Here is a 72,089-nt window from a genome sequence, read left to right as displayed (position 1 = left end):
AAACAAATAAAAAATTTCATTCTCATCTTATTTATCTCTTATTTCTCAATTTGTTTTAATCTCAAAATTCTTTAATTTTAAAAAATAGGACATTTGATTTCCATGTGTTTTACCCATTTATTAGGCCTATTTTGTTATGTACATGGTGGTTGAATTTATCCTATGGCTTAATTAAAAGTTAGTTTATAGTTAAAACATTAAAAATTAAGTAGTTCAGTTGTTGATAATTTTAGTTTCAAAGATACTTTAAAATTATTTTTTTGTCCCACGTTAATTGATTCAAGATGTACGATAGGGTAGTGTGTTTGGCCCAACATCTGTTTTATTTGAAGGAGAGAAAAAACATTCATTATCCAAAGAGTATAAATAGACCGGACCAACCTCAAAGTGACTTGCAACTTTCTTTGCTCTAAAACTTATTGGGTAAAGTTTCTTGTCACGTGAAATCTCTCTAAATTACTGTTATTTTATCTCCATTGCCCCCTCATAAACCATGAATATTCTTATTAGTAAGTTCATGATCTTCAAATCTGGTGCTTAACCGTTTTCAGAAAAATTAATTGTTTACTCGTGAGGATAAACTTTAAAAAAATACATTGTTATTTTGCATATTTTATTTTAGCAAACGATTGGAGACAACAATAGACACAGAAAAGGGAAAGGAAATTGAAAGGAGAGTCATACCAAATCCATCATTCCTTCAGTAATAAAGCACTATGAAAGATTTTCACTTTCACTAATAAAAAAAGACTTTCAACATTGCTACTCTAACATTGATTTTTAATAAAATCGATGCTAGCAAAAGGGTGGTGCTATTTTTGTAAATAAATTTATTTTATTAAGATAGGTGTTTTAAAAAACCGATGTTATCGTGACAAAGTTAACATCATTTTTGTAAAAAACCGATGTTAAACGTTTAAGAAACATACACAACATCAGTTTTTCAATAACCGATGTTATCACTTTTTCCAAAAACTCTCTTACTCGCTTACGCGCTACCTTATTCTTCTTTTGAAATCCTATCTCCTAAAGCCTCTCAAGCTCCCCTCCAAGCATCTGCCCTTTTTCCTTTTACTTTCCCATTGCCCTATCTCTTCATCTCACACTTCTCCGCTACCATAACCTCAGCCATGGAACAAGTACTAGAAGTGCTTCGTTGTTCCCATGTTCGTGTCATCCACAAGCCTAATCGGATGGTTCCATTGTGGCCGTCACTCAATCTTCGTTAGATTGATGTTGTGGAACATGAACGCGAAAAGCACATTGAAGAGCACCGAAGTTCCCTTTCATGCGCAAAAACAACGCTCGTCTTGAAAGGATGGCCCGTGCACAAAATAGTAGGCTCTCACACAACAGTATTGGACAGGGATGGAGGATTGAGACAATGGGGTTTACTCCCTTCTCATTCTGACCTTTCTTCATCTTCATCATCTACATTAGTAGTTCTTGTTATTCATTATTCTTCATACTCACATAGCTTCTCCTGGGGGCAAAAGGGGTCATTTTTCATATCCAAGGTCGAGTTCTTCTACCCATCATGATGGAGCTAGGGTACCTAAATCAGGGTCACCCTTCTAGGGGAACAACAACACTTATCACTCTTCCATTATAGATTAAAGATTTCATGACCGCATTTTTCATTTTGGAACGATGGGTGAGGATTTCTGGTCGTTACGGGTGAGAATTTTTAGCAAATGAATTTGTTAAAGATTTCTTTCGCACTGAATTTGTTAGCTTGGTGAATTTATTGGTTTTTATTTTCATGGACATGATGCTCACTAGCCTTGTAAGAGTTCCTTAATGTCTATGATATGTGGTTTCTTGTGTCACTAGAATGATTCTTATATTAGAGATGAACCATACTCTCGAACATGCTTATGTTGATGCTGCCTAGTACCTAGGTTTTATTTGGTACCTGCACTTGTCATCATTTTTTGGTTTATTGGTTTCTAGTGCCTTATACCTTGCAACTTATTGTTATGCAGGAATTAAATCCTATTAAACCTAGGCACTCACGTCTTTTTAGGAGTGGTGCAACACAAAACTGTAAGAATTAATTGAGCAGTGAATACATTTCAAGTAACTTTTACTGGCTTGTGTTTAGCAGTGGATGTTGATTTTATATTCTATTATTATTTTCTCCTTGTTTAGCCTACATCTCAACTATCTAAACTATGGTCACCTTTGGAAAGCCAAGGATGGAAACCTTATGTTGAATCAAATAAGCCAAGTGAGTTACATTACTATCATTGGTTTACTCTATGCAGTTGTTGTTGCAAAGATACTGAATGCTACTCTGGTGATCCCATACCTTGACTAAATCCTATATGGCGAGATTCAAGGTAATTGACAACACCATTATTATATTTATTTGTTCGATGGATTATATGAAATGTTGAGGTTGCTTATGTTTGGCTACAGCTCCTTCATGGATATATTTGATGTGGATCATTTCATTGATATATTGAAGAATGATATTTCTATAGTTAAAGAGTTGCCTAAAGAGTTCGCTTGGAGCAAAAGAGAGTATTATGGCTTGACTATTTGAGAAACCAGAATCAAGGTTGCACCTGTGCATGCATCAGCCTACTCATATCTGGATAATGTGTTGCATGTCCTACAAAGGTTGGTATCTACCTAAATTTGGAAAATAATTGACTCAATTATATTTCACAGGTTATTAAGATTATAATATCTTTGATGGCACACATTATTGCTAAATTCACTATACATGTTGCTATTTCACAGGTTATAACTTATATGTTGGATACATAGGCAACATTTTTATTAGCTTTGGTAACCTCAATAAGTAGCATTATCCTATTTTATAAAGACAACAAATTAAATTTGGGCGAGAAATTTGAAGCAAAAAATGGAGTTGATAAATTAAGCACAGGGACAAATGAGATCCTGGGGAAAATGTAGGAGCAGTCGTTGTAGTAGCAGCCATCACCATGGCTTCTCATTTTAGTCCCATCACAAACCTAACTAAATTAATATTTTCTTTATAGTTTTTTTTATTACCAACACACACACACACACACACACACACACACACACACACACACACACACACACACACATATATATATATATATACACACACTCTTATTAATATCAGGAAGTTAATTAATGTATTTAAATTGTTTAAAATAATAATTATTGATTACATTATTTCATTTTAGTCTTTGACGTATATTGTTGGAGCAGATATCAATAGTATCACGTTTTCATTCATTTTTTGTTTTTGTTTTGTCTTCCTATTTCTATATATATAGTCTCATGGTTTTAAAAAGGCTTAAAGCTAACCGAAGACTCAATGTTTAAAAAAAATGTATCTTTAAAACCTTCATTCAAATCTCATATTTAAAATAATTGGTTTAAAGTTATGAAGACATTAAATCAAATAAAAAGCTTATGTTAAATTGTGTAAAATAATTGATTTAAATATAATGCCACTTATTCAATTTTGGTTGGATTCGAGGAAACTTTTCATTACCAAAGGTTGTGAAATTGGAATATTCTATATATGGGTTGCAACATCGAAGTTGAAAATTTTCTTGCATGCAGGTATGGCAAGAACAAATGGTTAGTTTTGCAAGCTCGAGGTGGAAAATAAAACATATAAGGTTAGTTTTGAATTGTATCAATTTATTGTTGGGTATATGATCTGATTTCGTCGATAATTTTATTCATAAGAAGTTGATTGAGTTTAAATTCACTGTTTGCATTTATTTGGTTGGGTATAACATTTTATATTAGAATAACACTAATATATTTTTTGTAAGTCAGTTATCGTTGGTTCATTGTAAAAATAAATAAAATATTTTAAAAATTTGCAATAAAAATGACATTGGTTAGTCTAAAACCGATGTAGAAAGTGTATTTACAACATCGGTTATGACTAAAACCGATGTCGTAAACACATTCAACATTGGTTTTTTCAAAAATCGATGTTGTAAATAACTTTCAACATCGATTTTTACAAAACCGATGTAGAAAGTGTTTCAAAATACAAAATTCAACATCGGTTTTTCCTAAAAGTCAATGTTGTTTCCTGCAATACAACATCAATTTTTATAAAAACTAATATTGTTTTTTGCATGATAACATCGGTTTTTAGCAAAACCGATGTTGATTTTTGCATAATTTACATTTTTGAGTTTATTTCTTATAATACAATATCAGTTTTCTTGAAAAACCGATGTCGTATAGTGTATTTTAACATCAATTTTGATAACCGATGTTAACGTTGATACTTTCAACGTCGGTACTTTCAACATTGGTTTAAAATCAATGTAAAATGTTCAAAATAACCGATGTTATAAGTGTTTTTTCTAGTAGTGTTTTATTTATATCTAAGTACAAGTCTCATGAAGTTTTATTTATGTAGACAAAGTTCATGTTTAGTTGTGAGGTTCAGCATCAGTACAAGCATCAACATGTTCACCAAGATAATAGCAACACCTCCAACAGGTTTGATAGTAGTAGCTCCATTTACAACAACCATTGGGACAATACCAACCATCACGCCCTCCACCCCAACCACCATAATATTTCATTTCATCTGTCCCTTTTGTATCAGGGTTACCTTCGATCAAAACGAAGGAATATAATTAATCAATTAGTTATAAATTACAATAAGAGTTTATTGACAATGGATAAACAGTATAAGAGTTTTTACTCTGTCAAACAATAAAAAAATTACAACTTGTATGATTTTTAAAACAATTAGTGTAAAATCAATAAAGTTACTATATATAATCATTTATAATTAGATAGTAGTGTCATTTTTTTACATTAATTACCAATACGTAGTCTATTTTCTCTTGCAATGATATTTATTATCATATTTTTTTTATGTATATATCACTAAAAAAATTGAAACTTTTAGAAAGCTAGCCCTCAGTTTAATTGTCCTAATGCACATACAATTTTCCATGACCCTATGCTAGGTAGCTGAATATTATCCAACGTATAAATTCTGTTTTCCAGAGAAAAAAGAATAACTTTCTAGCTTCATTAAACAATATAAGATCACCTTAATAATTTGAGAGAAAAAATATCAAATCTACAAAATACCAAATGTACCAAGTGAATAGGCATTTTGGTCCCTGTCTTTGTACCCATTTTGCAAATTAGTCCTTATCCTTTTGAAATGTAAAAAATAGTCCTTATCTTTACATCCATTATGCAAATAAGTCCCTACCATTAAAATCCAATTTCACTGTTAGTCATATGTCTATGTGCCAAGTTTTTGACTCCTTTAATTAGCTTAGGAGAAAGCAAGTCTCCTCCTCACATGAAAAAAAAAATTTCAATGAATCAAAATAAAACACTCATTCAATTATGCATCCAAGGTTTTAAATTGCTGCAGATGAGGACTGCATTGGCCATAGTAGCCAATGACAGTAATTGTAACACAAAACCACTATTGTAATTTAAACCTCAATAGTACCAGAGTTTCAAAACCACAATTGTAGCTGCAACATTGCGGTCAAGGTTTTAAATTGCATTCAGGGTTGCAGTTTCGCCACATCAAATACAATCACAATTGAGGTCATGTTACGGTTGCAAACACCCCAAAAACCCTTGACATTGTGGACAAAATCATGGTCGTGGACTGTTATTTAAAACCTTGATTGTGGTTTTGGAACTCTAATTTGAGGAAGAAGAAGCAAGTTAAAATTGCCAATTGTTTTGCAGCCACAATTTGTTTTGGAGCACACAATGCAGCCACAATCTATTCTGTAGCAAGTTAAAATTCGTGGACCATTATTTAAATATAGCCACAATCTATTTTGCAGCACTGTTGGCTCCATTTGGGTTCTATTTTTTTAGAGACCCTAATTTGAGGAAGAAGAAGCAAGTTAAAATTGCCAGCACCTCACTAATGACATTACTTTCCAATTTAACGGTAAGGACTATTTTGCAAAATTTATGTAAAGATAGGGACTATTTTTTACATTTCAAAAGGAAAGGGACTAATTTGCAAAGTGGGTACAAAGACAGGGACCAAAATGCCTATTCACTCCAAATGTACCAAATAAAGCTAATAATGGTGAAAAATTCATGAAAAGAATTACCATCATTTTTATCAAGTTTCTTATCTACATCTTTGGATGCAACTTCTGCTTAAAGAAGGAGGACAAAAGCCAAGAGCATAACAAAACGAGCAAAGCCTTGGAATCCATTTTTCCTAACTCTATGAAACAAGTGCAAACTAGTTCTTATGTTTGTTGATGAAAAATAAGTGACTGAATATTCTCTATTTATAGGCAAGGTGAGAAGAGATAGTACAATATCATTCAATTCTTTAGTTGGTATTGATATAATTCTCTCTTATCTTATTACTAAGAATTCCAAAACATACCATGACCATGGTTTTGTCTATTTCACCCTTGTTTGTAACAAGGTTATATGCACGATCTTTACTACCTGAACGACTAGTGTTGGAGTTACAAATGATAATGTCTAGATATAACACCGTTAATGTATCTACAAATGCAAGCTTTGAAGTGCGTGAGACAAGTAATTCAATTAAGTTTTGGTGAACGAAACTCATGACAAGGAATATCAGGACGTAAGAGTGTAAGACAATAATTTTCATTTAATGAAACCAAGCTTCATCCATTCTCTGGTCAATACCTCATTCGAGTCAATCCTCAAATTATACAAATATAGTCCTTCTATGCATAAATGCCTGACAAAATGTTGGGTGATCGAATTATACAAGCATCTATTCTATCTACCTAAATAGAGTATTAAGCAAATACCACAAGTTTTTTTGTGTTTCAGTTTGGTAAAACTCATTACTTTTATCAACAATTTATTATTTAGTATATATAAAAATGTATGTTTCCTACAAAATAATTAAGGCTATGAATAACTTATGACTTAATAAAATCAAAATAATTCTTTGAGCTCACATAAAAGAAATAATTCGTTCGAGTTAATTTTTTTATTTTATTTTATTTCACCTTACTAATGAAATTAAATATTTATTTAACCAAAATTAATTATTTTAAAAATTAAATTGAGGAATAAATTATCTCTCTTTATTAACCATTAACATTTATAAAAATAAGTCAGGCCAAACAATACACTCTAAGACTTTATTGTTTTACCAATAAATATAGTATAAAATAATATTTTATATCATAATAAAATTTATCAATGATAATTTATATTTTAAAATACTCTTAATATATATATATTTTCTTAAAAGTATAATTTAAAACATTTTCTTGTTAAATAAAATAGATAATAAAATTTTGATAAATACATGCTTAATATGTAAAGAAGATTAAAAAATTGTTTCCATAATTATCCTAACAATAAAAGGGAAAAATTAAACATTTTTTGTTATTTTTATAAATAATTTAGATAATTAACTAAAGGAAATCATTACTGCTACAAAATCATCTTTTCACGACGGTTTTGAACTGTCTTTGAATTACCGACGTGGAAAGTGAACAGTTTTCACAACGATCCTTAAACCGGCTTAGAATATAGGTTTTCATATCAGTTTTTAAGAAAATTATCTTTGAATGTATTTCTTTTAAATATGTTACAAACGGACAGGTTTAAAGATGGCTTTTTGAAAACCGTCTTAGAAAGTTTATCTAAGTATTATTTCCTTTTCGAATTTACAAAAAATATACATGCATAAAAATAACAGTATCAAGATCATAACAATAAAAAAATAACTTCATGAACCAAAATAAATAAACATTAATATAAATAAAATCTATCAAAACTCACAAATTTATTTTAATTATAATTGTTAAATTTAAATTTTTAAGATTACACACATTATTTTGTGCAAAATACACATACTACCTAGAGAGTTGTACAAGGCCCTTAACAACATAATGCAAATGAGAGATAAAAGAATTCAAATCTTCATAACCAGAATAAATGAAAATGGCATCTTGGACAATATTATTCCATAGCATAACACAAATGAGAGCTAACATTTCAAATCTTTGAAAATTTAAATATCAAGGTTCTATGAATATATAATATATACCTCTTGTGATTTTATAGTAGTGAGTCCACCATCCACTACTTCAAAGTTCATAATTAATCCATTGAAAGTTTTCAGTTAAATAGAACTCTTCAGTAACATGTTGTATCTAAGTATAAAATATGGAATAGGAATTTGAGAAGAAAAAGAAATTATTTATTAGAGGTGTTTTTACTTACTATGGAAACACATACTTAATTTTATCCTTGTCCGAGTTTTGTTAAGGGGATGAGGTACCCCCAATTTGACATGTCTGCACCAAGTTAATGGAAAAAGAAGAATATGGATTTCACGTAAAATCCTCAAAAAAATAATTTAATGTATAGAATGGCTAAATAGATAAATAATTAAAACCCAATTCAGAAATACCTTTACAAAAAGCTGAAATTGAATTGATAGCAATTGCATCTTTGCATGCTCTCATTGCAGCAACAGTTATGTCTTGGCTGTTATATATTTGAAGAATAATATCATTTGAATATATAAAAAATTTGAAGAGACAAAAAAAGAATGTTATAAACTATCAAATGTAAGTAGGCAAAATAGATGAGACTAAAATTGAGTTTTACTGTAGAGCGGAAATTTTTTTATAAAAGAATTAGGAATTGAATTCTCATATTTTTATTTCATTGAAAATCATAGCTTTCGGTCTTTACTTTACTTACTAAACTTTATGCTTTAGAAGACTAAAAATAATAAAATAGAATACCTATGAAGGTCATAGAGAACACCCATGTCAACAAACAAAAGCTTCATATTTTGTAATGAGCTTCCCTTTAGTCCACCTTCCATAGCAAAGAGATGATTTTGTTGTATAGAAAAGTTTAACTAGATCAAAATTGAAACGTTCTTCATGGAAATTGTAATTTATAGACCTTAGAAGCACATGTCTATGGGAAATAGAGATAGCTCATAGCTCCTCGTGTGTCTTTGTTGATGTGCCAAATCAACAGAATTAAAGGAAAAAACATATGCAGAATGGACTTTACATATATAGCTATGTACAAAAATATGAAATAAGCACAAGATATAAGCAAAGTCTCACTTGTTCCACTTTCCACTAGCACTTGAAGAATATCCTAGGATGTTCCCAATTGTTGCAGCCAAAAGTGCTCGAGTTGGCCCCTACAAATTAAATTGAAGAATTAAAGGGAAATTTAGTTTTCTGTTGCACAACTGAATCAATATATAACAAAATCACATGTCAATTACTTTAACAAGCTTGCCTGCATTGTGTTGTTAGCAAGGTCCAGCATCCAGAACCCAATAGTAAATACAAGAACAACCCTTGTTCATGTCCCTTTAAATGCTCTACAATTTTAGACATATGAATTTCATTAATGTATGACTAAGGTCATCATATCTGTGAAATTTAAAAGTCAAAGAAATAAAATGAGTAAGAAAAGAACTAGAGGATGAGAACAGAAACCTGCAATGCTCATGTGTATCACCTAATACATATCCAGTGTCTGTAGAAAATCCAATTAATATCACCTAAATTATAAGACTTGACATAGCACATATGTAATGTAGTATAAAAAAACAAAATCAAAGTAAGCAATTAATGTCACAAATGCTTACAGCTAGACATATCATAAGAGATCCGCCATAATGAACAGTGTCTTCTGCCACCTTGAAGTACATTTATCACTCCAAATACCAACACATGGTTGAACCTTAATTTAATTGAGATGCATACATGATTTACTAGTTCCAAACCAACAAGAACAAAGCATAAACCTGCATGTATCACACCATCTATAACTCTATATTCCGTAAAACGCACTCCATAATAAGTTAGGCATACATTATCATTGATTAGACAATGGATAGATGCATGTATATTTTTTTTAATAATCATCACCAATTACTTTTATATGAACATAACTTGTTTAATAAATGGTCAACAATAGCAACCCATCTTCCAGGAAGGATAGACAATGAGATCAAGAATATCTGGAACACTCACTTAAAGAAAAAACTAATTCGTATGGGTTTTGATCCAACGATTCATCAGCCTAAAACTGACCTTGTTTCCACCTTGCCTTATTTGCTAGCTTTGGCCATGACAGACCTCATGGAACATTTAATTCATCTCAGAAAAAGTAGGAACTATCATTATTGATAAATCAACAAATGAGAGTGACTATAAATTAAAACGTTAAAAATGCTGAAGAACTATACGGAAATACTAGAATGGAGCTCTATGAAAACCTGACTAAGATTGGTGTTTCTCATATAAATTGCTACTTATAGGTCAAAAACTAATTTATTCTCTCCTTCATTAATCATTCAAAAAAGTTAACAAACCAATGAGAAATATATGTGTCGCAACCTACCCTTCGGCGGGAGGGCGACGCGTGACTCGCGGGATGCGTGTTCCACGAAAGGAATACGCGCGGAGTCGCCACCAACATTTATTTGAGGAAAACGTCGGAAAAACCGGAAAAGACGCGATCTACGAACTTTTAAGTGAAAGGTTCGGGAGTTGTATTTACGCACGGGGAAGGTATTAGCACCCCACACGTCCGTCCTAAGGGACGGCAGCCTTTAATCGAATGTGCAAACATGACTTTGATTTTTTATGTTCCCTTTTTATGTCTCTATATCCTTTATACCCTTTATATATTTTCTCTTTTTGTGGTCGACAAGGGTGTTTCCCTTTGCTCCTCCGTATTCCTCAATTTGCGATGAGGAAATCAGACCTACGTAGTTCTTTCTTATCAAGTGATTCTTTTTTACTTAAAAGGTGATCATTTTAAGGCGTTTGACCTTGAAAATGATCCATTTTACTTAGTAAGAAATTTAAATGATAAAATTAAAAACCTATTTTTGTGGACGAGCTTGACTAGAAGATATTTTCCGATTGATTTTCCGCTTTATTTTACTAAAAGATATTTTTTTTATTTATATTATTATTTTACCTCTTTTTTGATTTCCAACGTGGTTACGGCACGACCGAACGGTCGGAATTCATTTTAACCGAAGTTAACGGATAATACAATTCAAACGATCGATGGAAATTTATTTTATTTTTAGTTTAAGCGAGAAATGACTTAAATAAAATGGCTTAAGCACGTCAAAAGGGGGTATAAAATGTAAATGAAATGAGAATAGAAATACACAAAACACAATGTGGACCACCATGGGTACATAGAATGAATCGAAAAGCTTGGTTCGAGGTACTTACCCGTTGAAGATCGAAGAACGATGAAGAATGAATGAAGAACATGGAAGAACGGTCGAAACCTTTGCGAAATTCTTCACGGAAAACGTTACGGAAACGTTTCGGAAGCGCCTCGGCTTAGATTTTCTTCACGGAAACAATTTTTCCAAGCAAATTCGAAAGAGAGAGAAGTGCCTAAGGGGCTGAACCCTTTTCCTTCTCACTTCCTCCCCTATTTATAGCAAAATAGGGGAGATGCTTGCCGCCCAGCTCGCCCAGGCGAGCAGGGTTGCTTCCTCCAGAAGCAACAGCCTTCTGGAGGAATCTTCTGGAGGGCCCAAGTGGGCCTGGTTGCTATTTGCACCCCCATTTTTACTAAGTACACCCCCTTCCTTTTTTTTTTGGTGATTCTTTTTTTGTAAATTTACGGAAACTTACGAATTTCGTAACGATACTTGTTTTCTTTCTGTAATGTTATGGAACCTTGCGGATTACATAATCATCCCCTTTTTGACTTAAGGAATGTTACGGAACCTCACTAATTATGCAACGATGCTTCCATTTGATTTCCGGGGTGTCACGGAACCTTTACGGATTGTGCATCAATATTTTCTTTTGTTTTTCGCCACGTCCCGGAATTTCACAAATTGCCTAATGATGGGTGCCAAGCACCTTACAAGGACCAAACAAAAGTCGCATGTCATCAAGCAAAGGTCCCCAGACGAAATTAGGGTATGACAGTTGCCCCTCTTTACTTGTCTTTTATTGGAGATAAAAGGAAAGTAAAGATAAGACACTAATTTCGTTCCTCTCGGTTGACGAGAGTCGCGGGAGACCATGAAATTTCTGCATGCAAATGACTTGTCGTTCCCGAGGGAACAAAAGGTGCAGAGGACGATGTCAGTCTCTGCATGCTATCAAGCGTTCTGTCTTACAGATAACAAAAGAATGTTTATACGGATAACCACTCGGGTATTTCCGCCCGTCAGCGTGACTCAAAAGTCAGTATGACAGATCTTGTGAGTGCGGAAGATGATGTAAATCTTTGCGTGTCAACGGGCTTGTCGGCCGCGATTGACGAAGGGTGCAGAATGACCATAACTTGTCTCTGCGTGCCATCAGACACGACTGTGTCTGAATGGCAAAGGGGTGCGGAATGACCAAATTTTGTCTCCGCATGTCATCGGGCCCGCCGCCTCTGGATGACAAAAGGGTGCAGAATGACCAAATTTTGTCTCTGCGTGCCATCGGACACGACAGTGTCTGAATGGCAAAGGGGTGCGGAATGACCAAATTTTGTCTCCGCATGTCATCGGGCCCGCCGCCTCTGGATGACAAAAGGGTGTAGAATGACCAAATGTTGTCTCTGCGTGCCATCGGACACGACAGTGTCTGAATGGCAAAGGGGTGCGGAATGACCAAATTTTGTCTCTGCATGTCATCGGGCCCGCCGCCTCTGGATGACAAAAGGGTGCAGAATGACCAAATTTTGTCTCTGCGTGCCATCGGACACGACTGTGTCTGAATGGCAAAGGGGTGCGGAATGACCAAATTTTGTCTCCGCATGTCATCGGGCCCGCCGCCTCTGGATGACAAAAGGGTGCAGAATGACCAAATTTTGTCTCTGCGTGCCATCGGACACGACAGTGTCTGAATGGCAAAGGGGTGCGGAATGACCAAATTTTGTCTTCGCATGTCATCGGGCCCGCCGCCTCTGGATGACAAAAGGGTGCAGAATGACCAAATTTTGTCTCTGCGTGTCATCGGACACGACTGTGTCTGAATGGCAAAGGGGTGCGGAATGACCAAATTTTGTCTCCGCATGTCATCGGGCCCGCCGCCTCTGGATGACAAAAGGGTGTAGAATGACCAAATGTTGTCTCTGCGTGCCATCGGACACGACAGTGTCTGAATGGCAAAGGGGTGCGGAATGACCAAATTTTGTCTCCGCATGTCATCGGGCCCGCCGCCTCTGGATGACAAAAGGGTGTAGAATGACCAAATGTTGTCTCTGCGTGCCATCGGACACGACAGTGTCTGAATGGCAAAGGGGTGCGGAATGACCAAATTTTGTCTCTGCATGTCATCGGGCCCGCCGCCTCTGGATGACAAAAGGGTGCAGAATGACCAAATTTTGTCTCTGCGTGCCATCGGACACGACTGTGTCTGAATGGCAAAGGGGTGCGGAATGACCAAATTTTGTCTCCGCATGTCATCGGGCCCGCCGACTCTGGATGACAAAAGGGTGCAGAATGACCAAATTTTGTCTCTGCGTGCCATCGGACACGACAGTGTCTGAATGGCAAAGGGGTGCGGAATGACCAAATTTTGTCTCCGCATGTCATCGGGCCCGCCGCCTCTGGATGACAAAAGGGTGCAGAATGACCAAATTTTGTCTCTGCGTGTCATCGGACACGACTGTGTCTGAATGGCAAAGGGGTGCGGAATGACCAAATTTTGTCTCCGCATGTCATCGGGCCTGCCGCCTCTGGATGACAAAAGGGTGCAGAATGACCAAATTTTGTCTCTGCGCGCCATCGGACACGACTGTGTCTGAATGGCAAAGGGGTGCGGAATGACCAAATTTTGTCTCTGCGCGCCATCGGACACGACTGTGTCTGAATGGCAAAGGGGTGCGGAATGACCAAATTTTGTCTCCGCATGTCATCGGGCCCGCCGCCTCTGGATGACAAAAGAGTGCAGAATGACCAAATTTTGTCTCTGCGCACCATCGGACACGACTGTGTCTGAATGGCAAAGGGGTGCGGAATGACCAAATTTTGTCTCCGCATGTCATCGGGCTTGCCGCCTCTGGATGACAAAAGGGTGCAGAATGACCAAATTTTGTCTCCGCATGTCATCGGGCTCGCCGACTCTGAATGGCAAAGGGGTGCGGAATGACCAAATTTTGTCTCCGCATGTCATCGGGCCCGCCGCCTCTGGATGACAAAAGGGTGCAGAATGACCAAATTTTGTCTCTGCGCGCCATCGGACACGACAGTGTCTGAATGGCAAAGGGGTGCGGAATGACCAAATTTTGTCTCCGCATGTCATCGGGCCTGCCGCCTCTGGATGACAAAAGGGTGCAGAATGACCAAATTTTGTCTCTGCGCGCCATCGGACACGACTGTGTCTGAATGGCAAAGGGGTGCGGAATGACCAAATTTTGTCTCCGCATGTCATCGGGCCCGCCGCCTCTGGATGACAAAAGGGTGCAGAATGACCAAATTTTGTCTCTGTGTGCCATCGGACACGACTGTGTCTGAATGGCAAAGGGGTGCGGAATGACCAAATTTTGTCTCCGTATGTCATATGACCTCAGGGTCAGTATGACAGATCTTGTGGGGCGGCCGACAAAAGCAAGGCTCTTGCTCCTACGTATCCTCCAATGAGGAACTCAGACCTACGTAGTTCTAGATAACTTGTGAGACTTGAAAAAGTCTCCACCGGAAGATGCTGACATCTCCGGAAAGGGTGCAAATGACCACACTGGCCTTTGCTCATCAATCACACTTGGGGTCACTGAATGACGAGGTGCGGATAACCGTAAGGTGTCTCCGCGGGCTACCAGCTCTTGAGTCATGGTAACAAAAAGCGGGGCGGTCGACAAAAGCGAGGTTCTTGCTCCTACGTATCCTCCAATGAGGAACTCAGACCTACGTAGTTCTGGATAACTTGTGAGACTTAAAAAGTCTCGGTGTTTTCTCCACTAAAATGCAAACATGCTTTAGCAAAGAGACAAATATTCCAACTGATTAGAGCAGCATATGCCGTTTTGAGTGAAAAACAATGCGTCAACCGGGGAAGGAGAGTCTACTGATGAAACCCCCCCCCCCATAACCATAAATGAGATTTTGGATGTTAGCATTTCGTTTCTAAATGACCATTTAGAGGAAACACTGGGTTCGACAAAATAGAAGAAAATCACTCAAAGTGTATCAATCTCGCACAGGTAAGTGTTTCATCCTAATTCCGAACCATAGATATGTCATGACTTGACTTTGCAAATTATTTCCTATCAAATCAAAAGTTACATGCGTGATCATGGATCAATAGGTCTTCCTTTGGGAATGGGTTCTTTTGGTGGTTTTTTCGGCTTTTGCGTGTTTTTGGCCTTTTCCTTTTCTGTTTTTGTTTTGCGCGAGGCGAGCAAGTCACCGACGCACAGGATTTCGGTTGGTAATCAAAGGGAGAAGACCACTTTTAGGTCATGGTTTCCTTTCCTTCCTTTTGTTCATTTGGTGACAATTCTGTATTGTTCAGATATTGTCTGGTCAAAAGACCTTTCTGCACATTTCTTCTTTTTTCCTTTCGATCCTTGATTAGGAGCTTTCTTTCCTTCTTCTTCTTCTTCTTCTTTTTTTTTTTTTTTTTACTTTCTCCCATTCTTTGATTGGGAATTTTCTTTCTTTTCTTTTTGCTTTCTCCCACTCTTTGATTGGGAATTTCCTTTCTTTTCTTTTTTTGCTTTCTCTTTGATTGGAAATTTTCCTTCTTTTCTTTTTTGCTTCCGAGGGTAAGGATTGACATTCTCACCCTGGGTCAAGGTTTATGCTGAGTCAGGATTTTGGCTCAAGGTTTGTAGAATGGCTAGACATGATACATGTCGGGGTTTGGTTTGGCTCAAGGATAAAAAGGGTGCCCCACATTATTTCCATGACACAAATGCAAAAATGATGATTTGGAAACTTTATGCAAAACTGGTCATGCATGCACCTATGCGGACACTCAAGTGTCAAATTTTTATGGTCATGTGATGCTAGGGCTCAGGATTCATTTCCTCTATTTTAGTCAACCCAATTTTTCCAAAATATGTTCTTTTATCCATTTGTGCATTCATCGAAGTCCATTTCGGGCGTTCGGGAAAATTTTCACAGCATTCACCCTTCAGGTGTATACACATTTTTTCAAAAACTAGTTATGATCAGTGAATTTTTCTTTAAAGAAAAGTTGGAAGTCATCTCTTTTCAAAAGCATGTTGGTTTTTCAGCTAGACAACTTATTTTTCTTTTTTCTCTCTTTTTCCTTTTTTTATTTGTTTATTTCTTTTTCTTGTTTGTTTTTGTTTTTTTTTTCCTTTTTTTTTTCATGAGGTATTTTGCTACCTAAACATGTGTATATTTTTGTGAGGTATTTTTGCTATATACATGCATATCCAAGGTATCTTGCTACCTAAACGTACATATATATATTTTGTGAGGTATCTTTTTGCTACATACATGCATATCTAAGGTATCTTGCTACCTAAACATACATATATATATTTTGCGAAGTGTGTTTTTGTTTACATACATGCATATCTAAGGTAACTTTCTACCTAAACATACATATATATATTTTGTGAAGTATTTTTTGTTACATACATGCATATCTAAGGTATCTTTCTACCTAAACATACATATATATATTTTGTGAAGTGTTTTTTTGTTTACATACATGCATATCTAAGGTATTTTCACTACCTAAACATACATATATATATTTTGTGAGGTATGACTACCTTCCGAGCTTGCGCTTGTTTTATTTAAATTCCCAGGATCATGAGCAACTAGGTGCGTCCTACTATAAAAAGTGATCAAATAACAAGCATAGATTCAAAAGGTACTAGGTTGCCTCCTAGTAGCGCTTCTTTAACGTCTTGAGCTGGACGCCTAATGATTCGTCGGTCATGGACCTAGTACTTTGCTTACCTTTGGCTTTGGACTTGGTCGCCTATTGGTCGGCCATGTGGTGTAGGCAATACTCAAACCTTTTTGTGGATGAGCAGAGGTGAACTCTAGAGGTGATGGCGGTGCGTCTGTTGCCCACTACCGGCCATCCCAATGCTGATGTGGTGTTTCGCCCTGCGCCTGCCTGGGGGCGCAGTACTTCTTGATGAAAGCTCGATTGGTAGGGGGGGCCTGATGACCTTGCTGGGGGCGACAGGCACTCCCTAGAACTGACAGAGACCCGTATTTAGAGCTGGTAACTCCAAGACCCTGTTGGCCTTCTTCGGGTCCACTAGGTGTCTTGCGGGCACAATCCCTGCACACAATAGATGACATCAGAAATCAGTTGGGGGAGGTGCACACTTACCTATGCCACGACGACATGAACTTGCTGGGGGAAACAGGCGCCCTGTAGGGCCGACAGAGGCCCGTAACCAGAGCTGGAAACCCCAGGGCCCTGTTGGACTTCTTCAGGTCCACTGGGTGTCTTTGTGGGTGCGATCCCTGCAAGCAATAGATGGTATCAGAAATCAGTTGAACCATATGTATACTTACCCATGTCGGGACGACACAGACCAACTGATACTTTTGCAGGGGGAGATTGGCATTGCGGTCGCTGGGCAGAATGTTGCTAAGTAGCAATGTCATCTATATCTGTGTAAGAGTGGTCATGTTGGTGCGCATGATCCGCACTCGTCTCTTTGCAGCGGCACGGGTGAAATCTTGCCCCGGTATGCATAGTAGGCATGTGATAGCCTCCCTCTCTAGTTGTGCTTGCACAGTTGGCCCTCCTCCAATATCAGGGGGTGGCCCAGGAACCGTTAAAAGGAAACTACTGGTCCCTTAACCGGGAGTGCAAGTCTCGATTAAGCATTTAAGGACAGAGGACCTTAAACTCTCTTAAGGTGTGAATGTGGAGCACACTGAAAATGAGGACACGTAGCCCTCTAAAGGTGAGGGTATGGAGCCCTCTCAAGGCGAGGATGTGTAGTCCTCTGGAGGTGAGGGCGTGCAGCCCTTTGTTGGCGAGGACGTGTAGTCTTCTTCAGGGTGAGGGCGTGCAGCCCTCTGTTGGCGAGGACGTGTAGTCCTCTCAAGGTGAGGGCGTGCAGCCCACAGTTGGCGAGGACGTGTAGTCCTCTAAAGGTGAGGGCGTGTAGCCCTATGAAGGCGAGGACGTGTAGTCCTCTAAAGGTGAGGGCGTGTAGCCCTACAAAGGTGAGGACATGCAGTCCTCTGATGGCGAGGGCATGTAGCCCTCTGAAGGTGAGGACGTGTGGTCCTCTAAAGGTGAGGGCGTGTAGCCCTACGAAGGTGAGGACATGCAGTCCTCTGATGGCGAGGGCGTGTAGCACTCTGAAGGTGAGGACGTGTAGTCCTCTGAAGGTGAGGGTAACTAGTACCCAAGGCGAGGATGTGTAGTCCTCTGGAGGTGAGGGCGTGCAGCCCTCTGATGGTGAGGACGTGTAGTCCTCTCAAGGCGAGGACGTGTAGTCCTCTCAAGGTGAGGGCGTGCAGCCCTCTGTTGGCGAGGACGTGTAGTCCTCTAAAGGTAAGGGCGTGTAGCCCTACGAAGGTGAGGACATGAAGTCCTCTGATGGCGAGGGCGTGTAGCCCTTTGAAGGTGAGGACGCGTAGTCCTCTGAAGGTGAGGATAACTAGTACCCAAGGCGAGGACGTGTAGTCCTCTGGAGGTGAGGGCGTGCAGCCCTCTGATGGTGAGGACGTGTAGTCCTCTCAAGGCGAGGACGTGTACTCCTCTCAAGGTGAGGGCGTGCAGCCCTCTGATGGTGAGGACGTGTAGTCCTCTCAAGGCGAGGGCGTGTAGCCCTACGAAGGTGAGGACATGCAGTCCTCTGATGGCGAGGGCGCGTAGCCCTCTGAAGGTGAGGACGTGTAGTCCTCTGAATGTGAGGGTAACTAGTACCCAAGGCGAGGACGTGTAGTCCTCTGGAGGTGAGGACGTGCAGCCCTCTGATGGTGAGGACGTGTAGTCCTCTCAAGGTGAGGACGTGTAGTCCTCTCAAGGTGAGGGCGTGCAGGCCTCTGTTGGCGAGGACGTGTAGTCCTCTAAAGGTGAGGGCGTGTAGCCCTACGAAGGTGAGGACATGCAGTCCTCTGAAGGTGAGGGTAACTAGTACCCAAGGGTCCACCCTCATGAGAAAGCAAGAGATCGACTCATCGAGAGGGCCGGTCATCCCAAATCCACAAGATTTGGACATTAGATGTAGGAAATCCATGCAGTTAACATGATTTTTAGGGATGCAGATGCATGCAACCTTTGTCGTGAAATTTGGTAAATGCGGACTTCATATGAAACAATGCAATGTAATGGAAAGTTGTACAATGTTCATGACATTCTTTCCCTATTTTGATTTTCATTTTGATTTGATTTTTTTTTTGGAAAACACAGATTGACTGTCCTTTTGAAAAAGGTGATAATTCATGCAACCTCATCCTATCTTTTTGCAAATCTCTCCAGGAATTCCCTCAGAGTGTATGTTCTTTTTGATTTAGTCACTTGACCATTTTGGAGTGACGGCAATGGAGCCATTTGATGTTTAATCAATCCATTGAAATCCTAGGGTTTGTCCCCCCCTTTTTTTTGTTTAAAAACATCGACGGGTGAGAACTTTTGATCGGCCCGTATGTTCACTTGAGGCTCATGCACGGTGCCCCTCATTGCCCCAGTGTAAGGCTTTGAGGTACCAATCGTTGTCTTTTGTCATGACCTTGTAGGAGGGAACCTATTGGGTGAGAACTTCTAATCTGCCCCTAGGTTCACTTGAGGCTCATGCACGATGCCCCTCATTGCCCCAGTGTAAGGCTTTGAGGTACCAATCGTTATCTTTCGTCATGACCTTGTAGCAAGGAACCCATTGGGTGAGAACTTCTAATCTGCCCCTAGGTTCGTTTGAGGTTTATGCATAGTGCCTTTCATTGCCCCAGTGTAGGGCTCTAAGGTATCCATCGTTGTTTTGTTTTCACAACCTTGTAGCAAGGGAGAATGAAAGAAGCAATTGATTTTTGCAAAAAGAATTTTCCAAGGACGAGAAATAGTTGAAGGATTTTTTTTCAGTTGATGGATTAAGTCAAATGACTCCTATGTAGAAGCAAGATATTTTGATGTTTTGATGATGCCGAAGGATCAAGTGCTTCTAAGTTTTATTCGAGACAAGAAATCAAGATATATGATCAAGTTGATCTCTAGAATCTTAGGAAGAAGTTTCCAAATTGAAAAACAAAAGGTTTGACCAAAGAATTCTATCATTTCAAATTGAGATTTGCTCTCTGGTAATCGATTACCAGCAGTTGAAAATGTTTTTATTCAAATTTTTAAAACCTGTAATCGTTTACACAAGTCTTGTAATCGATTACCAGAGGGGATTTTCGAAAAATAATTTCCAAGAGTCACATCTATTCAAATGGTTTATGAATGGGCATCAAAGGTGGCTTGGAAGCATGAATTTAAAGAGAGTTTTCATTGCCCACAAAGTTTATCCTCTCAAAAGATTAAGAGTTTTTCTGAACTGAACTGTCTTATCCTCTCAAAAAGATTCCTTGGTCAACCACTTGCATATTTAATAAGGAATTTTGATTGGTCTTCATTTTACAATCTATCCCTTTTAAGAGAGATTTCTTCTTCTCTTCTTCTTACTTCTGAAAAGGGATTAAGAGACTGAGAGTCTCTTGTTGTAGAGGATTCTTGAACACAAGGGAAGGGTTGTCCCTGTGTGGTTCAGACTTTGTAAAATGAGTTATACAAAGAGAGTGTAAAATCTCAAGTGGGTTTCTTGAGGACTGGACGTAGGCGCGGGAAGTGGCCGAACCAGTATAAATCAAGTTTGCATTCCTCTCTTCCTTTAAACTTCTTTTATTGCTATTTATCTTTTGCTTTAAAGAAGTTTATTTTGATTTGTCTTTTGAGTAATTCATGTTAAGGGTGCATTGTTAATCCAAAAAGAAAGAGTGATAGTTCAATTGGGGAATAGTCTTTGCATCTTAATTCAACCCCCCCTTTCTTAAGATAACTGAGGCCATTTGTCCAACATCCTATTCTTGACAACTCGCTTCTCTAAGAAGACAAACTTTCTGGAATGATAAAATGAAGTCACATGAACGTCTATATTTTTACTTGAAAACACAGTCAATCAAATGCCCTTTTTCTTTTTGAACCCCTTTTTTTTTATTTTGGAACTTATTTGTTTTGAACTTTACTCGTTGTTTTACGGCAACCCCACCAATGTGCAAGACGAGTAATCTCTGATTGAACGGTCTTGGAAGTCCAAACTCAGGAGCACAGGTCGCTTGAGCAAACTGACCAATGGCTTGCACTTGAAAATCCTGATGAGTCATTAGAGACATCTAACAACAGCTTTCAAAATTGCCCCATGTGTGGCATCTCTTGTCAATGTCAGGATTTACACGCGATTCTCCTCAAATTTCAGCCAGCCCGTATCAATTAGACTTCACACATTATGCTTCGGGGTCATACAATGCTCAATGGAATGCCCAGGGGCTCCTCCATGATAAGCACACATTGCGTTCGAGTCGTATCCTTAGAAAAATGGAGGTTGAGGAACCTTGGTTGGGGTTATGGCTACCATTGAATTATCGAGTGGATATGGGATCAAGTTTAGCATATGACAACGGAATTTGGGGTGAACCCTACAGGCTTTTTGCTGCAAAATTCCTTTTTGTTGGTGTTTTTTGGTTTGTGCTAAAGGTGGTCTTCGTCATTGGAAGTGCGGTAGACAGGCTTTGTGGTTGATTTAGGGTTGGCCTTTGTGGATAACTGGGCGGTGGGTAAGGAGGAGGTTTGTTATTGGCTGAGTAATGACATTGTTGGGTTGGTGGGAAACTTGGTCGTACAGGAATGGCAATTCTGATCGCCAATACTTCAACAACATCTCATAGGGATGAATGACTCGGGCATACTTTAAGCTATGCATGGAAAATGTAATTATGAAATTGAGATGCCCGAAGAAACACCATTTCCTAGTTAACCATGCATTAGGTACCATGTTCAATTATTTTGTTTTGTTGTTGTGTGTTTTTTTTTTTTTTTAGAAATGGGTTTATGATCCCAACATGGTTGGCTCATGGTGCCTAACACATGCAACTAAGAATGTAGTGTGAAGTTTCACGCTTCCCCTTTTTTGTTTTTGTAGAGGAAAACACAAGGATGAGCAAACATGAAAACAAATGGTATGCAATTTTGCAGATCAAAAAGTTTGTTGAACGCATATGCATGATGATGCCATGACTCATGCAAAATGTGAGGCTGGAATATGATAACGGACAAATGCAGGAATGATATGTTCATTATGATGTTATGAAGAGATGCTTATGCGATGCATGATATGAATGCATTTTACGGACACGAGAGCCCGGAAAATTATCTCTTCTTACTTGCGCATTTGGGGGCGCAGTGCCCCATGTGTACAATTAAGAAGGTGATATGGACCTTCCGGCTTCCCGTGACAAAGGACGAGACCAACATACAATGCATGCAAGAGATAAAATGTGGGAGTGACTTGATTCGCACTAATTTTTAGAGTAAAAACGTGGGATAAACTCATTTTTTTCAAAAAGTTATAACTAGTCAAGATCTGAGCGACAATACAAACTTCCTAGCGGTTTCTAATCATATGGTCCATTAAGTCTATCATATGCTGACAATAGCTGAGAAGTCCGTGGATCTCCTTGGGGGCGGAGTAGGTGTCCGCCATTGCTTTGGCCTTGGCTAGCAATCGGGGAAGTTCTTGACTCTTATTCAAAGTAAGAGCAAATCGGTCCATCCACATTGTTGCCTCTTGGTGCAATGAATCAATTACCCTTTCCCTTGCTTCCCTTTCTGCTCATATCTTGGCGTACTCATCCTCTAGCCTTTGCTCGTGAGTCGCCGCTAGATTTAGCTTCTCTTTGCACTTATCGATGATGGCCCACATATTCCCTTCAGTCTCGCTTAACTGTTGGGACAAATTTCTTTTCGACCTAAGGCAAACCTTTAGCTCGTCCTTCAAGATCATGCCTTTGACCCGTGATGATTCCTTTCACCTCTTCGTTCCAAGGCTTCAGCTGTGGCCATATTGACGTCCCTTAGTTCATCATACTCTTTTCAGACTTTGATGGCTATGGACTTGAACTTCTCTTCGACTACCCGAGCTCTTTCAAGCTCTGCCTTTAGGGCTTGTACCTCATCACTTTCTTCTGAAGCTTTAACCTCATCGTCTCTCACAGTCTTTAGATTTGGGAGCCAATCCAATCCTTGTGTTCGGACTCTCAGCCACTTATGATAGCCGCCGATGATCCCATTACTGCTTCCCCTAAGCTCTCTGTCCTTTCTTCACGCCGCATCCCATGCCTTGCGAACTCGTTGGAGTACCCTCGCGTTGTGGTCACCAAAACCCCGTGCGATGAAAGGCGTGATGCTTTCGTCTGATGGCACTCCTCTCATGGGGTAGCCAAGCTGTCTTATGGCGAGGACGGGATTATAATTAATACAACCCCTTGTTCCATCAAGGGAACATTTGGACATCCTTCGCATGAAGATAGAATCCTGATTCTTCCTTCCTTCTAGCGAGGGAACAAATTAACAGACGCCCCTCCATGCTAGCCAAGAGTTGGTCCCAATTCGCCTTTCCTTTTTCGACGCACGAGCGGTGACCTTGTAGCGGATAGACGGGCCTACCTTCTTGGAGAAAAGGGTGTGAAACCAGCCACACATAGAGAGCCAGTGCACAACAAAAAATTCTTGCGTCGCTCTTTTCACATCCCCGGTCGAACGTGTCATACATGGCCAAAATGGCGACGACCGGGCTTTCCTTGCCATGATGAAAGGCGAGGAAAGCGTCAATCACTGCTAGGTCCACTAACCCTTCCATATTCGAAAAGAGGACAACTCCAAAGATCAAAAGCGCCAAGATGTCAATAAAAGAAAGCCCATTCGCCTTGATTTTCCAAGGCCTTTGCCCTTTCCTCCAAACACTTCCTTGATACTCCAACTACCCCATTCCTATTTTGCTTTACCTGGTTCAACTCTTGTGCTGAGATTTTCACTACCTTGGCAACTCTTGTCGTGGAGGGATAGAACCAGAGAAAAGATATGGCTTCCTTCCTCCCAGTGGGCATCCCAGGATCTCTTCAAACTCTTTCACAGTCGGCACTAGCTGGAAGTCCTCGAATGTGAAGCACCTTAGGGGCTGGTCATAATACTGGGAAAGGGATGCAATCGGTTCCATGGAGACTTCTACCCTAGCTAGGTCCCAAATCTTACCATAGGCTTTGTGGAAGGCTTGCTGTTGAAGTTGACCCATTAATTGCCCCAACTCTCGTAAACTAGTGACCTCTAAGCTCTTGATTTTGACTTGATAGAACCTCTTTTTAAGCGAAGGCTTTTGACTTGATCCCATGTTTTACTAAAGTGAAATAAAATCTAGTCCGAATCAAAACTCCGACATCTATCATGGGTGGAATGGATGAATGCATGAAGAAATGCATATGACATAGATGCAATTTACGAATACCGGAGCCCGAGAAATTGTTTCCTTGTTGGATACAACGTTTGGGCAGCGTGGCACCCAACGTATGTTTTTAAGAAGGCGACACGGACCCTCCGTCGGTTTGCTAAAGTGAGGGGATCAAAGACGAAACCCACGCATGATGCATATGCGAAAGGCACAACACGGGGATGTACATAGTACGACAATATTCACAAACAAATATAAGCAAGAGGGTATATGATACTTATGCATGGCAGTGTGAAAAATGGCACGCAGCGTGTTTGCTCCGTGCCCCTATTTAAGGGACCTATAAGGGAAAGAGCTAACTAGGCTTTTAGTGATAACCCCCAAGGTAGTCATATCTCTCTTGATGGTTTCTAGAGGTATCATCCCCTTCGAAGAACATACTGCAGCAGTAGGGACTACTAGCAACAATATGTTTTCAAAGAGAAAAACTCTAGATGAGGGTTCAATGTAATCAAGCAAGTCGGAGACCTAGCATGATCACGGATTCACCTCCACTCCTTATGTTCCCACGAACCCGGGTATAGGGCCCCTTTCTCAACTCACCGTGTGTGCAAATAGTGTTAGTGTTTGTGTGCATCAAATGAATAAATATTTACCTCATGCATACAAAAAATGCACTAAAAGCAATAAAGAGTTTATATACACAAGAACATAATGAAGGGAAACCAACAAAGGGATAAGTCACGGTAAAACATTGCACAAGATTAAATGGCCTAACTCTCTAAAAACTGTCCCCAGTGGAGTCGCCAACTGTCGCAACCTACCCTTCGGCGGGAGGGCGACGCGTGACTCGCGGGATGCGTGTTCCACGAAAGGAATACGCGTGGAGTCGCCACCAACGTTTATTTGAGGAAAACGTCGGAAAAACCGGAAAAGACGCGATCTACGAACTTTTAAGTGAAAGGTTCGGGAGTTGTATTTACGCACGGGGAAGGTATTAGCACCCCACACGTCCGTCCCAAGGGACGACAGCCTTTAATCGAATGTGCAAACATGACTTTGATTTTTTATGTTCCCTTTTTATGTCTCTATATCCTTTATACCCTTTTTATATTTTTCTCTTTTTGTGGTCGACAAGGGTGTTTCCCTTTGCTCCTACGTATTCCTCAATTTGCGATGAGGAAATCAGACCTACGTAGTTCTTTCTTATCAAGTGATTCTTTTTTACTTAAAAGGTGATCATTTTAAGGCGTTGGACCTTGAAAATGATCCATTTTACTTAGTAAGAAATTTAAATGATAAAATTAAAAACCTATTTTTGTGGATGAGCTTGACTAGGCGAGTTGATTTTAGCCTTAGTTTCACATTAGTTATTAGTCAATTCGATTAAGAATGAGAAATCCCGAAGAGAAAAACATCCGATTGATTTTCCGCTTTATTTTACTAAAAGATATTTTTTTTGATTTATATTATTATTTTACCTCTTTTTTGATTTCCAACGTAGTTACGGCACGACCGAACGGTCGGAATTCATTTTAACCGAAGTTAACGGATAATACAATTCAAACGATCGGTGGAAATTTATTTTATTTTTAGTTTAAGCGAGAAATGACTTAAATAAAATGGCTTAAGCACGTCAAAAGGGGGTATAAAAAGTAAATGAAACGAGAATAGAAATACACAAAACACAATGTGGACCACCATGGGTACATAGAATGAATCGAAAAGCTTGGTTCGAGGTACTTACCCGTTGAAGATCGAAGAACGATGAAGAACGAATGAAGAACGTCGAAGAACGGTCGAAACCTTTGCGAAATTCTTTACGGAAAACGTTACGGAAACGTTTCGGAAGCGCCTCGGCTTAGATTTTCTTCACGGAAAAAATTTTTCCAAGCAAATTCGAAAGAGAGAGAAGTGCCTAAGGAGCTGAACCCTTTTCCTTCTCACTTCCTCCCCTATTAATAGCAAAATAGGGGAGATGCTTGCCGCCCAGCTCGCCCAGGCGAGCAGGGTTGCTTCCTCCAGAAGCAACAGCCTTCTGGAGGAATCTTCTGGAGGGCCCAAGTGGGCCTGGTTGCTATTTGCACCCCCATTTTTACTAAGTACACCCCCTGCCTTTTTTTTGGTGATTCTTTTTTCGTAAAGTTACGGAAACTTACGAATTTCATAACGATACTTGTTTTCTTTCCGTAATGTTACGGAACCTTGCGGATTACATAATCATCCCCTTTTTGACTTACGAAATGTTACGGAACCTCACTAATTATGCAACGATGCTTCCATTTGATTTCCGGGGTGTCACGGAACCTTTACGGATTGTGCATCAATATTTTCTTTTGTTTTTCGGCACGTCCCGGAATTTCACAAATTTCCTAATGATGGGTGCCAAGCACCTTACAAGGACCAAACAAAAGTCGCATGTCATCAAGCCAAGGTCCCCGGACGAAATTAGGGTATGACAGTATGACTTTTCAAAGATACCAACTTCATGGATGCTTGAATTTAATCTCTTAGTGCTTGTAATTCCATCTCTTTGTCCTTTTCCCTTTTAAAGGCACTCACAAGGGCAATGTCATAGTGTTTTTTCAGCAAAAAGAGAAAGATGTTTATCAGTATAAATTTATCATACTAGAGAAGCACAAAGACTATGCTTAATGGACAGTGCACAGTTAAATTTATGATACTAGAAGGGCCAAGGATTTCCCTCCAAATAATAATCACTATAAATCTATCCTACTTTCTACTTGTCTATAGATATACAACATGATTGCAAACAAGTAAAAGCAATATTCAATGAAGGAATTGAAGAAGATTTGGCTTGTAAAGACTATTCCAAAACGTGTGAAATCAGCTAGTGAGATATTCTAAGTATGTATCAAGTCCCTTTCTAATCTACCAACAACTAATATACACATAACAAAAATAAATACTATCTATTGACAAAATTATTCAAAGCAAGAGAAATTGTTTGGTGCCATCACAAGGTTCTTCTTTTTCCTTGGCCCGTCACTGTTGTTCTTAATTAGTGGAAGCAAACAATGCCACTGGGATGCTTGCCAAATTTTTACCAATCGGCTTTAACTTAGGTTTCCTAAATGGGGCTTTTGGAGTGTTAATTTCCTCAAGCCTAGTAGCACCCTCTATATCAAACGATTTAGGAATAGCTAAGGTTATGTTCTTTGGAGTGCTATACTCAAAATGCATCCTCCTAGCGACCTCAGCCAGCAATAGCAAACCCCAACACTTCAAAAATTAGAACAACCAATAGAATTTGAAGCAAAAATGAACCACACTGAACAATATTACTCCAAAAATTATCGCTTCTCTAATAGTTTTTGAAACTCAAACAAGTTGCTCTAAATCTTCATGACCGACACCATACAACACCCTTATCTAAAATTAATCCAAAAAAGAAATAAAAAAAAATAGATGAATTTGAGAATACGCATTACAAAATAAGGAATAAAAATTCAGGATTAGTAGATAGAAATTAAACATGAAATGGACATACTCACCAGAACATCAACAGGAAAAGCCTCAAGGCGAGACCTTTTAGAGTCAAAAGTGAATTTCTCACTACTCATTCTTCTCTTCAATGGATTCACCAATGTATTGTAGTTGAGATTAGAAGCTTCATTGTGTAATAACACAACCCTTTTCCTTCCAAGTGTTGTTGTATAACTATAACCCTCAAACCCTAATGCCATATTCAAATTCTCAAAATCTCACACGTTGAAACTTAACAGAGATAACAACCTTTTTCCCTAATATTTAAATACCAAACAAAGAATGAAATTTGTATGGAATAGGTCAAATAATGGTCCAAATATTCTAAAAAACTGAAAAAGGAAAATGTGAAAAATTCAAAAGATACCGTAATAGAATGTGTAGAAGAAGAATAGAGATAAAATGAATATGGTGATGAACAAATATAACTACCAGGCTATTGAAGAATTTGGGAACAAAATGGGTGAAAGAATTGGTTAAAAGTCTAAAAAGCCCTAATGTCGATAGCAGCATAATTGTGATAAGAACATGGTGGCGATGAAAGCACCACGACGATGTCCACAAGAGAGGTAAAGGGATGACGAGAGCAAGAGAAGTATGGGCAAGGCACATGGGGGTTCTAAGGGTAAGGGCAAGGCACACAATATCTGGAGTGGACTCAACACTTAGCTTTTAATTTTTAGATTCAATACGATGACGGTTCTCCAAAATCGTTTTTAAACTTGTCCTATCTATGATGATTTTCACCAAAATCATCATCGTATTGAGTATTTTTAGGTAAAACCATCATTAGCACATTCAATAATTTACAAAATTGCCGCTGGCCAAGATTTGAAGACGATTTTGGTACAACCGTCGTTGTTCCACCGTCTTTAAAAGCTTCATTTGTAGTTGTGCTTTTTTAATGAATGTATTAGAGGTGACTCCATTTTGGCGGGGATAGGGATTATAGGTTATTTAAATTAAATTGATCAATGTTAATCGTGGATTGTGTGTGTGACAATGAACAAGAAGGGTTCCTCTAGAAGAATTTGAGTTGAATTCATTTCGGTATATGTATAACTAGTATAATATCAGTGTGATTGATCGCATGGGTTACATTGAGTCTTATTCATATTTTAAAATTATTTATGTATAAATAATTAAAATAATATATTGTTACACTATTTTACATGTTTTAAAATGACATATTTTTTTGGTTAAAAAATCACATAGTTTTATGTAAGAATTAATGTCTTATGTGAGAAGCATGTGTATTATGTAGGGACTAATAAATAAATAATTAATAATTAAGGAATAAATTGTAATTGGGTTAAATTGGAGAAGTTTCTAGGAATAACTACTATTTGATGGGAGTAGTGGTTTAAAAAGGATTTAATCCCATTAACATGAAATGAGGTCCCTTTCTTGACAAAATAATGCTCTATTAAAATCCCTAGTCATCACGAATGTAGAGAGACATAAAGAATATTCAAGGGAGCGAAATATTGTTTCTCTCCTATTTCAAGGAATCAAAGCACACCGCACTATGGAGATGGTACACAATGTTTATCTATTATTTTTTAAAATCATGTATTTCATGATCCTACTGGTTTGCTATAATTGTTAATCTCGAGGACCTTTAAGATCTACTTGTGGTACCAAAGCATACATTATGAAATTATATAATTCTCTATTAATGATTTTTCTCCACAAATTTTATGAACCCTAATTTGCAAATTTAGGGATTTTTTGTTGTTGCATGTATTATTTTATTGGCATGCCTTTCATTGTTAATTATGTTTTCAACTACCTACTGCAAAATACGTACCTCCTTACGCACGCCTTTCCTTAAAGAGTTAATTAACTATCCCAAAACACATCCTCAATTTTATAAGTCTCTACCCCTCTCTAGTCGATCACAAAAAAAAGTGCAATTGTCTGAAATATTTGACAGCAATGAACTGAAACTCTTATGTTTTTACATTTTATAAAGGATTATGTTGATAAAATCTTGATTATAAAGAATGTCATGTTCTTAGGGGCAATAGGTGATAAACACACATGATCAGTTGTAGTGATTTCATTAGAGGCATTGGATTGGATAATATTTTTTTTTTATTGGTTATAGTGTGAATTAATGGTATATATGTGGCCTGAAATGAAATTAATGAAAATGGCTATGAATTGTTAATAGCAACATGCATATGCAGGCCATATATTTATTTGGACTTAAGTGTATCATGAATTCTTTTGTCACCAAATTGGCCAAATCTATAAGGTTATTTAATTTCAAATTAATGATTATTTCAATAACTAATAGAATGGTGGAATCTAAATCATATGATTATTGATTTATGGGTACATTGAAATTCATTGTTATAAGGAATTTATGGATCACCCAAAGGTTGATTAATTGTTCTTATAATTGCTGAATATAATAGGTAATTTGTGTGTACCATTGGTTTAATTATATACCCAAAGGTAGTAATTACTACTAATTGGTGCATATTTAATTTCCAAATAATGTTTAAATTTTTTATTAGTATCTTCATATATGTATGTTGTCTTGGTGTATCACCAAAATGAGAGCATCAACATACATTGATTGTTATCTGAATTAATTATGTGTATGACATGTTTTTTATGTCTTAAAACACTTATGTGAATTTTATTATGCCGTAAATTTTCTTGATTCACTGAATTCTCATGTATCATTTGGGCCAATTTTTAATGGACTCAATTTCTCTGGTTGGAATAAGCAAGTCCAATTTCACCTTGGTGTTTTGGATCTTGATCTTGCTATGTTGGAAGGGAAGCCTACTACTATTATTGATGCTAGTAGCAATAAAGAGAAAACCCATTAAAGAGCCTGGGAAATATCTAACAGACTCATCCTAATGTCCATGAGAATGACTGTGGAAGACAATATTAAGGTAGCTCTCCCTGAGATCAATAGTGCTAAAGAGTTTATGGGGTTAGTGGGAGAGCTCTCTCAAATAGCTAATAAGTCTCTTGCTGGGACATTAATGAGTACACTTACCACCATGAAGTTTGATGGCTCATGTACTATGCATGAACATGTTGTTGATATGACAAACATTGAAACAAGACATAAGACCTTGAGAATGACTGTGAATGAGAACTTCCTTGTTCAGTTTTATTTTAAACTCATTACCATCTAAGTATGACCCATTCCAAATGAGCTATAATACCATGAAAGATAAATGGAATTTGCATCGATTGAACAATATGTTTGTTTAGAAAGAAATGATGCTTAAGAATCAAGGAAATCACTGTCCATTATGTAAGCCACCAAGGGAATCAAGGAGCTGGAAAGAAATTTGTGAAGAAGCATGGTAAAGGCCAAGGACCAATAGAGATTAATGACGGCTCTGTGCAAATCCAGAAGAAGGCATCAAAGGGAAATAATTGTCATTTTTGTGGGAAATCTGGACACTTCCACAAGGATTGCCCAAAGTGTAAGTCTTGGTTCGAATAGAAAGGTGAGCTTAATGCTTATGTATGTTTTGAATCAAATTTAACTAAGTTTCCCCATAATATATGGTGGATTGATTTTGAATGTACGACTCATGTTTCTAATACTATGCAGGATTCCTTACAATCCAAACCATAAGCCCAAATGAGAAGTTCATCTTCATGGGGAATAGAGTGAAAGCTCCAGTGGAAGAAGTTGGGACTTATTGTTTAAAACCCAACACTAGACATCATTTAGATTTACTAGAAACTCTTTATGTACCTACTTTATCTAGGATATTATTTTTATTATCTAAACTTGATGTTACTGGATACTCTTTTAATTTTGGTAATTGATGTTTTAGTTTATTCAAGCATAACCATCTCAATTGTATTGGTGTTCTTTGTGATGGTTTATATAAATTGAAATTAGATGGTTTATATGTTGAAACCATTTTAACTTTGCATCATAATATTGGTACTAAACGTAGTTTAGTGCATGAACGATATGATTTCTTGTGGGATAAACGTTTTGGTCACATTTCTAGAGAAAGGATAGAAATATTAATAAAGAATGAAATTATTCTTGATCTAGATTTTATGGATCTAAATATTTGTGTGGATTGTATTAAGGAAAAACAAGCAAAACATACAAATAAAGGAGCTACAAGAAGCACTCGACTTCTTGAAATTGTGCATACTAATATTTGTGGGCCTTTTCATGTTAATTCTTTCGAAAAGGCAAGATACTTTATTACCTTTATTGATGACTATTCATAATATGATTATGTCTACTTACTGCATGAAAAGTCTCAAACAATGGATGCCTTAGAAATTTACTTGAATGAAGTAGAAAGACAATTAGACAAAAAGGTGAAAGTTGTTAGGTCTGATAAAGATGGTGAGTATTACAAAACATACAATCAAACTAGGCAACACCTAAGTCTATTTGCTAAACTCCTTCATAAACGTGGCATTTGTGCACAATACACAATGCCTGGTACACCACAACAAAATGGTGTATTAGAAAGGCATAATAGAACTTGAATGGATATGGTTAGGAGTATGTTAAGCAATTCAACTTTACTTGTATCTTTGTGTATGTATGCCTTGAAAAATACCATGTATTTGTTAAATAAGGTTCCTAGTAAGGCAATTCCAAAGACACCTTTTGAATTGTAGATGAATAGGACACCTAGTATAAGGCACTTGGATGTCTAGGGTGGCAGACAAAAATAAGGATTGATAATCCACAAGAAAGAAAATTGGATGCAAGAACAAACAGTGGATATTTCATTGCTTATCCAAAAAATTCAAAGGGGTATATGTTTTATTGTTCTAATTATAGTATGAGAATTGTCAAAACTAGAAATGCAAGGTTCATTGAAAATGGTGAAATTAGTGGGAGTGCAGTTCCATGAGATGTGGAAATTAAAGAAGTTAGAGTGCAAGTCCCTTTAGCTTGTGCTTCTAATAATAAGGTGATTGCTCCTTTAGTTGTTGTTCGAAACAACAATGAAGAAGAGCAACACAATAATGAGCCTATGATACACAATAAACCTATTGTCAAAGAACAACAAGAAGTAGCATTAAAGAGGTCTCAAAGAGAAATGAGACCAACTATTTCAAATGACTATGTGGTATACCTACATGAAATAGAAATAGACTTAAGCATTGATGATAATGATCCAGTTTCATTTTTTCAAGCTATAAGCTGTGATAATTTTGAGAAGTGATTAGATGCCATGAAAGAAAAGCTAAATTCCATGGAACAAAATGGTGTTTAGGACCTCTTAGAATTGCCTAAGGGTTGTAAGAGAGTTGGTTGCAAGTGGGTCTTCAAGACTAAGCATGACTCTCATGGAAACCTTGAACATTACAAGGCTAGACTTGTTGCTAGGTGTCACAACCTGCCCTCCGGCGGGGGCACGCCACGAGACTCAAAGGTGCATCTTCCATTTGAGGAAAACGCGCGGAGTTGCCATCAATGTTTATTCGAGGGAAACATTGAAAAAACCAAAATGGAAAGGTTGAGGGTCTACGTATTTTTGAAAATGAGGGTTCGAGAGTAATTTACGCACGGGGAAGGTAATAGGACCCCACGCGCCCATCACAAGGGACGGCAGCCTCTAATCGAGTGTGCAAATCATGACTTCAATATTATTTATTTTCCCTTTTTTGTTTATTTTATATATTTTTTATTTTTTTGGGGTCGACAAGGGTGTTTCCCTTGCTCCTACGTATCCTCAAGTGCGATAAGGAACTCAGACTTATGTAGTTCTTTAAGGGGGGTTGAATTAAGATATTACAAACTATTTCCCCAATTAAAATTCTACTTTGATTTTAATGCAAGTTCCAGGTTCCCTTAAAGATAGATTTCTAAAAGATGATTCAAAATAACCAATCTGAATGTAAATGTAAAGCAACAATAAATAAAAGAGTTTAAGGGAAGAGAAAGTGCAAACTCAGTTTTATATTGGTTTGGCCACACCCTTGTTCCTACGTCCAGTCCCCAAGTAACCCGCTTGAGAGTTCCACTATCTTGTAAAAACCCTTTACAAGTTCTGAACCACACAAGGATAACCCTTCCTATGTGTTCAGATTTCTTTACAACAAGAGACCCTCGTTCTCTTAATCCCTTTTCAGAAGTAAGAAGAAGAGAAGAAGAAATCTCTCTTAAAAGAGATAGATTGAACAATGAAGCACTCAAATAATTCCTTATTGAATTGCAAGTGTTTTGGCCAAGGAATATTTTAGAGGATAAGACAATTTTGATTTTGAGAGGATAAGACTTTTTGTTTAGAAAAACTCTAAGCAAATTCGTGTTCCAAGTCACATATATATAGACCTTTGATGGCCATTCAAAAATCATTTGTCCAGATATGACTTTTGGAAATTATTTCTAAAAATCTCTTCTGGTAATCGATTAGAAGAATTATGTAATCGATTACAGGCTTTAAGATTTGAATTCTGACTGTAATAAAATGTTCGATAACTACTGGTAATCGATTACCATCCAAGTGTAATCGATTACACATTGTAAAATTTGAATTCAAATTTCTAATAGTTGTTATAAAGAGTTTCAAATGCTTGTAATCGATTACAAGACTTTTGTAATCGATTACATGTTTTCAAAACTTTTCAAAAACATTTTAAATGCATTCCAGGAAACAATTTGGCCACTGGTTATCGATTACCAGAGAGTAAATCTTTTGTAAAAAACATTTTAGCTTAAATTCTTTGGCCAAACCTCTTGCTGTTTCAACTTGGAATTTCCTAGAGATTATCTTGATCACATATCTTGAATTTCTTGGCTTCTTGTCTTGAATTAAACTTGAGAAGCGCACGATCCTTTGGCATCATCAAAACATTAAAATGTCTTTGCTTCTACAATCTCCCCCTTTTTGACGATGACAATTTAATTCCTAAAATCAAGATACAAGATAGAATATATACAAGATAGAACGTTCACTCATTCCATACTCCCCCTATGCTGAGGAGTCATCTTGTTGAGGTGGAGGAGAGGGAGTGCGTTCGTCTTGGGGAGGCTGCGCGTCCTTTTTCAACCATTTCCCATCCATGTCCTTACGGTATCCGAAGGAGATTACCGCACCGGTACCAATGGCAAAAGAGCATTTGACTTTCACAAAGGGCTCATTATCCAAGGGAATTTGAAAATGATGAAGAAACAAAGTAACAAGTTGTGGATAAGGCAGAGGTGCATTTGACCGCTTACGCATGCGGTATCTGATCAAATAAACCCAGTCGATCGGACAACTGGTGAGAAAAGCCCACATCAATATTAAATCCTCTTCAGAGGGTTGAGAAAACTTTGATGATCTGGGTAATAAAATGCGAACAATGATGTAGTGCATGATGCAACAATCAAATGTCATTGAACAGGCAAGCAGCCTGCCAGTCATATCCGCCTGATCATTGCAGACCATACGGCGGGCATCAAGACTGGAGTAATCAAACTTCTAGTCATCAACAATAGTGCCCTCAAAAGGTGCACCTTGACTTGGCAGATGTGTCAATGAAAAGAAAACAGATTCATCAATAACCATTGATATGCCATGCACCTCAGAAATTGATGTGCTACCCTGAATTTGCAAATTTGAATAAAAGACTCGGACTAATTTAGGATAATGTGGTAATTTTAATGACATAAATGGAATCAGACCAGTGTTTTGAAACACTTGATAGCAATCAAATGCTTCCCTATCAAAGAATTCTAGGTCAAGATATTTGGGATCAAGAATTTGATGAGATTGAAAGAGAGAGTAGTACCGGATACGCTGTTCATCAGATGAAAACAGTGTAGAGGATGACAAAGAGGGTGGAATTGGTGTCGGGGATGCTCCAAGGGCTCCAGGATGAGGTGTCGTAGTTGCCGCAGTGGAGGAGGAGGATCCCTTTGTTGGATCAAGTGCCCTTAGAATAATTAAGAAGGGGGGGGGGGTTGAATTAATAATTAATGAACCTTTACTAATTAAAAAAAACCTATCCTACTTAATGTTACTAGATTTAATTAGGCTTTTACTACAAAGTAAAGAAAGTAAAGAACAATAATTGAAACTTAACCAAAAGTAAAAGCGATAATTAAAATGCACAACGGAAATTAAAGACTGTAGGGAAGAAGAAGACAAACACAAGAATTTTATACTGGTTCGGCAACAACCCGTGCCTACATCCAGTCCCCAAGCAACCTGCGGTCCTTGAGATTTCTTTTCAACCTTATAAAAACCTTTACAAGCAAAGATCCACAAGGGATGTACCCTCCCATGTTCTCTTTGAATAACCAAGTGGATGTACCCTCCACTTGAACTGATCCACAAGAGATGTACCCTCTCTTGTTCTCAGTTACAACAACCCAAGTAGATGTACCCTCTACTTGTACCACAAAGGATGTACCCTCCAATGTGTTAGACAAAGTTCTCACGCGGTTAGTTCTTTGAATCTTTGTGAAGGGGAAACAAAAGATATCTCAGGCGGTTAGTCCTTTGAAATATTTTGTTTAAGGGAAAGGGAAGAATCAAAAGAATTCTCAGACTGTGTCTTTTTGAATTCTTTGAAAAGGGAGAAGGGAGACACAAAGGAATTCAGGTGGTTAGTCCTTTGTTCTTTTGGAAAAGGGAGAAGAGGACACAAAAAGAATTCAAGCGATTAGTCCTTGTTGAATTCTTTTTGGCAAAGGGAGAAGAGAATAAAAAGATATAGAACACTTTTGTTTTCTATGAAAGAACAAGGTTTGGAAACCAGAAAACTTGGAAAGCTTTTGGCAAAGGAAGAAGAAGAAAGATAAGTAGCAAAGGTTTCAAGATTTCTCAAAAGTTGTTCAAGAAATTCTAAGTTGTTCTCAAAAGTTGTAAAAGTTGTTTGAATGCAAGTCACGGTCTTGCTTTTATAGACTCTTCATGTCTGGTCAAGAAAACTATTGGAAGAGTTATAACCTTGAGAAAAACCTGAAAACCATTGGAAGAGTTACATCTCTTGACTTTTTATTCAAAACTTGTCACTGGTAATCGATTACCAAAACCATGTAATCGATTACACAGCATTTTATGAAAAGATATGACTCTTCACAATTTAATTTGAATTTCAACGTTCAGATACACTGGTAATTGATTACCAATATATTGTAATCGATTACACCATTGGAAAATCAATTGGAATGTTGCAAATTCAGTTAAAAGCTTTTGAAATCAAACTTTACCACTGGTAATCGATTACAGGAAACTGGTAATCAATTACTAGAGAGTAAAAACCCTGGTAACTTAGAAAATTTTGAGAAAAACTTTTCTTGTAAAACAAAATTGTGCTATGTTTGATTTTTAAAAAATATTTTCAATACTTCCCTTGTGAAGTCTTCTTGATTTCTTCTCTTGAATCTTGAATTCATCTTCTGTTGAATCTTGAATCTTCTTGATTTCTTCTCATGAAACTTGAAATTAATCTTGATCTTGAACTTGTTGACTCAATCTTGAAATCATTCTCTTGGGCTTTTTGTCATCATCAAAACTACTTGAATCAACTTGATTCATCATCATGAAGCTTGCTTCTACAATCTCCTCCTTTTTGATGATGACAACCCTGAAATCAAGAAACACATAACATTATTTTTTCCTAGTCGATCACTCACTTAATTCTCCATATTCTCCCCCTTTGTTTTTGAGTTTAAGCTTCACTTGAAATTAAATTACTTAATTATATGAGTTCTTGATTTAATCCCTATTTTCTATCCCCCTTTGGCATCAACAAAAAGCCAAAGTGTGTAAAACATACATGATTTAAAAAAAACATACACATAGAATCCATTGTAAATCAATCATAAAAGATTCTAAACTAATCATGAAGCAAGACATGAATAAACCAAATTAAAATGTAAACCACATAGTCATATAACATAATTCATAAATGTTCAGTCATACTAAGCAAATATTAAAAGAAATACTAAATGTTCAAAAGTCATAATAATATAGCCAAATACACGGCTAGAAATCAAAGTACTAATAATACTAAAGATTAATAAAGTCTAAGATGATGGGGGTGGTGGTGGTGGTGGTAGATCAAAGCATGTGCGGATGTACGTGACATCTCCTTCAACCTTGGTGATCCTTGAGTCCATCTCATCGAATCGCATGTCCACTTGTAATTCCAAAGCATCAAACCTTTCACCAACATAGGTTTGAAGACCATCGAACGTGTCCAAAATTCTCTGAAGAAGAGAGGAATTCTCTCCAACTGGTAAGTTTCCTTCATCATCAATGGGTTGAACCTGTTCAAATATGTCCTTAACATTGTAACCGCTTAGATTCCCATATGCTGGAAAGTCATTAATGGTACAAAAAATCATTGCACGCATTTGAAAAGTCTTCTTGCGAAAGCCATCAAACACTAAAACCCCCTTGTCCCACAACTTTGTGAGGTCTTCAATCAATAGACTTAGATAAACATAAATGTCATTTCCTGGCTGTCTTGGGCCCGATATCATCATAGACAACATCATGTATTTTCACTTCATGCACAACAAAGGAGGCAAATTGTAAATTATTAGTAGAATTGGCCATGAACTGTGTTGAGTGCTTAAATTGCCATATAGATTCATTCCATCACTGGCTAGTCCAAGCCTAAGATTTCTTGCCTCTTTGCCAAAATCTAGAAACAAACCATCAATCTTCTTCTATTGGGAGCAATCAGCCGGATGACGGACCATTCCATCAGAGTTTCTCCCATTTGCATGCCAGGTAAGGTCTTTTGCGTCATCTCCATTAGCAAAAAGACGCTTAAACCTTGGAATGATGGGAAGATACCACAACACCTTTGTTGGAGGGCCCTTCTATGAGTTTTCATCAGAACTGTAGTCCTCATCATCCTTCACTTTGTATCATGGTGCCCCACACCTAGGGCATTTGGACATTTCTTCGAATTCATGCTTGTACAGTATGCAATCATTCGGACAAGCATGAATCTTCTAATACTCCATACCCATCGGACACAGTATCTTCTTGGCCTGATAGTAATTTTTAGGCAACATGTTTTCCTCTGGAAGCAGATCGTGCACTACTTGAAGCAGTGAACTAAAGCTTTTGTCACTCCACCCATATCTGGCCTTGACATTAACCAGACTTAACACCGCCGACAATAGCGTCAAGGAATTCTTTCACCCCGTATACAAAGACTTCTTTGAATCACTTTGCAATCCTTCATACATAGGGGCATTTGCTTGCTGAAAAGACTTTTGTCCAAGGTCACGAATCATATCCTCCAAGCGATCTCCCATTTCTACATCAAACGGTTCAGATTGGAATCCACTCTACCTGTCTGTCAGTTCACCATGCCATATCCACGCCGTGTAATTCTTCTTAATCCCATCACACAATAGATGCTCCCATATGTCATCCAGTATTTGTCATCTTCCATTCAAAAAATTGATGCAAGGACAATAATATTTTCCGTCCTCATCCGGTCAACTTCTTTCGGAGGCAAATTGCAAGAACTCTTCGATGCCTTCCTCATATGCAGGGCTCATGCGACTTTCAGTCATTCAACATCGATCCATCTAAATAATAACTCTATGATACTCACAAAGTTTTTCGATGCATAAAAATCTCACTTTTTTATGATAAGTGTGGCCCTATCCCATCCAGGAAGACCTTTTTTATGGTAGCTTCATACCTCAAGGTTAATTCTATTTTGTTAAATTTAACAAAATTTTGGCAGCATTTCGCATTGGTCTCCAAGTACACGACATGAAATCGGTGAAATTAATTTACCGATAATCAAGTATGCACTCAGAGAACAACTAGAAATGTATTGTACCGAAATTTCATCAAATTCAACAAAATATTGTTAACCTTAACGCATGAATCTACCATAAAAATATGAGTCTCCCCAAATTGTCCAAACGGACAATTCAAGATTAAATACAATGATTAATGCAAACTGTCCGCAAGAATCATTGCATTCAGTCTCAAACGGGAATCTAAGGTTCACTCATTATGAACAAAAGTTGTATCTAAAGCAAAGTACATTAATGACATACAACAACATACAAAATCTAAATTAACAAAATTAAGCATCAAAATTGATTGCAAACTTTCGTAACTGTGATGATGATCAGTATAGTGTCTAGGAACAAATGTCGTGATCACGATGCAAAGAACTAGGTAAATAGTGCCTGCAATTTAAATATTTCATTGGTAAGTAGGTATATCATGAAGTAACACCAATGGACTTGCTGCAAGCTACTCAAAGTTATATAGTTTCTGAGCAACTTGCTTAAGGTAATGTATTTGTCATGATTTTCAATCCTTAAGGTTTTGGGGTAAGGATACACTGATGCCTTTGTTCATATTAAGATATAGATAATAATGCATATATATATATATAGGGGGGTAGTTGTCCATGGCTATTACTTTTGGTTTAACAAAGCTTGTACATCATTGTAGATAGCTATCCTGCATTATATATATGTTGATATGACTATCATGGATTATAGACAACTATGCTGGACTTGGAGTAGCTACATTTGGTTGGACTTGGACTTCTCTTTATTGGTTACCTAATTATAGCTACTCAGATTCAAACAGATTGAAGCTGGAGTTGTGTGCCAGTGTTTGATTTTATCATGGGAAGTGTTCAATGAGATGGGAACTCAGGATACATTGTGTTGGACAATGGTCAATATGTATTCAACGTGTGGTGACATTGATGAGGCACAAGTATTGTTTGATGGGGTGAGGGTCAAAGATGTGTCTACTTATGATTCCATGATTGGAGGAGTGTGAGTGTTGCCAAAATGCATTTTCTCATTCAGACAGATGCTAGAGATATCCCTGTTGCACCTGAAAAGTCTGTTGTTGCATTTAAAAATGAGAATCCAACAGTTTCAGTGCTAGAGAAGAAAGAAATATATCTTCTTCCTATTGTACGGATGAGCAATTTGCTGCATTCCCAGATAGATGCCATTCTAAGTGAAACAGGTATAGAAATAATTGCAACCTTGAGATTGTATTGTGGAAGCAGGGGTGTATTGGAGGTTGTTATCCTAGCCTTTGTTTTCATTCCGCAGAATTTATATCTGGTGAATTTCTATATATAGGTTGGTACAGTTACTCTAGTTTCTTGTGAATTTGTGGGCTGCATGCAGGCTGTAATTTTTACATCCTATTCCATGAAGAATGATACAGACTTCCCAATTTATGTTCTTGAAACTAAAAGGTCACCTTTATCCAGGTATTTCCACACTTTTAGACAATTAATATAAGCATTAGTTGTAGTGGGGGTGGGAAAGTCTATGAAGGTTGTTAACATCAACAAAGATGCTGATCAAATGCCTCTACAAGTAGAAGAAGAAGATCTGAAATGGTCTTAGTATCTTAACACCCTCTCAGCTGGTTTTCTTCTTGGGCATTTGGGAATTTATATGTCATAATTTTCAGACAAAGTTACCAAGCATGGATCCCCATGAACAGCTGAACACAAAATCAAAGGATACAACTTTTCGGTCAATGTATTTAGAAATAAATACCATGCGTTTAAAATCTTAGGAAACTAATTAATTTACTTGAATACATTTTATTAGACACATACAATTCATGGTTAGAAAGCAGTTCAAGTTATAACCATCTCCAAGTACTGCCAAATTTTAAACAATTAAAACAGCCACTCCAAGGTTCCTTTTTTATTTTTAATTTCATGTGTAAAACTAATTTTTTTTAAACGCCACACAAGCCATGGAAAATCAGAAGATCAAAGTTGCCCAAGTGATTCAACAGATGGGGGAGTCTGGCCTTAAGCCAATTGCTTTTGCTTATACACAAAGAGATGGAGAACAACTTCGGCAAGAAGAACTGATCTTGTTAGGACTGATAGGTCTCAAATGCACTACTAGTCTTCAATCCATAAAATTACCTTTGGAAAATGTAAAAAATGATGCAAATATACAGATGAAACTGGTCCCGAAGGATGACATCATGGGAGTGAAACACATAGCTTCTGGACTAGGACTAGAACAGGCTATTGTGCATGAAGGAAGAAAAGTTATAAATTTGAATGAGGAAGCTAGTATACAAAGTGGATCAGTCCATGTAATGGCAAACTTGCATCCTGAAGACAAACTTCTACGATACATAGACTTCTTGCTTATGAGTACATGGCTAATGGTTCATTGGATAAATGGATATTCAACAAGACCAAAGAGGAATTTGTGTTGGATTGGGATACAAGGTATAACATAGCACTTGGAACAAAAAAGGACTTGCTTATCTACATGAGGATTGTGACTCAAACATTATTCATTGTGACATCAAACCAGAAAACATGCTCCTAGATGATAATTTCAAGGTCAAGGTTTTTGATTTTGGTTTGGCTAAGCTTATGAAATGTGAACAAAGCCATGTTTTCACAACACTTAGAGGCACTAGAGGGTATCTTGCACCTGAGTGGATCACAAACTGTGCCATATTAGAGAAAAGTGATGTTTATAGCTATGGTATGGTGTTGCTAGAGATCATTGGGGGGAGGAAAAACTATGATCCCAGTGAAACCTCAAAGAAATCCTATTTCCCATCTTTTGCTTTTAAGATGGTGGAAGAAGGGAATGTGATAGAGATTCTTGACTCAAAGGTGGAAACTTATGAAAATGATCAAAGGGTTCACATTGTTGGGAATGTTGCATTGTGGTGCATACAGGAAGACATGTCTCTTAGGCCTTCCATGACCAAAGTTGTCCAAATGTTAGAGGGTTTATGCACTGTTCATAAGCCACCAACTTGTTTTGTCTTAGGTTCTCGATTTTCTTCAACTAGTGAGGTTGGCACTTCTTCAGGGCCATCAGATTGTAACAGTGAAGCCAATCTTTCTGCTGTTCGGCTTTCAGGGCCAAGATAATAGAAGTTGTAACATTTTTCTTTTTTTTGTGTCTATTTTTAGGATGTTGTTAAGGAAATTGGTATCAAATTTATCATTAGGCAGGGGCAATTGCTAGCAACAAATAGAGGTCATTAACTCAAGCACAAGATTGTTGGAAGCAAAGGAAAGGCCATAGGCATTGATTGATTTGGAGCAAGTGCTCCAGCAGGAAAAATATACAAGGAGTTTGGTATCACCAAGGAAGTTGTTATTGATGTTGCCAAAGAACTTTCGTACATATAAGAAAAGAAAAATGCCTAAAATTGATTCTAAATTTAAATACAAAATATTGGCATGCCTGGTAGACTAGAACATCGAACATTTCAGCAAAAAAAATTTATAGTAACAGCTAACAAGGTTTCAGGCTAAACAATCCAAAACAAAATGCGATAAAATGGTTTTTCAGATTTCACCTCAATAAACACAGCTGATGCTTCACGTGGTTGCAACTTTTGAACCACCTCTACAGCTACTTCCTGCAAGAAACAACATAGATTATCAACAATGATGGGTAAATATTAGGAACTGGAATTAAGTTAGGGCTGAAATTAACAATGGGGGGGGGGGGGACAAGACATTGTAGTAAAGCTGATTAATTTCCACAACTAGCAGGCAGTGTATCCTCAGACTCAGAGGATCAATTTCAGAGCACCGCTGCCACTTTCTCTCAAAGTAAAAGGTTTCAAATTATTATTAAGCTAACATTTTATAAGACCGCGTTAGCGTTAATGTTTAACGTTGGTGAATACCAAGCTGCTAGAAGGAAAGCTGAAAGCTAAAAGTTGGTTTCAAATTATTATTGAGCCAGTCATGTATTTCCAATTTAGTCAAAAGTTAGAAAATCACACACATAGCACTTTTATTTTTTTTTTAATCTTATATTCATAAGAAGGAAAGCTGAAAGCTTCCTGTAGACAACTATGTTATTAACTAACCATTTGGTCTTCAATAGAGGAATCAAAACTCAACAGTCTGCTAGAAGGTACAGGATAATCAGCTAGCACTTGAACTTCTGGCCATGCTTCTAGAATTGTAGGGGCACGAATAAAAAATCCACAAAATGTTTCAGGACCTCCTTCCTTGGAGACAAGCTCTAGCACTGAAAGCTCTACCTCAAAGATTTGAATCTAAATAAGTATGTAATTTAGTTAAATGTTATCCAAATTATCAAAGTGCACAAAAAAATTTGTTTCCTTCTCACTTCAAAGCTCTACCTCACGGAAACAATTTTTCCAAGCAAATTCGAAAGAGAGAGAAGTGCCTCAGGGGCTGAACCCTTTTCCTTCTCACTTCCTCCCCTATTTATAGCAAAATAGGGGAGATGCTTGCCGCCCAGCTCGCCCAGGCGAGCCAGGTTGCTTCCTCCAGAAGCAACAGCCTTCTAGAGGAATCTTCTGGAGGGCCCAAGTGGGCCTGGTTGCTATTTGCACCCCCATTTTTACTAAGTACACCCCCTCTACTTTTTTTTGGTGATTCTTTTTTCGTAAAGTTACGAAACTTACGAATTTCGTAACGATACTTGTTTTCTTTCCGTAATGTTACGGAACCTTGCAGATTACATAATCATCCCCTTTCTGACTTACGGAATGTTACGGAACCTCACTAATTATGCAACGATGCTTCCATTTGATTTCCGGTGTGTCACGGAACCTTTACGGATTGTGCATCAATATTTTCTTTTGTTTTTCGGCATGTCCCGGAATTTCACAAATTGCCTAATGATGGGTGCCAAGCACTTTACAAGGACCAAACAAAGGTCGCATGTCATCAAGCAAAGGTCCCCGGACGAAATTAGGGTATGACAGTTACCCCTCTTTACTTGTCTTTTATTGGAGATAAAAGGAAAGTAAAGATAAGACACTAATTTCGTTCCTCTTGATTGACGAGAGTCGCGGGTGACCATAAAATCTCCGCATGCAAATGACTTGTTGTTCCCGAGGGAACAAAAGGTGCAGAAGACGATGTCAGTCTCTGCATGCTATCAAGCAATCTGTCTTACAGATAGCAAAAGAATGTTTATACGGATAACCACTCGGGTATTTCCGCCCGTCAGCGTGACTCAAAAGTCAATATGACAGATCTTGTGAGTGCGGAAGATGATGTAAATCTCCGCGTGTCAACGGGCTTGTCGGCCACGATTGACGAAGGGTGCAGAATGACCAAATTTTGTCTCTGCGTGCCATCGGACACGACTGTGTCTGAATGGCAAAGGGGTGCGGAATGACCAAATTTTGTCTCCGCATGTCATCGGGCCCGCCGCCTCTGGATGACAAAAGGGTGCAGAATGACCAAATTTTGTCTCTGCGTGCCATCGGACACGACTGTGTCTGAATGGCAAAGGGGTGCGGAATGACCAAATTTTGTCTCCGCATGTCATCGGGCCCGCCGCCTCTGGATGACAAAAGGGTGCAGAATGACCAAATTTTGTCTCTGCGTGCCATCGGACACGACTGTGTCTGAATGGAAAAGGGGTGCGGAATGACCAAATTTTGTCTCCGCATGTCATCGGGCCCGCCGCCTATGGATGACAAAGGGTGCAGAATGACCAAATTTTGTCTCTGCGTGCCATCGGACACGACTGTGTCTGAATGGCAAAGGGGTGCGGAATGACCAAATTTTGTCTCCGCATGTCATCGGGCCCGCCTCCTCTAGATGACAAAAGGGTGCAGAATGACCAAATTTTGTCTCTGCGTGCCATCGGACACGACTGTGTCTGAATGGCAAAGGGGTGCGGAATGACCAAATTTTGTCTCTGCATGTCATCGGGCCCGCCGCCTCTGGATGACAAAAGGGTGCAGAATGACCAAATTTTGTCTCTGCGTGCCATCGGACACGACTGTGTCTGAATGGCAAAGGGGTGCGGAATGACCAAATTTTGTCTCCGCATGTCACATGACCTCAGGGTCAGTATGACAGATCTTGTGGGGCGGCCGACAAAAGCAAGGCTCTTGGTCCTACATATCCTCCAATGAGGAACTCAAACCTACGTAGTTCTAAATAACTTGTGAGACTTGAAAAAGTCTCCACCGGAAGATGCTGACATCTCCGGAAAGGGCGCAGATGACCACATTGGCCTCTGCTCATCAATCACACTTGGGGTCACTGAATGACGAGGTGCGGATAACCGTAAGGTGTCTCCGCGGGCTACCAGCTCTTGGGTCATGACAACAAAAGGTGGTGTGGTCGACAAAAGCGAGGCTCTTGCTCCTACGTATCCTCCAACGAGGAACTCAGACCTACGTAGTTCTGGATAACTTGTGAGACTTGAAAAAGTCTCGGTGTTTTCTTCACTAAAATGCAAACATGCTTTAGCAAAGAGACAAATATTCCAACTGATTAGAGCAGCATATGCTTTTTTGAGTGACAAACAATACGTCTACCAGGGAAGGAGAGTCTGCTAATGGAATCCCCCATAACCATAAATGAGATTTTGGATGTTAGCTTTTCGTTTCTAAATGACCATTTAGAGGAAACACTGGGTTCGACACAGGTAAGTGTTTTATCCTATTTCCGAACCATAGATATGTCATGACTTAACCTTGCAAATTATTTCCTATCAAATCAAAAATTACATGCGTGATCATGGATCAATAGGGCTTCCCTTGGGAATGGGTTCTTTTGGTGGGTTTTTCGGCTTTTGTGTGTTTTGGCTTTTCCTTTTCTGTTTTTGTTTGACGCGAGGCGAGCAAGTCACCGACGCATAGGATTTTGGTTGGTAATCAAATGGAGAAGACCACTTTTAGGTTATGGTTTCCTTTTCTTTCTTTTGTTCATTTGGTGACAATTCTGTATTGTTCAGATATTGTCTGGTCCAAAGACCTCTCTGCACATTTCTTCTATTTTCTTTCGATCCTTGATCAGGAGCTTTCTTTCCTTCTTCTTCTTTTTTTCTACTTTCTCCCATTCTTTGATTGGGAATTTCCTTTCTTTTCTTTTTGCTTTCTCCCACTCTTTGATTGGGAATTTCCTTCTTTTCCTTTTTTGCTTTCTCTTTGATTGGAAATTTTCCTTCTTTTCTTTTTTGCTTCCGAGGGTAAGGATTGACATTCTCACCCTGGGTCAAGGTTTATGGTGAGTCAGGATTTTGGCTCAAGGTTTGTAGAATGGCTAGACATGATACATGTCGGGGCTTGGTTAGGCTCAAGGATAAAAAGGGATGCCCCACATTATTTCCATGACACGGAATGCAAAAATGATGATTTGGAAACTTTATGCAAAACTGGTCATGCATGCACCTATGCGGACACTCAAGTGTCAAATTTTTATGGTCACGTGATGCTAAGGCTCAGGATTCATTTCCTCTATTTTAGTCAACCCAATGTTTCCAAAATATGTTCTTTTATCCATTTGTGCATTCATCTGAGTCCATTTTGGGCATCCGAGGAAATTTCACAGCGTTCACCCTTCGGGTGTACACACATTTTTTTCAAAAATTGGTTATGATCAGTGAATTTTTTCAAAGAAAAGTTGGAAGTCATCTCTTTTCAAAAGCATGTCGGTTTTTCAGCTAGACAACTTATTTTTCCTTTCCCCATCTTTTTTCTTACTTGCTTTCTTTTTCCTTATTTGCTCTCTTTTTCTTTATTTGCTCTTTTTTTTCCTTTTTTTCTTTTCTATTTATTTTTATTTTTATCATGATTTTTGTTTGTTTTACATATATTTTTTTTGGACGATGTTCCTAAACGAAGAACTCTACACGGTTCCAGAATTTCAAACATCATTGATAGTAATGATATATAAACACTAACGCAACAATCCAAACAAAAATGTATGCGCTGTACAAATGACAATTGAAACAACAAAAACAAACATTAGTCTCTCAAGTCAAAACAATAACATAACATAAAAATGATAAACGATATATGAAAGAAAAACATGAATCTGGGGATCTCCCAGTCATGTATCTCCACTCCCTCCCAAGAAGTCAAGCAAATCGGCCATCTCCTCGTCCTCGTGGGCCTCCTCGCCATCGCCGGGAGCTTCTAGGGGTGCCTCTCTTGCTTGGGCCTCGGGCCAATCTCCGGGCCATGCGACCTCTGCCCTGAACTGGTCTGGAGTAGGGCATGAAAAAGAAGCGAAGCCCTGGCTCTGCATGCTGAGGCTCATCTGGTACAGACAATCATGGGTCTGTACATGTGCCCGGTGGTTGGCCGCCTGCTGGCGAACCAAATGCCGTAAATACTGCTCCATGTCAAATGCCCCAGCCTGGCCAGCCTGATGAGGTGGTGGTGGTGGCGCGCCTGCAGCCTGTGGAGCATCACCCTGAGCCTGTCTCTGGGTACAGTACTTCTCAATAAAAGCCCGGGTGATGGGCGGCCGAATTACCTTGGTAGGTGCAACGGGGACTCCAAATGACTGGCAGAGTCCTGTGATCAGTGCGGGAAATCCCAGGGCCCTGTTGGACTTATCTGGGTCCAAAGGGTGCCTGGTAGGCGCCATACCTGCAAAAATATAGATGGCATCAGCGATTAACTGAGCCACATGGATGCTCATCCGCGTTAGGATGGCGTACACCAGCTGACACTTCGGCATGGGGAGGTCGGAATTATGATCGGTGGGCAGGATGTTGCTGAGGAGCAACGTCATCCATATCTGAGTCAGGGTGATCATGTTGGTGCGCATGATTCGCACTCGCCTCCCTGCAGCAGTCCGGGCAAAATCCTGCCCCGGTATACATAGTAACTGGGCGATGGCCTCCTCATCGAACCCATCAGACCGGTTCCTCCTCTGGCCATACTCGCATTCCTGGCCCTCTTCCAACACCAACGGATATCCCAGGAGCTGGCCGATAGCGTCGGCATCAAACGGGATCCACTGACCCCTTACCCAGGACCTCATGTCACGCACGCCCTCCTCTGTTGGCCAAGCATTGGCATAAAATTCGAGGACTATTTCTGGATCGAACTTGGCCATGGGAGTAACCAGTGATGTCCACCGCCGGCGCCCTATCTCCTCCTGGAAATCAGTATACTCGTCGTCTCTGAGCTGGACGCGTCGCTCTCGGAGAAACGACCATCCCTTGATGGCCTCGAAGCGCTGCTAGTGTACTGCGCTCCTAAAGCGGTGACTGTCATACTCAGGAGCGGAACTAGTTCCTTCGGCCGCCTTATCCTTCCTGGACCTCTTTGAGGCAAGCTTCCTCGGGGCCATTTCCTGCGAAGGCAAACATTTGGAAAGTTAGTTTTACCAAGGAATGCTACTCTTAAGACAAAAATGGCGTACAACCTCCTTCAATAAACACAAACATCAATGTAAATTTAGAGCAAACTTATGCACATATTTCCTTACGAACATTCACTCGCACAAGATATTCTTCTAACTAAGAAAAATGCACCCATGCACAATCAAGGCACCTTCGTTACCTAGATTATTTGTACGTACTTCCAAGGTGTACTACCTACATCACATGCATTTCCTTGGCTAAATTTACATACATGCATACTCAAAGCATTCTGGCTACCAAAAATTGCACACGTGCACATTCTGGTATTTCTAATACCTATGCATATACAAACTTTGTGATGAATCTTGGCTATCTACACAATAAGGTGTTACATTTCATGCTCTTTTTTTTTTCAAGTGTTTTTACTACCTAAAGCCGCATGCAAATTCAAGTATATTTTCTTTTGCCGACTAAAATTGTATTCAAATTAAAAGGTATTTTTGTAAGGTATTTTCTTTACATAACATGCAACATATTTATATATTTTTGTGAGACATTTTGACTACCAAAAATTATATGTACATACATCCAAGTATTTTGCTACCATATCCAAAGTGTAAATTGCCAAAGGTATTTTGCTACCTATTCTAAACCTACACATTTATGATGAGCAAAATTCCTAACCATCTAGGCGTAGGGAAATTATTGTAGCGTGGCCCATAGCTGATTGCCGGCCAAAAAGGGTAACTTTACCCAATATGCACCTCCTCTTGTGTTCTTATGCATAAAACTTTGGTTCCTAGGCCTAGGATATATGTGGGGTAATTACTCTAGCCTTTTCGGGAATGAATGCATGTCCCAAAAAAATAGAAAATATGTGCAAACCAAAATGCCCCACGGGTTGTTTCCTTATAAAAATCACGCGCTAATGCCATTGAGGCATTTCACCGAACACTTGGTGGGCGCGCGTTTAGGCATCAATAGCAAGAGAACGGGGACAATGTGGCATGTCCCATTGCTTCAAAATGCATTATAGGCCTAGGGCCATCCCATACAAACCCCCAATTCAACCCAATCAAGCAAGAAAACAAACCAAAATTGCCCCACATATTTGAGCACATTCCCACAATTTAGAGCACCAAAAGGAGATCAAAATACACCAATGAAAAGCTAGAAAGCTTAGGGATGGAATACTTACTTGTTGGTGATGAACAAAAGCGCAAAACGGAATCAAAAAATGCGAAAAATGATGACCCTAGGGCTGCAAACTCGTCAATCCCGTGGGTATGACTTTTGAAAGGGGGGAAAAGAAGTTTTTGAATGCAAAAACGTCCCCCCTTTCGTCATTTTTATATTTTGGTGCAGGGGTTGCTCGCCCAGGCGAGCTAACCTGCACTTTTTTTTTTTTTAGAGAAACATTAACCATGTCCCTCTTTCCTTATGGTTTAGCGTTTTGCCTAACTTGAACTCACTTAAGTTAGAATTAGGCATTGATTACTTATTTTTAAAACAAACAAATAGTAAAAGACAACTGCGAATACAAAGGATACGGGGCTGCCTTGCAGCGACGTTCTCTGCTTGTCTAGCGCAGAGAAAGGGCAACGATCAGTCGGTCGTGACCCTATCCCCACTTGCATCCGTTCCTAAGTACCTACAAGTAATGAACAACCAGGTTTGGCCAATCTTGACCGCGTCATTGTCTTACCTTGATTGGTTTCTGCTGTCCATGTTTTGTCCCCACCCCAGAAGGTAGCTCAAGATGATCCTGCCCCTGTTTTACCACAACAATATGCATGGGTATGCGTATGCATGAATGTTTTCAAATGCAGCAAATTTTAGTGAAAGTTGGTTTAGGTTCAATTTTAATTAAGCGCTTGGGGCATCCCATGAACTGAGCGGAAGGGCTCAGGTGATCACAAATCAACGCAAGGTTTGACCAACGTGAGGACTAAAGCCTCGAATCCACGTTCATTTCTTTGAAAGATTGTAACGAGAGATACAGCAAACAGGAAATCCCCGGGGGGAATCCAGAAAACGCATAAAGATAAAGAACATGCAGCGTCATCCTTAATTGCCCCAGATTCTAAGCATAATATCGCTTGACGACATCAGAATTCACAGGTGAAGGTAGCTCTTCGCCATCCATGTTGGTAAGCACCAGGGCTCCTCTGGAAAAAACCCTCTTCACAACAAAAGGACCTTCGTAGTTTGGGGCCCATTTTCCTCGATTGTCCTTGACAGCATGGGACATTTTCTTTAGCACAAGGTCTCCCTCATGGAACTTGCGCAAACGTACTTTCTTGTCGAATGCATTCTCCATTCTTTGCTGGTACATGCGCCCATGACTCATGGATGTTAAGCGCTTACCCTCAATGAGGTTGAGCTGGTCATAGCGCGTTTGAGCCCACTCTGATTCCTTTAATCCGGATTCTGCCAAGATCCTTAATGACGGGACTTCCACCTCAAACAGTAACACAGCCTCCATCCCATATACCAATGAGAACGGCGTTGCCCCAGTTGACGTTCGCACTGAAGTTCGGTAACCGTGTAACGCGAATGGGAGCATTTCGTGCCAATCCTTGTATGACACGGTCATCTTTTGGACAATCTTTTTGATATTCTTATTGGCCGCTTCCACGGCTCCATTCATCTTTGGCCGGTAGGGTGTGGAATTGTGATGCTGGATTTTAAACTCCTCGCACATTTCCCCCATCATCTTGTTATTCAGGTTGGTGCCGTTGTCCGTGATAATCTTCCTTGGCAAACCATATCGGCAGATGATCTCTTTCTTAATGAACCTAACCACCACACCCCTCGTGACATTGGTATAGGAAGCCGCCTCAACCCACTTGGTGAAATAATCTATCGCTACGAGGATGAAGCGATGACCATTCGAGGCCTTGGGCTCAATGGCCCCGATGACATCTATTCCCCACATGGAGAAAGCCAAGGGGTGGACATGACATTCAGAGGATGCGGTGGAGCATTGACCTTATCTGCGAACGCTTGACATTTGTGGCATTTCCTCACATGGACACAACAATCACTTTCCATGGTAAGACAGTAATAACCTGCTCTTAGGATCTTCCTGGCCATAGCATGCCCGTTGGCGTGCATTCCAAACGAGCCCTCATAAACTTCCTCGATCATGTGATTTGCCTCCCTGGCATCCACACACCGCAAGAGTGTCATGTCGTGGTTTCTCTTATACAGTATGCTTCCGCTCATGAAGAAACCGACCGCCAACCTTCTCAATGTCCTCTTATCATTGTCGGCAATCTCTGGCGGGTATTCTTTGCTGATGACATATCGCTTGATGTCGAAATACCAAGGCTTACCGTCCCGTTCCTCTTCTACTTGGCAACAATGCGCGGGTTTGCCACGACACCAAAATTCAATGTAGGGTAGATCCCCGTGCGGCGTTAGCTGGAACATAGACGCCAAAGTAGCAAGCGCATCCGCCATTTGATTTTCCTCGCGGGGAACATGATGGAAGGAGATCTCATCGAAGGTCTTAGCCAATTCCTTGATATAGGCTTTGTAGGGTATCAGCTTGGGATCTCTAGTTTCCCATTCCCCTCTCAGCTGACGGATTACCAACGCTGAGTCGCCGTACACCTTGAGTAGTTTGACATTGGAGTCAATCGCTGCCTGGACGACCAGGGCACATGCTTCATATTCGGCCATGTTGTTGGTGCAGTCGAATCCTAGCCTGGCCGTGAAAGGTACACATTGATTGTCCGGAGAGACCAATACTGCCCCAACGCCATGGCCTAGAATGTTTGACGCTCCGTCAAACCATACGGTCCATTTGTCCCGATCTTCGTCCAATTTTTCCTCAAACAAGGCCATGATGTCCTCATCCGGAAATTCAGGATGCATGGGCTGATAGTCGTTAAGAGGCTGTTGAGCCAAATAATCTGCTAAGGAGCTTCCTTTTATCGCCTTTTGGGTGACGTAGACTATATCAAACTCGGATAGCAGGACTTGCCACCGGGCGATTCGTCCCGTGAGAGCTGGCTTTTCAAAGATGTACTTAACCGGGTCCATCTTGGATATCAACCAGGTAGTATGGCTCAGCATGTACTGCCTTAGGCGATGGGATGCCCATACTAAAGCACAACACGTTATTTCAAGCAAGGAGTAATTCATCTCACAGGTCGTGAACTTCTTACTTAGGTAGTAAACAGCACGCTCTTTCTTCCCGGATTCGTCATGTTGCCCCAGCATACACCCCATTGACTCGTCCAAGATTGTCATGTACAAAATGTGAGGCCTTCCAGGTACTGGTGGCATACGCACGGGAGGATTCATAAGGCACTTCTTGATCCTTCCAAAAGCTTCTTGGCAATCTTCATTCCAGCAATCAGTTTGGTTTTTGCGTAAGAGCTTGAACAACGGCTCACAAATGGCGGTGAGCTGCGATATGAATCTGACAATATAATTCAAGCGTCCCAGGAAACCTCGGACTTGCCTCTCTGTATAGGGTTCTGGCATCTCAAGGATAGCCTTCACCTTTTCGGGGTCTACCTCTATCCCTCTCTGGCTTACAATGAAACCAAGCAATTTCCCTGATTTGACCCCAAAAGTACAGTTGGCGGGGTTCAACCTTAATTGATATTTCTTAAGCCTTTCGAACAACTTCCGCAGGTTGACTAGGTGTTCTTCCTCGGATTTAGATTTGGCAATTATGTCGTCCACGTAGACCTCGATCTCTTGATGCATCATATCATGGAACAAAGCTACCATGGCCCGTTGATAAGTTGCCCCGGCATTCTTGAGTCCAAAGGACATCACCTTGTAACAGAACGTCCCCCACAGGGTGACGAAAGTAGTCTTTTCCATATCCTCGGGCGCCATCTTTATCTGATTGTAACCGGAGAAACCGTCCATGAAGGAAAATAAAGCGAAATTGGCCGTGTTATCTACGAGGATATCGATGTGTGGTAAAGGAAAATTGTCCTTGGGACTGGCCCGATTCAGGTCCCGATAATCCACACACATTCGTACTTTCCCATCTTTCTTAGGGACCGGTACAATGTTGGCAACCCATTCCGGATACTGAGCGACGGCCAGAAAACCAGCGTCAAATTGCTTCTTCACTTCTTCTTTTATCTTCAAGGATGTTTCGGGCTTCATCCTTCTCAATTTCTGCTTTACCGGGTGACACTCGGGTTTTAGAGGTAATCGGTGTTGTACAATGTCAGAACTCAAACCGGGCATATCTTGGTATGACCAAGCAAAGATGTCTTGGTAGTCTCTTAGCAGGATTATTAATTCTTCACGGATAGGTGCGGTAATACCTGTGCCTATCTTCACTTCTCTTTTTCCACTGCCAATTCCTAAGTCTACTAGTTTTGTTTCTTCTTGATGAGGCCCCATTTCTTGGTCCTCATGGGCGACCATTCTCTCTAATTCTGGGGGAAGTCCCACATCCTCGTTTCCTTCATCTTCCGTTTGATTCATTTCTTGCTCGAAGTCGATAGGCGGGTCCCAGGTATTAGTACCTTCGGGGGACTCGTCATCGGATCTGCCGTTTCAGAAAAAGAAGTAAACATGCAAATGAATGAGAATGGGTAGAGACGTAGGAACAAATGAAGAAAGATCCTTGTATTATAAATTCAAAAACAAAAGACACGAAGCCTTAACAAAAGGAAAAACTCTAAAGCCTAGGCCCAACTATAGAGCTTTTAAAACCGTAAAGGTTTACATTATGCTCGTTGTGTAAATGCCGGGGCGTTCCTCCACTCGCCAATTTCCCAGCTGGAAATCAGGAAGGCATGGTCGTACCAAATCCAATGTACTTGGAACATCATCTTCACATATCGCGACCACTTGACCTTTGTCTCCCAGACCCGCGCTTATAAAGCTTCTACTTATGTGGCAGGGCAGGCTTCCTTCACTTTCTTGTCTCCAACGCGAGCTTTGACCACTGCTCTTCCTTCCCGCGATGCTTCTTTTCATGTCCGCCTGAGTGGGCTTATAGCCTAAACCATACTTCCCACGATTTCCTTTGGCATTTATCAGGCTAGTTATGCCGCCGTTGTCTTTGCCTAAACCCATTTCGGGTTCATAACCGTTCCCCAACATAACTCCGGCCATCATTACTGCTGCATTGGACAGGCAAGGCTGCCCAGAGAAGGAGTCCACGGAGGAAATGCTGACCACCTCAAAAGACTGGAAAGCGGTTTCTAATGACTCCTCTGCGGCCTCCACATAAGGCATAGAGGATGGGCAGCTCACCAAGATGTCTTCCTCGCCTGACACGATGACCAAATGCCCCTCCAATACGAATTTCAACTTTTGGTGGAGTGTTGAGGGAACAACCCCCACTGAGTGGATCCACAGGCGCCCCAACAGACAGCTGTAGGGGGGTTGATATCCATTATTTGGAAGGTGACTTGACAGGTGTGAGGGCCTATCTGTACTGGGAGATCAATCTCTCCCCTAACCTCTCGGCGGGTGCCGTCGAAGGCACGAACCACCATTGAACTCGGCTTTAAGTGGGAGGCATTGAATGGTAATTTCTCCAAAGTGCTCTTAGGCATCACGTTTAAACTAAAACCATTATCGATGAGCACTTTGGCTACGACATGGTCTATACACTTGACTGATACGTGTAAAGCCTTATTATGCCCTCTCCCCTCGGCGGGGATTTCTTCTTCGGCGAAGGCGAGATAGTTGTTGGCAGTGATATTATTGACCAGCCCTTCGAAACCTTCTACCGAGATGTCTTGGGCCACATGGGCCTCGTTCAGAACTTTTACTAGCAGAGCCCGATGAGGCTCAGAGCTCATGAGTAACTCCAACAACGAGACCCTGGCCGGAGTTTTGTTGAGCTGTTCGATAACCTTGAATTCGCTCTGCTGAATTATACGGAGGAACTCGCTGGCTTCCTCTAGCGATACCTCCTTTTTACCATCCTTTTTCTCCGGAAGACCTTTTGCCGGAATATCTTTATTCGAAGCGTGGGGTGCTTCGCCATCTTGTTCCTCTACCACTTTTCCTTTTCCCTTGACGTTCGTGGTTTGGACTGGTAGGTCCGGAGGCGTGAACACACGACCGCTGCGGGTCACACCACTCGTTCCCGTGATATTTGTCACCTTAGCCGACAACGAGCTGACGTCAGTGGCTTCTTCTTCCTCCCCCCTTGGAGGTGCATATCTCCATGGGACTGCATGGCTACTTTGGTACGGGAAAGGAACAGGTTTAGCTGCTAAGGGGTGTCCGGGCTTTTGCGAAGCTGTGCCCTTAGTGAAGTATATCACCAAGGGTTTGGGCTTCACAACACTGCTCCCATCCGTGGACTGCATGCATATATGCTGCTCTTCTTTTCCTTCACTGCGAACTTCCAGTCGACCTTGATCTATCATCCGCTGTAACAATTCCTCTACTCCCAAACACGTCTCCATGTCATGCAGCTCGCCGGAATGCAGCAAACAGGAATCCTCCTTACACCCACTATGGGGAATCACACCTCCCTTTTGTAGGGCCTCAAAGATAAACCTCCTAGGGGTTGCCACATCCCTTAAAGGTTTAGACTTGCGCTTTCTATCAGACTCAACGGCGTTAATTGCTCCCCCTCCATGATTGGCGAGCGGGTTGGTTCTCACATTGGGACGATCCTCTTGGAAGGTCAGTTATCCAGCATCCATTAAATGTTGGACCTTGTATTTAAGGGCCAAGCATTTTTCAACGGAATGCCCCGGGACACCCCCATGGTACTTGCAAGTTGCGTTAGGGTCATACCACTTTGGGAAAGGGGGTTGGAGGACCCTTCCAGGAGTTACCGCGGCCAAATAATTAGCGATGAGGGATGGTAAGAGGTCTTCGTACGTCATTGGGAGTGGGGTGAATTCTTGAAATGGCCTCGGAGGGAAGTTCCTAGTCGTGTTGGAATTACCGGCCGGGCGAGTCGTGTTCGGAGTTGGAACTTGGGGAACTTCCCTCTGGGTGGGTGCCTTAGGCTGCGCGGGTGTTGAACTAGAGGCATTCCCGGTATGAGCTGAGAAGCTCGGGTGATGTTGCGCGTACTGATGGGTACCATGAGGCGTTTGCTGGGGTTTGACCCACGCGGGTGTTGAAGAGACGGCATGGGCATCTCCTTCCTTCCTTTTTGCCCCTGTTGCCCCGATTCTTTTGGCATTCGCACTCGTGGAGGAAACGTAATCAAACTTTCCTCTTTTCAATCCTACCTCGATTCTTTCCCCGGCGAATACTAGATCTGCAAAGCTGGACGGCATGTAACCTACTAGCTTCTCATAGTAGAACACTGGTAGAGTGTCTACCATCATGGTGATCATCTCTCTCTCAACCATGGGAGGAGCTACTTGTGCCGCCAAATCTCTCCACCGCTGCGCATATTCTTTAAAGGTTTCGCCCTCTTTCTTGAACATATTCTGCAGTTGAGTGCGGTCGGGAGCCATATCGGAATTGTACTGATATTGCCTTAGGAAGGCAGTAATCAGATCCTTCCAAGTACGGATACGGGAAGCTTCCAAATTAGTGTACCACACTACCGCGGCTCCGGCCAAGCTATCTTGAAAGAAGTGTATTAATAGCTTCTCATCCTTAGAGTGTGCGCCCATCTTGCGACAGTACATCTTGAGATGGTTTTTGGGACAAGTCGTCCCTGTATACTTGTCGAAGTTCGGCACTTTGAACTTCGGGGGGATAACAACGTCGGGTACTAAGCAAAGATCCGTCATGTCTGCGAACGGATAGTCCCCAAATCCTTCCACGGCTCTCAGTCTTTCCTCGAGGAGATCAAGCTTCCTCTTTTCTTCGGTTGTTGGGGGCGGTCCTTCCGTGGACAAAACTATTGGTTGTGTCGCGATGTTGGGCTGAGGCAACGTGCTGGGTGCCGGCCCTTCGGGGATCGGGGGATAGAACTCGACATCCCTTCGAGCATAGTCTTGAGGGTCTTTGTGGACTTCTTTGGGCTGTTGAGGAGGCTCTCTTTCAAGGACAGGAGAAGCAATATGGCCCGCATCGTCTTGCAAGACGGGTGGTGAGTAGTTGGGCGACAATCCATAAGGGTAAGCCGTTCGGTTGTATCCTAGGTGAGGGCTGCCATCGTGCCCCAGTGTGTCCCTTCCCCGTCCTACTATGTTTGAGGGAGGATGGTGCGCAGTTGCCAAGAGAGTTGGGTCTACTTCGGCAGCCGAACTGACAGCGGCAGCGGTGGCCGCGTTCTTCTCCATGAGCTGCCTCATTCCTAACATGGCCTCCATCATGGAGGCCATTTGTTCTTTCAGAGCCGACATGTCGGCTTTCATCTGTTCCTGTGTCTCCTCTTGATCACCCATCGTTCTAGATTTGGATCTGGTGCGATAGGGATGCCTTGTGGCGCGTTTAGTTATGGTGTTTTTCCCTAAAAAACCAAACGTGAGGAGTGGGTAAAGAAAGAAAAATGCATGCTAGAGATGAAATGTAGGAGTGATTTGATTTGCACAAGCTTTTTGGAGTAGAAACATGGGACCAACTCATTTTATTTCAAAAAGAAAGTCGTATCTAGTCAAAGTCTGAGAGACCATACAAGTTTCCTAGCGATTTCTAATTATGTGGGCCATTAAGTCTATCATATGCTGACAATAGCCGAGAAGCCCATGAATCTCTTCGGGGGCGGAGTAGGTGTCCGCCATCGCCTTGGCCTTGGCTAACAAGCGGGGAAGTTCTTGACTCCCGTTCAAGGTAAGAGCAAACCGATCCATCCACATGGTTGCCTCTTGGTGTAAAGAGTCGATCACCCTTTTCCCTTGCCTCCCTTTCTGCTGATATCTTGGCGTACTCATCCTCTAGCCTTTGCTCGTGAGTCGCCGCTAGATTTAGCTTCTCTTTGCACTCATCGATGATGGCCCACATATTCCCTTCAGTCTCGCTTAACTGTTGGGACAAATTTCTTTTCGACCTAAGGCAAGCCTTTAGCTCGTCCTTCAAGATCATGCCTTTGACCCGTGATGATTCCTTTCACCTCTTCGGAGCTTGAGCTCACTATTGTTGTCCTATAAAGCCCCTCAAAACTTTGCTTTGGTCGTGTTCTTCCTTTCAGGCCTTCTTGGTTTCTCGTTCCAAGGCTTCAGTGGTGGCCATATTGACGTCCCTTAGGTTCATCATACTCTTTTCAGACTTTGATGGCTATGGACTTGAACTTCTCTTCGACTACCCGGGCTCTTTCAAGCTCTGCCTTTAGGGCTTGTACCTCATCACTTTCTTCCGAAGCTTTAACCTCATCATCTCTCATAGTCTTTAGATTTGGGAGCCAATCCAATCCTTGTGTCCGGACTCTCAGCCACTTATGATAGCCGCCGATGCTCCCATTACTGCTTCCCCTAAGCTCTCTATCCTTTCTTCACACCACATCACATGCCTTGTGAACTCCTTAGAGTACCCTCGCATTGGGGTCACTGAAACCCCGTGCGATGAAAGGCGTGATGCTTTCGTCTGACGGCACTCCTCTCATGGGGTAGCCAAGCTGTCTTATGGCGAGGATGGGATTATAATTAATACAACCCCTTGTTCCATCAAGGGAACATTTGGACATCCTTCGCATGAAGATAGAATCCTGATTCTTCCTTCCTTCTAGCGAGGGAACAAATTAACAGACGCCCCTCCATGCTAGCCAAGAGTTGGTCCCAATTCGCCTTTCCTTTTTCGACGCACGAGCGGTGACCTTGTAGCGGATAGACGGGCCTACCTTCTTGGAGAAAAAGGTGTGAAACCAGCCACACATAGAGAGCAAGTGCACAACAAACAATTCTTGCGCCACTCTTTTCACATCCCCGGTCGAACGTGTCATACATGGCCAAAATGGCGACGACCGGGCTTTCCTTGCCATGATGAAAGGCGAGGAAAGCGTCAATCACTGCTAGGTCCACTAACCCTTCCATATTCGGAAAGAGGACAACTCCAAAGATCAAAAGCGCCAAGATGTCAATAAAAGAAAGCCCATTTGCCTTGATTTTCCAAGGCCTTTGCCCTTTCCTCCAAACACTTCCTTGGTACTCCGACTACTCCATTTCTGTTTTGCTTTACACGGTCCAACTCTTGTGCTGAGATTTTCACTACCTTGGCAACTCTTGTCGTGGAGGGATAGAACCCAAAGAAAAGATATGGCTTCCTTCCTCCCAGTGGGCATCCCAGGATTTCTTCAAACTCTTCCACAGTCGGCACTAGCTGGAAGTCCTCAAATGTGAAGCACCTTAGGGGCTGGTCATAATACTGGGCAAGGGATGCAATTGGTTCCATGGAGACTTCTACCCTAGCTAGGTCCCAAATGCTTACCATAGGCTTTGCGGAAGGCTTGCCGTTGAAGTTGACCCATTAATTGCCCCAACTTTCGTAAACTGGTGACCTCTAAGCTCTTGATTTTGACTTGATAAAACCTCTTTTTAAGCGAAGGCTTTTGACTTGATCCCATGTTTTACTAAAGTGAAACAAGATCTAGTGCGAATCAAAACTCCGACATCTATCATGGGTGGAATGGATGAATGCACGAAGGAATGCATATGACACGGATGCAATTTATGAATACGGGAGCCCGGGAAATTGTCTCCTTCTTAGATACAACGTCTTGGGGTAGCAAAGTGCCCAACGTATGTATTTAAGAAGGTGACACGGACCCTCCGTTGGTTTGCCCAAGAGAGGGGATTAAGACGGAACCCGCACATGATGCATATGCGAAAGGTACAATACGGGGATGTACATAGTACGACAATATTCACAAAATATAAGCAAAAGGGTACGTGATAATTATGCATGGGAGTGTGTAAAATGGCACGCAGCGTGTCCGCTCCGTGCCCCTATTCAAGGGACCTATATGGGAGGGAGCTAACAAGGCTTTTAGTGGTAATTCCCAAGGTGGTCATATCTCTCTTGAAGGTCTCTAGAGGTATCATCCCCTTCGAAGAACATATTGCAGCAGTAAGGACTACTAGCAACGATATATTTTCAAAGAGGAAAACTCTAGATGAGGGTTCACTGTAATCAAGCAAGTCGGAGACCTAGCATGATCACAGATTCACCTCCACTCCTTATGTTCCCATGAACCCGGGTATAAGGCCCTTTTTCAACTCACAGTGTGTGCAAATAGTGTTGGTGTTTGTGTGCATCAAATGAATAAATATTTACCTCAAGCATAAAAAAAAATGCACTAAAAGCATCAAAGAGTTATATATACAAGAACATAATGAAGGGAAACCAACAAAGGAGTAAGTCATGGCAAAACTTTGCACAAGATTAAATGGCCTAACTCTCTAAAAACAGTCCCCAGTGGAGTCGCCAAATGTCGCAACCTACCCTTCGGCGGGAGGGCGACGCGTGTGCTCAATAATGGTAAAGATAATCTAGGAAAATTTGATGCAAAATCTGATGAAAGTATCTTTCTTGGATATTCATTACAAAGCAAAGCATATAGGATATATAATAAAAGAACTATGAATATTGAGGAATCCATTCATGTTACCTTTGATGAATCTAATGCTATCTTGTCAAGAAAGAATATGCTAGATGATATTGCAGATTCTTTAGAACAAATGCATATTCATGGACAAGATTCTAAAGGAAATGATAAAGGAAACAATGAAGATCCTCCAGAAGAAGTCAAATCCAATGATGAACTTCCAAAAGAATGGAAATGATGATGTAGGCTCCATTGGAGCTTGTAGGCCTAGGATCTTCTTCATCAATGGATTCGTTTGCTCCCTGGAAGATGAATGGCAGCGAAATGGAGAAGGAAGAGAGAGAGGAGACGCCACTTCAAGGAGAAGATGAGTCTAGAAGAAGCTCACCACCATAGAAGGCCATGGATAATAGCTTGGAGGAAGAAGGAGATGAATGAAGGGAGAGGGAGAGAAGATCACGAAATTTTGTGCTCCAAATGAGCTTTGAAATTTGAAGTTTAATATTCAAATGATCAAAGTTGAAAAAAATGCACACACATGACCTCTATTTATAGCCTCAGTGTCACACAAAATTGGAGGGAAATTCAAATTTCACTTGAATTTGAAATTGAATTTGTGGAGCCAAACTTTGGAGCCAAAATTTCACTAATTATGATTAATGAATTTTAGTTATGGTTCAGCCCACTAATCCAAGATCAATTCCAAGATTCTCCACTAAGTGTGCTTAGGTGTCATGAGGCATGAAAAGCATGAAGGACATGCACAAAGTGTGACTATATGATGTGGCAATGAGGTGTAGTAAGCAAATGCTCACCTCCCCCTCTAAAATTTAATTGGATTGGGCTTCTACCAATTCAATTAAATTTATTTCCAACCACACACATCAAATATCCACTTAGTGCATGTGAAATTACAAAACTACCCCTATTACAAAAACTAGTCTAGGTGCCTTAAAATACAAGGGCTGAAAAATCCTATATTTCTAGGGTACCCTACCTACATTATGGAGCCCTAAATACAAGGCCCAAAAATAATGAAACCTTAATCTAATATTTACAAAGATAAGTGGGCTCGTACTTAGCCCATGGACCCGAAATCTACCCTAAGGCTCAGAAGAACCCTAGGGCCTTCTCTTGCATCTCTGGCCCAATCTACTTGGAGTTTTCTATCCAATGCCCTTGCGGGGTAGGATTGCATCAGGAAAGCTTCAAGAGATCATCCCCTTGAAAACATTAGTGGTGATATCTCAAAAGGGGTAACAACTAGACATTCTCTTAAAGATTTATGCAATAATATGGCTTTTGTATCTATGATTGAACCTAAAAATATAAAAGAAGCCATAGTAGATGATAACTGGATCATTGCCATGCAAGAAGAACTGAATCAATTTGAAAGAAACAATGTGTGGAAACTAGTAGAAAAACCTAAAAATTATCCTGTCATAGGAACAAAATGGGTTTTTAGAAATAAATTAGATGAACATGGCATAATTATTAGAAATAAGGCTAGGTTAGTAGCAAAAGGGTATAATCAAGAAGAGGGAATAGACTATGAAGAAACATATGCTCCAGTTGCAAGATTAGAAGCCATTAGAATGCTCTTAGCATATGCATCCATAATGAATTTTAAGCTCTATTAAATGGATGTTAAAAGTGCTTTTCTAAATGGCTTAATTCAAGAAGAAGCATATGTTGAACAACCCCCAGGTTTTGAAATCCCGGATAAACCAATTCATGCTTATAAATTGCAAAAGGCTCTTTATGGTTTGAAACAAGCCCCTAGGGCGTGGTATTAACGTTTAAGCAATTTTCTCCTAGAAAAAGAATTTTCTAGAGGAAAAGTGGATACCACATTGTTCATAAAGAGAAAGCATAATGATATTTTGTTGGTTCAAATATATGTTGATGATATAATTTTTGGACCCACTAATGATTCATTGTGCAAGGAGTTTTCCCTTGATATGCAAAGTGAATTTGAAATGTCAATGATGGAAGAACTAAAGTACTTCCTGGGATTACAAATCAAGCAAACTTAAGGAGGTATATTCATTAATCAAGCCAAGTACTGCAAGGAATTGATCAAAAGATTTGGGATGGAAAGTGCAAAACACATGGCTACACCGATGAGCACTAGCTGTTACTTAGATAAAGATGAATCTGGTCAATCTATAGACATGAAACAGTATCAAGGTATGATCGGATCTCTTCTCTATTTATCTGCTAGTAGATCTGATATTATGTTTAGTGTATGCATGTGTGCTAGGTTTCAATCCAACCCCAAACAATCACATTTGAGTGCAGTAAAGAGAATCATGAGATATCTATTAGGTACAATCAATTTAGGATTATGGTATCCTAAGAACTCAACATGTAACTTAATAGGATATTCTGATTCTGACTTTGCCAGATCTAAAACTGATAGAAAAAGCACAAGTGGAACTTGTCAATTCATTGGATCTGCTCTTGTCTCATGGCATAGTAAGAAACAAAACAGTGTTCCTTTATCCACTACTGAAGCGGAATATATTTCTGCCGGCAGTTGTTGTGCACAGATTTTATGGATGAAGCAACAATTATCTGACTATGGTATCCTTCTTGATCGCATACCTATTAGGTGTGATAATACTAGTGCCATAAATCTATCCCAAAACCCTATACAACATTCTAGAACGAAACATATAGAAATTAGGCACCATTTTCTAAGAGACCATGTTCTAAAGGGAGATTGTTTGCTAGAGTTTGTTGATACAAAGAATCAGCTTGCTGATATCTTTACAAAACCTCTCCCAAAGGATATATTCTTTTCAATAAGAAGAGAATTAGGCCTTTTAGACCTTAGTGATTTGGATAGATAAAGTTTATGATTGATTGATTGTGTTTTGATTAAGTATGACGCTTGTTTCTGTTTAATTTATTTTACTTTTCTTGTTGGTATAATTAACTCTTATGATAGTATAAGTTTTTAGACTTAGAAATAAGTTTTCTTTTAGGAAAAGGCTATTGTTTTGTTCTGGTAATCGATTAAATGAATACTGTAATCGATTACACTAGAATAGATGGCCTGTAATCGATTACAGTATTCATGTAATCGATTACCAGTAGGCTGCCTCCACCTGTAATCGATTACCATTACTTGTAATCAATTACAATGCGTCCTGGTCTATAAATACCACGTTTTTCAGAAACCCCTGCGCAGCCTCTTCCTCCTTGCGACGTCCCTCCATTCCCAAACCTTCAAACCTTCATATCTTACTCATTTCTTCATCAAATCGACTCCTGTAACTTGCAATCTTCTTCTTTTTCATTTTTCTTTTGATTTCACTGATTGCAATCTGCAAAAACTCCATCATATGGCAGAATCATCAAAGAAACGTAAGGGTTCATCCACCTCCACTTCGGCTTCGAGAGCTCATCATTCCGGAGCCACCAGCGCATCCACAGCACCAATTCCACCCTCCTTATCCTCTTCCACACTGTTTTCTTCCGAAGAACAGCAGAAACGGTACTCAAACCTTTTCTCATCTCGTTCCACTATCGACCCTAAGTTCATAGATATGGAATTCTTTTCTGCTGAAAGTTTTGATTGCATTCAAGCATTTCAGAACTTAGGTCTCATACCTTTCATGTCATTACAATTGCCTGTTTATCCTGAATTGGTTAAAGCTTTTTATTGTAACCTTGAAATTCAGGAAAGAACTTTGATTTCTGAGGTTTTTGGGATAAAAATGGTCATTGACCAATCCCTTTTCCATAACTTAACCCAATTGTCCAGTGATGGTGTACCATTTGAAGGTACAATGAATGACGATTGGAAATTTGATTTCTCTGCACATGATGCCCGCCAGTTGGTTTGCACCAACCATGCGGATATGACTGGACGTCTTCTTGCCGGTTCATTGGCTTTTGAAAGCCGCATCCTTCATTATCTCATTGTGCGTATTTTGCTTCCAAGATCTTCCAACCTTGCCCAGGTTTCTGAGGAAGATCTTGTTATCATGTGGGCCTTTCATACTGGGCGTCAACTTGACTGGGCACACTTAGTCAGATATCGCATGCATAAGGCATTGCGATTAAATGCTCCATTTCCATATCCACACCTTGTCACTCTCTTTCTTTGCCATTTTCAAATTCCTCTTGATTTTGAACCTTATGTTCCAATCAAGAGATCCTTTTTATTTGGTGCTGCTGTGATTGCCTCTTGGTTACCGCAAAGAGCATGATGGCTCTTGGGTCAAAAAGGGTGCTCAACCCGCTGATGATGAAGGCAACCTACCAGTTGAAGATAATTCCTCTCTTCTTTGAAGGCTTTTGGACAAGTTCGATGGTCTTTAGACTTTTGTTGGTGACAAGTTTGATGCCATGGAATTGCAAGTTGGCATGCGGTTCGATGCCATGGAATCAAGGATCACCAAGGTTGAAGAAGATGTCTCCTTCATCCGTACTTGCTTTGATCCACCACCACCGCTGCCATCATCATCTTAGCTTATTTTCTTTTATTTATTATGATTAAGTATTATTTGTTCTATGTTTTATCGCCATGTATTTGGCTTTTTGTTGCTCTAGTTATCGTAATCTTGCACTTCTATTATATTTCTCGACTTTGCTTTGGTTGGTTATGACAATGTATGGATTTATTTTGGTTTTATGTTTGGGTCTGTTTAGATATTGATTGTTTTGCTTAATTCTTTTTTATGTTGCCAAAGGGGGAGAGAACCTAGAACTTGGGTTAGAAATCAATTAAAATCATTAAAGTTAGGCATACATGCCAAAAGATAGGAGGAGTAAGGGTTGTGTGAACATGCTATCATCTTGTATATAGCTTGTCTTGATTTCAGGGATTGTCATCATCAAAAAGGGGGAGATTGTAGACAAAGGATCAAGCTGAATGTTTTGATGATGCCAAAGGATCACATGTTTCTCAAAGCTTTATTCAAGACAAAGAAATTAAAGATATTCAAGATGGATGATCAAGACAGTCTCTAGAGTCTTAGGAAGGATATATTAAATAGGAAGGAAATTTCTAATTGAAGTAGCAAAAGGTTTGGCCAAGAAATTTAAGTTAAAAAGTCTTTTTCAAGAGATTTACTCTCTGGTAATCGATTACCAGAGGATGTGTCATACCCTAATTTCGTCCGGGGATTATTATTTGATGATATACAACCTTTGAGTGGCCGCTTCGAGATACTTGGCACCCTTTGTTGCACAATATGTGAAGTCCCGAGACGTGCCGAAAATCAAAAGGAAGCAGGCTTACGCGATCCGTGAAAATTCCGTAATGTGACGAAAATTGAAAGGAGGTGTTTTTCGCAATCCGTGAGTTTTCGTAACTTCTTCGAAAGCTAAAAAAGAGTAAATACATAATCCATAAGGATTCGTAACCTTGCGGAAGGAAAATAAGTATCGTTACGAAATTCGTAAAGTTTCGTAACGTTACGGAAAAAGAATTACCAAAAAAGGTAAAGGGGGGTGCATTTAGTAAAAAGAGGGTTACAAATAGCAATCAGGCCCACTTGGGCCTTCCAGATTCTTCCTCCAGAAGGTTGTTGCTTCTGGAGGAAGCAACCTTGCTCGCCTGGGCGAGCTGGGTGGCAAGCTCCTCCCCTATTTTGCTATAAATAGGGGGAGGAATGAAGGGAGAAGGGGTTCAGCCTTCTTGGCACTTCTTATTCTCTTGAAATTGCTGAGGAAAATTGTTTCCATGAAGAAAATCCAAGCCGAGGCGCTTCCGTAACGTTTCCGTAACATTTTCGTGAGTAATTACGCGAAGATTTTCAACCGTTCTTTGACATTCATCGTTCGTTCTTCGTTTTCTTCAGTCTTTAACTGGTAAGTACCCCAAACCGAGCTTTTCAATTCATTCTATGTACCCGTGGTGGTCCACATTTTGTTCCATGTATTTTTATTCTCGTTTTCATTCGCTTTCTATACCCCATTTTGACGTGCTTCAGTCATTTGTTTAAGTCATTTCTCGCCTAATCAAAAAATAAAATAAACTTCCACCGATCATTTGAATTGTATCATCCATTAATTTCGGTTTAAATGAATTACGACCGTTCGGTCGTGCCGTAACCATGTTGGAAATCAAAAAAGAGGTAAAATAATAATATAATAATAAAAAATATCTTTTAGTAAAATGAAGCGAAAAAATCAATCGGACGTTTTCTCTTTGGGATTTCTCATTCTTAATTGGATTGACTGATAACTAAAGTGAAACTAAGGCTAAAATCAACTCGCCTAGTCAAGCTCGTCCACAAAAAAATAGGGTTTGAAAGTTTATCATTTCAGTTTCTTACCAAGTAAAAAGGATCATTTTAAAGGTCCAACGCCTTAAAAATGATCACAAATTCAAGTAAAAAGAATCGCTTGTGAAATTCTGATACTGAGGACAGATGTCGTACAGGATGTCACGACATCACGCTTCAGAACATGCAGATTATATTTGACTGTATGAACAGATTAAACAAGTAAATAACACAAGAGAATTGTTAACCCAGTTCGGTGCAACGTCACCTACATCTGGGGGCTACCAAGCCAGGGAGGAAATCCACTAAAATAGTGTTAGTTCGAAGATCTAACAGCCACTGTTTACAACCTTCTCACCTAACCACTACCCATGCAACTTCTACCTAAGAGCCACTCTTAGATATGAGAACCCCTCTCACTCCCTCTCAATCACTCTCCCGTGTTTACAATTAAATCAAAGACACACCAGAGATTGCTCTCTGAACAATAGAGATCAACTCTACACACTCAGGTCCAACACTTGATGTTAGGGTAACATCAAGGTGGCTCACAAAACACTCAAGTCCCTAAACTCACAAAATAACTCTTCAATCTCGGACTTGGTAGAAAACTCGTGCAGCCTTCATGTTTATATAGCAGTGTGCGTATCTGGGCTGCAACAACTTGCGCTGGATAAGATCTATCATTCTCCTGAAAAATCTGCACTTAAAGATCTAAAAGATAAAGTTTGATCTTTTAGTTTTTATCTTTAATCTCTAATTCCTGAACGAACTATTCAAGTTTGTAATTCGAACTTTAATTATCTTTTAATTCGTTCCTAAAGATAGATCGCCAAATTTGTTGCTAACTGCACATTAATCTGTTAAAGATATAACAGATTTATGTGTCCAGTATTTTCGGGCAGGATGTCCTGGACATTGTATCCGACATCGTGGATCCTGCAGCTTCAATTCTTCATTTGACATTTTATCTTGCCTTGTGCATTGTGCAGCCCGATCTGATTCCTTGACATAATGTTAGACATCATGTGCAGCAACTCCAGCTTTCCTTCATTGTCTAAGTGCTTATGTTTTAACAAAATTTTAGCCAATCTTTTAAAACTCAGTAAAGCTAAGCACTAACAATCTCCCCTTTTGGCAAATTTTGTCTAAAACATACTTAGACACTTCCTGAGCAGGTACGAGCAGTCATGCAAGTGGGATCAGCAACTTTCATTATCAGAGTAATCAAGCACAGCAGTCTCTGTAGTGGTGACAGCAAAATTCTGCAAGTTGCAAATCTACAAGTCTTTTCCAGGATGTCAAGACATCTCATGTGACATCAGCTTTCTGCTCCCCCTGTCTCCATGCTCTTACTGCATCTTCTATCAGCTACTAGTTTCAGTAGCTTACATCAATCATCATCAGCAGCAGCAGTCTCCCCCTCAAAATCATATAAATACTACTCCCCCTCAAAATCATAACTCATGCATACATAATATCCTACTACTCAAAATCATAAATCATGCATAATACTATTACTCCCCCTTTTTAGACAGAATTTGGCAAAAGTAGAATGCATGCAAATATTACAGACCAATAGCAATCAATTGTTCAAAGGGACATGCCCCAATAGCTAGTAAGAGTAAAAAGCAAAAATAAAGGTCTGATGGTCATGGGGTGGCATCAGAATCATCATCATCTGATTCTGTATCCTCTGCTGCATCTTCTTCTTCCTCAGCTGCTTCTTCTTCTTCCTCAGCTGCTTCTCCATCATCAATGCCACTGTCTGAGAGTCTTTTGATCAGGCGTTCCAGCTCCATTTTCTTCTCTATGGTGGCTTTGATGGTTGCCTACAGCACCTTGCATGTGTCCTTGAGTTCAGCAATCAAAGCATCCTTGGACACAGCACCTGAAGCAGCAGCTTTCCCTGATGTCGAGACAATGTCTGGGACATGTGTCCCCTCAAACAGTTTGTAATGCAGGGATAGAGCAGATTCTTTCTTCTTCACAGAGTCAGTGTTGTTTAAAATATTGGGATGTTGACTCAACATAATGCCACACAATACAGTTGGGAAGGCAATGGGTAATTTGACAGCAAAAGATTCTGAATGCTTAACAGTTTGATCAAAAATATAGTTTCCAAAATTAAATTTGGACTTGGTTCCAACAGCATACAGAAATTTACCCAAACCTGTGGCAACAGTGGAAGTATGATTGGTGGGTACCCAGTTTACAGTGCCAATCCTATGCAGGATTGCATACTTCACACTTAGCTTCCCTGCAGAAAGCTTCCCTTTCTTTGGCCAATGCTGGACTTGTTTGGCAGTGATTTCCTTGGCAATTTGATGCTCAGAAACAGCAATATCCACCACTCCTTCAGTTGGTCTGCCCAGGTATTTGTTGATTACAGCAGGGGAGAATCTAATACCTTTTCCTCTGACAAACACTGTCTGATACTCATCACTCTTTCTGTTTGTTATGTCAGAGGGAATGTTGACAATGAATTCCCTGACTAGACTTTCATAACAATCTCCCAGCTTGGTGACAGTTTTCAGCAGTCCAGCAGCCTTGATGAGGTCCATGATCTCCTTGCAATCCAAGGCATCTCTTCCCAGTTCTCTTTCTAAAGCAAGTCTGCGTTGATATACAAATTTCCACCTTTCAACATTGCCAATGGAGTGGAATGAAATGTTGTCCAATGGGGCATCAGGGACATTTCCAGGCACCTTTTTCCCTGATTTCTTCACTCTCTTGATGTCGGCAACATCTAGTTCGACATCATCATCAGAATCAGATGAGGAAATTTCTTTCCTCTTCTCGGAAGGGATTGCAACTTTGCTCCATCTGGATGTGGTAGGAGTGATTGGTGTGCTCTTCTTCTGTGCAATAGTTTTGATTCGTCCAGACCTAGTGATGGGGGTTTTTCCCTTTCTGCTTTGTAATCTTTCTGCAATGCCAGGTGCCAACTGTTTGGCAATGGGTTCCTCATCAGATTCTACTTCTTCTAGGTCAATGAGGTCACCTGGAGCAGGTTCTGGTGCCCTTGGTGCAGGGGTCTCCTCTGTGGCTTGATCCTCTTCCTCTGTTGATTCCTCTTTACTGGATGAAGAGAGGACTTCAGCATTTGGGGTGGAAGATGTTGGAACATCTTTATCAGCATCAGGGACAGAAGCATTTTTCAAAATGCTACTCACAATACTGCGGATCTTCTTATCCATCTCCGTGTCTACTTCCCTAGGACTTGTTGCAAGGCTAGGGTTTTCAAAAATCTTCACTCCCTGTTGTCTTTTGGGGACCAGTTTCTCAGGAACAGGGGCTGGACCAGGAATCATTTGTATGGGTTGGATATTGAATTCAGGTTGTTCCTGGTTTGATGGTGCTTTGGTGGATGATGGAGATGATGGTACAGAGGGTGAAACAGGAGATGAAGTTTCTTTTGGTGAGGTAGCCATGGAGAAGCAGAGCTTTTGAAATGGTGTCGTGAATATCTGAGAGGTGTTGGGGAATGCTGATGAAACCACGAAAATGTAAGTTTGAATGAGGAATGTAGAGGGACGTGTGAAGCAACGGTCGAATTTGTTTTGGCCCAGCAGTGAACGTGCTATTAACGTTTGAGCACGTTCAGACAGAAGTAATTGCTATAAATCCTCTAGCAGACAAATGCCCAGCTTGCCCCTCAGTTTTTCAAACTGATTTGCATCCAATGCCTTTGTGAAAATATCTGCTACTTGTTCCTCAGTGTCAACATGCTCCAGTGTGATAATTTTATCATCAACAAGATCTCTAATATAGTGATGTCTAATGTCAATGTGCTTGGTTCTGCTGTGTTGAACAGGATTTTTAGAAATATTAATAGCACTCATGTTGTCACAGTACAATGTCATGACATCTTGTTCGACATTGTACTCCTTCAGCATCTGCTTCATCCAAACTAGTTGTGAACAGCTGCTTCCTACTGCAATATACTCTGCTTCAGCAGTAGATAGGGACACACAGTTCTGCTTCTTGCTGAACCATGAAATAAGATTGGTTCCCAAATAGAAACATCCACCAGAAGTGCTTTTTTTGTCATCTGCACTTCCAGCCCAATCAGCATCACAATACCCAACCAGCATTGAATCTGAACAATGACAGTACATAATCCCATAGTCACTGGTGCCATTTACATATTTCAGAATTCTCTTTACTTGATTCAAGTGACTTATCTTAGGATTGGCTTGATATCTTGCACAAACACCTACTGCAAAGGTGATGTCAGGTCTGCTAGCTGTTAAATATAGTAAGCTCCCAATCATGCTTCTGTACAGACTTTGATCAACACTGGTGCCAGCTTCATCTTTTGACAGCTTCAAGTGAGTAGGTGCAGGTGTTCTTTTATGGCTGGCATTTTCCATCCCAAACTTCTTGACAATGTTCTTTGCATACTTGCTTTGTGAGAGGAATATGGAGTCTTCCATCTGCTTCACTTGGAGTCCCAGAAAATAAGTCAGCTCTCCAACAAGACTCATCTCAAATTCAGATTGCATCTGTTGGACAAAATGTCGAAGCA

General features: G+C 40.0%; 2 protein-coding genes across 2 annotated transcripts; one reads left to right on the top strand and one right to left on the bottom strand.

Moving 5' to 3' along the window:
- Positions 1–27,393: 27,393 nt before the first annotated feature.
- Positions 27,394–28,082, bottom strand: LOC114420618. Its single transcript, XM_028386468.1, has 2 exons — positions 27,891–28,082; positions 27,394–27,618 (listed from the first exon to the last, which is right to left on the bottom strand). The coding sequence occupies exons 1-2, from the start codon at positions 28,080–28,082 to the stop codon at positions 27,394–27,396; spliced, it is 417 nt and encodes a 138-aa protein (XP_028242269.1).
- Positions 28,083–41,576: 13,494 nt separating this feature from the next.
- Positions 41,577–42,732, top strand: LOC114420617 (G-type lectin S-receptor-like serine/threonine-protein kinase SD2-5). Its single transcript, XM_028386467.1, has 2 exons — positions 41,577–42,069; positions 42,158–42,732. The coding sequence occupies exons 1-2, from the start codon at positions 41,577–41,579 to the stop codon at positions 42,730–42,732; spliced, it is 1,068 nt and encodes a 355-aa protein (XP_028242268.1).
- Positions 42,733–72,089: the final 29,357 nt, after the last annotated feature.

The sequence above is a fragment of the Glycine soja genome, chromosome 7 (genome assembly GCF_004193775.1).
Source record: "Glycine soja cultivar W05 chromosome 7, ASM419377v2, whole genome shotgun sequence".
Classification (NCBI taxonomy): domain Eukaryota; kingdom Viridiplantae; phylum Streptophyta; class Magnoliopsida; order Fabales; family Fabaceae; genus Glycine; species Glycine soja.
The sequence above is the reverse complement of the archived record's forward strand: the minus strand, read 5'-3'. Positions and strand labels throughout refer to the sequence as shown.

Coding starts and splice junctions, on each gene's coding strand:
- LOC114420617 (XM_028386467.1), top strand. CDS start 41,577: ATGGAAAATCAGAAGATCAAAGTTGCCCAAGTGATTCAACAGATGGGG. Junction 42,070..42,157: donor GTGTTGGATTGGGATACAAG/GTATAACATAGC, acceptor ACATCAAACCAG/AAAACATGCTCCTAGATGAT.
- LOC114420618 (XM_028386468.1), bottom strand. CDS start 28,082: ATGGCATTAGGGTTTGAGGGTTATAGTTATACAACAACACTTGGAAGG. Junction 27,619..27,890: donor CTTTTCCTGTTGATGTTCTG/GTGAGTATGTCC, acceptor TAATTTTTGAAG/TGTTGGGGTTTGCTATTGCT.